The sequence below is a fragment of the Castanea sativa genome, chromosome 6 (genome assembly GCF_040712315.1).
Source record: "Castanea sativa cultivar Marrone di Chiusa Pesio chromosome 6, ASM4071231v1".
NCBI lineage: Eukaryota > Viridiplantae > Streptophyta > Magnoliopsida > Fagales > Fagaceae > Castanea > Castanea sativa.
The window spans coordinates 618,126-679,073 of NC_134018.1; the positions used below are offsets into that span (position 1 = coordinate 618,126).

The 60,948-nt window shown below is 33.3% G+C and overlaps 4 protein-coding genes across 10 annotated transcripts; 1 reads left to right on the forward strand and 3 right to left on the reverse strand.

Annotated features, from left to right (window-relative positions):
• Positions 1–3,631: 3,631 nt before the first annotated feature.
• Positions 3,632–9,844, reverse strand: LOC142639282 (phosphatidylinositol/phosphatidylcholine transfer protein SFH13). Of its 4 annotated transcripts, XR_012845153.1 has the most exons (16): positions 9,472–9,844; positions 8,458–8,549; positions 7,975–8,278; positions 7,765–7,864; positions 7,197–7,463; positions 6,770–6,847; positions 6,589–6,693; positions 6,452–6,501; positions 6,266–6,365; positions 6,006–6,104; positions 5,800–5,913; positions 5,540–5,702; positions 5,119–5,159; positions 4,774–4,985; positions 4,611–4,685; positions 3,632–3,929 (listed from the first exon to the last, which is right to left on the reverse strand). XR_012845153.1 is itself a non-coding variant. In XM_075813467.1 (15 exons), exons 2-15 carry the CDS (start codon positions 8,462–8,464, stop codon positions 3,909–3,911), a joined length of 1,695 nt encoding a protein of 564 aa, XP_075669582.1. In that variant the 5' UTR covers positions 8,465–8,549; positions 9,472–9,844; the 3' UTR covers positions 3,632–3,908. The 4 variants fall into 4 exon arrangements, 3 of the variants coding, with proteins under 3 accessions (XP_075669582.1, XP_075669581.1, XP_075669580.1); XM_075813467.1 differs by lacking the exon at positions 5,119–5,159; XM_075813466.1 differs by having other exon boundaries at positions 4,774–5,150.
• An 18,876-nt stretch (positions 9,845–28,720) lies between these two features.
• On the reverse strand, positions 28,721–32,436 carry LOC142640703 (ubiquitin-conjugating enzyme E2-17 kDa). Of its 2 annotated transcripts, none has more exons than XM_075814919.1 (5): positions 32,268–32,436; positions 31,536–31,637; positions 30,671–30,798; positions 29,333–29,437; positions 28,721–29,072 (listed from the first exon to the last, which is right to left on the reverse strand). In XM_075814919.1, the coding sequence occupies exons 2-5, from the start codon at positions 31,603–31,605 to the stop codon at positions 28,929–28,931; spliced, it is 447 nt and encodes a 148-aa protein (XP_075671034.1). In that variant the 5' UTR covers positions 31,606–31,637; positions 32,268–32,436; the 3' UTR covers positions 28,721–28,928. The 2 variants fall into 2 exon arrangements, with proteins under 2 accessions (XP_075671034.1, XP_075671033.1); XM_075814918.1 differs by having other exon boundaries at positions 31,536–31,642; positions 32,268–32,433.
• A 9,040-nt stretch (positions 32,437–41,476) lies between these two features.
• Positions 41,477–45,591, forward strand: LOC142640939 (putative calcium-binding protein CML21). 2 transcript variants are annotated; one of them, XM_075815263.1, is made up of 5 exons: positions 41,477–41,849; positions 42,473–42,729; positions 43,288–43,490; positions 44,379–44,550; positions 45,195–45,591. In XM_075815263.1, exons 2-5 carry the CDS (start codon positions 42,531–42,533, stop codon positions 45,311–45,313), a joined length of 693 nt encoding a protein of 230 aa, XP_075671378.1. In that variant the 5' UTR covers positions 41,477–41,849; positions 42,473–42,530; the 3' UTR covers positions 45,314–45,591. The 2 variants fall into 2 exon arrangements, with proteins under 2 accessions (XP_075671378.1, XP_075671379.1); XM_075815264.1 differs by having other exon boundaries at positions 41,549–41,849; positions 42,477–42,729.
• Positions 45,592–48,410: 2,819 nt separating this feature from the next.
• LOC142640398 (KH domain-containing protein At5g56140) lies at positions 48,411–56,020 on the reverse strand. 2 transcript variants are annotated; one of them, XM_075814469.1, is made up of 7 exons: positions 55,600–56,020; positions 54,592–54,677; positions 52,013–52,119; positions 51,008–51,127; positions 50,809–50,925; positions 49,176–49,319; positions 48,411–49,063 (listed from the first exon to the last, which is right to left on the reverse strand). In XM_075814469.1, exons 1-7 carry the CDS (start codon positions 55,749–55,751, stop codon positions 48,914–48,916), a joined length of 876 nt encoding a protein of 291 aa, XP_075670584.1. In that variant the 5' UTR covers positions 55,752–56,020; the 3' UTR covers positions 48,411–48,913. The 2 variants fall into 2 exon arrangements, with proteins under 2 accessions (XP_075670584.1, XP_075670583.1); XM_075814468.1 differs by having other exon boundaries at positions 52,013–52,158.
• Positions 56,021–60,948: the final 4,928 nt, after the last annotated feature.

Below are 60,948 nucleotides of genomic sequence, written 5' to 3' on the forward strand. Positions count from 1 at the left end.
CTCGGCGCACTTCGGCCAAGTCCCTAATTTCCCTGCTTTCAGTTGAACGAGCACGTCCCTTGCCTTTGTCCAGCTTCTGCTGCTGACCTTGCTGAGGCTGCTGTCTTGGCTTCTTTTGTTTTTCGCCACCAGCCTCCTCGGCCTCCCCCTTTCTTTTCTTCTTAGGCTCCTCAACCGGAGGTTTAGGATCGGCTAGAGGAGGGGGTGGTGGCAACGACGGAGGAGCTTGGGACCCTCCCGCTCTTTTTTGGGCGACTTTCTCGCCTCTCTTAGTCAGAAGGCCTTGGAGCACGTCCATATCCTCCTCCTCGGAATCGTCGTCGGGATGAGCAACTATTAAACCTGCAACTCTAGAGGCCTCGGCAGGCTCGTCTTCCTCGTCAGTGAGTACGACAAACTGGCTTCCTCGGGGTCTTTCGACGTCCTCGAGCCGAAATTGGTCTATCTCCTCGTCCAATGAGTGCGACGAGGACACCTGCTCCTCCGGGGCTATGGTTGTCCGAGAGTGCGTTGAAAGAGGTATCGCTGCGATTGGTCGCATGTATATGATGGTGTTGGGATCGTCAAGAATGTCGTGGTCGGCGAGAAAGTGCGGCCTTGCTACGTTTATTCTTCAGCGTCACCTGTCCCCCGCGACGATCGCGTTCTCTATCTCTTGGAAATCTGAGGAAATGGGGTCGTATCCTAGTATTAAGTGAGCCGCTCTTACTTGCAAATCTTCGCTCACAAACACTTCTGAAGGGAGGACGCGGTTCAGGTCGATGACGTTACAGTGGCTCAAACGTGGGCATACGAGCTGTTTGTCTGCGAAAAGCAACACCCGAGGAGACAAATATGGTTAGATTTGTGATAAGCGCAAAAAATCAGAAATGACAGCGTGGAAAAGGGAAGAAAATATTTAAAGGGGTTAAGATTGAGTCATGAGGAAAGGAGATTAACTCCTGAGGAGTCACACCTGGATCTCCCCATACGACTGGGCAGTGAGGGCCGTCGTGCCAGTTGCTTGAGGCGATGAGGTAGATGTCCTTCATGCCTTTATTGGACTTGGGCAGACAAGAAATTAACCTAACTACACTAGACCGTGATTTAATGTAATAACCTACTTTTGTAAGTTTGTGGCATTCATACATGAAGGCAACATCATACCATGTGAGGTTCAAGCCCATCTGCTCATTCAGAGCGTCGACACTCCCTAAGACCCTAAATGCATTGAGTGCGCATTGATCTGGGCATAATCTATGGTTGCGAAGATATTCCCTAGTTACACTCCTCATAAGGAGGGTCATCCCACCTTCTATAAAGGCAATCATAGGGATAATAACCTCTCCCGTCTTCCAAGAATCGCCAACGGCTTCCGCCGGACAATATTTCAAGCCTACGTCACTAGGAATCTGGTATTTGGCCTTAAAGCCTTCCATCCCAACGGCGGTGTCTACCAAACACTTAAACCGACCTATTTAGGAGGAAAGAAAAAAGCAAGTTTGAGAGGGAAAGAAGTTTAGGAGGGAGCCGAGGACAGAATCCGAAAAGAAAGGAGTAAAGGAAGTAAGAACTTACAAAGATTAGTTGTGCGAGTTTCCACGGGTTTCTGGAGAGAAAAGGCGATGACTAATACTTTGATGTGATTAAACTCTGAAGAAATGAATGAAGGTGGGAATTTCCAAGCGTCATGACGTGCGGGAGGCGACCTCGAAATTGGATTCTTCCCGCCCAAATTTTTGGGGGGCGACACGGGCCGTTAGATGTTTATCTCACCGTTGAACGTGGGGAACATGGTATAACTTGCGGTCATAAATGCGCGCGTTTTGAAATTCGAAGCGCCTGATGGCGTTTCCTGAGAAACGGAAGGGTCCCCACACGTGCGGTGATGTATGAAATGTGTGGAGGGAATTCTGGTGGGATCAAAACTCCATTTTCCTCCTCGGATGGGAAAAATAAAGTTTTGAGGGGCTATTGTGGGGACAAAAAGGACCTAAGTAAGTATTTGGGTCTTGGGCTTTATTGATGGGCGCTAGTTTGTTTCAAACTAAAAGCCTCTAGAACTGCAGGTCGGCCCATGAATCTCTCCTCGAACAGACCCGCGATGACCTTGGGATTCGCCAAAAAGGTCAAGGCAGAGTTCTGAAAAAAACGTTGGTTAAGAGGGGGATTTAAGTACCCTCTAGAGGCAACGGCGTGATAAAAATATCCGTGAAAAAAGCTACTACCTTCACATTAAAGACCCTGCACCTACCTCCCTGGCCGCATTAATGGGGAAATGACCCCTGAACAGTAGGATAAAACTTTCCAGCTATTATTTAAAGACTTAAAGAATGTGGTGAAGGGGCAGGGCCGTCAGTGAGCAGAAAAAGAACTAAGAATTGTAATTTCGGCACAAAAGAGAAGCAATACATAAACTGTCCTCGGCCTACGTCCGAGGAGGTTCACTTGTCATATTTGTTTATCATTTGCAAAGATTGTGGCGTTCTAGCCTGTTTATCAAGTTTCCAATACCCCTAAACTAGATTTCAAATCCACACTCTACAAATCTTATTGTTTAAGGCTTCTTGGGCCTGAGCCCACGTCCATCTTTGAGTTCAGGTGCAATTGTGCCCTTACATATATTTCATTACAAAATAATCAAATATTCTCGCATTGCGCGTGGGTTTGCAATTAGTAAAAATAAAAATCAAATTATCAACTCTCTTATCCAGCAGCCAGGACAAGGAGCAGTAGCTCACACGCCTCAAGAGCCCAGCAATCCTCTGTTTGAACCAGACCAGCATCCAGAATCAACTTCCTCAACTACATTAACGTTGTATACAACTTGACCAATCTTCCACAAGTATTCCTTTTTTCTTTTAAATTTGTTTTGGGTGTTGAATACAAACTATATAGCTAGGCAAACAAAAGGGAGATCACTGGATGTACCCTGATCCATCTCTGCAAAGAACATATGCGCGTTAAGTGATCAAGTATGTGTTTGCTTAGTAAACAAAAGAGAGCATTGGATGGGCCCTGTTATTATTAAGCGATTTGATTTGAATGAACTGCTAAGTTATGGAGGATGATAAGTCTAACTGTTCAGGGTAATTCATTCAATTCAAATCGAATTGCTGCAGAACAGGTACCTCCTTCAGATTAAATTCAATAGTAGTAAGGGTATTGGAAAGCATAGACTCGTGCAATGGATGATTATTGCTTCCACCTTAACTTGGTCATATGGGTATATATGTGAGTACGAGCATCATCTATGTGGTGGATAGTTCATAGTATCTAAAAGATGGTGTCAGTAGTAGTTCAGTGAAAGTGATGTTAGACCAATCACAACTTACCACATCAAAAAGTGATGTTAGACCAATCACAACTTACCACATCAAAAAGTCGTGAAAAAGTTTATGTTTGTAGTATAACTGTCAGTACATTTCAGCAAAAAGCTCTAACAAATGCAGCAAACAGAGAAATGAAATATTGAATAAGCCCATATGTAGCTCACCCTATCTCAGGGCAAATAAGGTACTGAATCTATTTACCAATGGAAGATTGAAGAATATAACCTTGTTATTTTTAAGAAGCTCCTTTTGGATGGCTTCAAAGGTGGATCATATGAAGTCCAGTTGAGCATTTCGTGTATTCAGTGGAGTGGAAAGAATGAAAACAAAAATATGCCGTATGGTAAACCATTTCATTAACCTTTTTTTTTTTCTCTACAATGTTGCAAAAGCTGAGAGGGGGGGCAAACCCATGCAGCTCAACCGTAAATTTTTGTCTACAGTACTCAATATAGGAAAAAGAAGGGGAGAAAAACAAGAATTGCCTTCCCAGTATATCCCACAACCAAGAAATACCCCTGTAATGGCATGCTCATCTGCATCATCCTCCTCTCTCTTTACAGTAGCTCCCATTCTACCCCTCCTATCGTCAAGTATTCAACAGAAGAATCTTCTTTGCTGCATTAAGGATCACCAGTTTCAACAAAGGAACTTTAAATATGATTATTAATTTTGAAACACAATGATAGCAAAAACAAATTTCCTCCTAACAAGAGGACAACTAGTTCAATGTATACAACGATACAAATTAATCACTATTTAAATATATGCATTTAAAATTTTAATTTCAAGAACAAAAATGCTTTATACTCGGGTGCACCATGGCAGTTACACGTAATTTAATAAAAGGACATGGTATATTCCATATTAGCAGAATTCTGTCAGAGAAGATAATGTCAAAGAAGATAATGGGAAGTGGAGAAAAATGAATGAGTTTTTGCTAGAAGTCCACCCTTTTTGTTATATCAAATGAAATATCTGGTAAATATTTCCAAGCCACCACCAGAAATTAATCCAAAATCCATCCTTTTGAGAATCTAGAAGTTTGATAAAGAGTGTGTTAAAAAAATGTATTTCTTATCTAAAGGAAAGGTTAAAAGAAAGAAGGCCTCTCTCTTAGAATTTATCCACTCTCTGTGATTGGTAGTTAACTATGATAATCACCAGGGCCTCCCAATGGATTCAAGCCTCGCAATCCCTATAGGGTTAATGATTTTGCAAGAAGGGAATAGAATTTCTTTTTAGATGGTGGGAATATGAATTTAATATAGGGAAAAAAAATGCAGCTCTGATACTTACGTGACAGTTGGACTCTTTTAATTTCTCTAGCAAATCAGCAATCTCTAGTTGCTTCACCACTGTAGAATGTAGTACCTGTAGCCACATGATTGCAAAATATATCACCATCAATACAATCAAAATTTCATTTTCACATGACTAAATCACATAGAACAAATCATACTCGTTTTGTTTGTTCAAGGTCGGCCTCAACAGACTTGATCCTGTCCAAAGATTCTACAAGAATTTGCTCCTTTTCCAAAGGAATTCCAGCAGGTTTGCAACTAAGTTCCTCAAATGCTTTTTCTAGCCTCTGAAGACGTTCTAGGCACGGAAGGACACGGTCTTCTTCACTTGCAGCTTCAACAGCTGGTGGATGACTATTCATGCTGTGTTCTGTCAAATTAGATGGGTGAACATTATTCTGCCTTCTCCAAAATTCAAATCGTAGAATACGTAAAAATGCAACTATTCTGAAGAAGAAAGATATCAGTGCTCTTGCAACACATTGAAAATCACTATTCTCAACTTTTTCCTTAACAGTGTTGAACCAACCACCGACTGGAGTACCTGACACAAGACGTCAATTAAAGAGATAAATTCCAATAATAGCGTACTAATGAAACAAAACCCTCATAATCAATTTTTTTACAATGTTCATGCATTACCCTATGAGCCACAAACACTTTTTTTCTTTCTTTCTATTTTGATGAAAAAAAGGCACAAACAATATGTTGATCTAACATATACTAGAAAAATTGAGAAATAAATTATTGCCATCATATATTATATGAACAGACACCATCAAACAATTTTTTTTTCTTTCTATTTTGATGAAAAAAAGGCACAAACAATATGTTGATCTAACATATACTAGAAAATTGAGAAATAAATGATTGTCATCATATATTATATGAAGAGGTACCATCATGAATTACATTAACAAGTACCTGCCAAATTTGATGTTCCCACAGAAGGAGTATTATCCATTTCATCAATGTTAAGTGATTGATCCCCAGAATGTCCCTCTTCTTGATCAATTCTCATGACTTGCTCAACCAAAGAAAACTTGTCATCACAACTGTAGTAGGCATTTGTATCTAATGCCTTTACCTGCATACCAATTGTAGATTACACACAAACACACATAAATTACATGCATACAAATATAATTGTTGCAATCAATGTGACCACGGGTATTAGGACTTACTTCTTCATGAACTGGGGCCAAATGAGGAAATGCCGAGCTCTTTTGTACAACTGGGGAACAAGGATCATCAATATCAGACCCTGATTCTGCTGCTGATGTGTTGCTACATCTTCCCTGAATTTAGAAGAAAAAAGGAACGTGGTACTTAGGAACAAGATATACAAATAATGCATCAACATAGTTCCGCCAATCAAATTAGGACTTGCCTTCATGGGCCGTAATTTGTCATAAGTGTCAGATTTCTGCTGGTCAATAGAAACTCTAGTAATTTGCCGCACAAATGTTGCGTCCACGCTATGTACAAGCTAGACATGGGGAGACCAATGTTAATCTTCAGATACTTAGTTCAATAGAAAGTTCAATCCTCAAAAATATTTCATGCTTAAGATACTATGGATTCACATGCATCTGGCCAAAAAAGATAAATCGGCAACATAAAGGAAAATCACTCTTACAAGAAGCTTACCTTCATTATGTCAGGATTATTCCACGGACCTTTATTAGATCTGAGGCACCCTCCTTCAATGGAACACGTACATGAACCACCCAAGAAATCTGGCAACTGACTGAAAGGAAACGTGTCTAAGCAATTAATTAACAGGTGTTACAGATGGACGTTCAAACAAGACAGAACAAGCAGATGACAGATTACCTTGAATCTATGACTTCCAGTAGTTTAGACAATGATTTGGGTTCCAAAACCTGCAATTTTTAAAAATAAATACAGTCAGCAGAGGCTGCAGGAATATTACTCTGAGATATTATAGGCCGCCTAACCATATCCTTTACCTGTATCTTTCCAATAGTCTTTGCATCAAGAAACTTCTGTGCAGCAGGCCAAAGCATCTTTTTGAAGCCAGGACCAGCATTGACAATGTACATTCGTTGTAATGTCTGTAGATTTGTGAGAACAATTATTTACCAACACAATATAGGAAAATACAAATATCATTTGGAAAAACATCAGTACCTCAGGGTAATAATTGTTGTCTATTTTTGACATCGCAGCCAAGAGACTTGCAGCAGTCCTGGTGAAATTCTTAATGCCCTGTTTTCAACATATTATCAATTGACAGTTAAAATCCAGCAGATAAGCACTTGCAGGTTACACAAACAACCAGCAGGTAGCAGAAAAAGTTCCTATCACTAAACATAACGAGTCTTTTGTTCTTGTTCCAGTCTATTAACAGTGAGATCTAGTGCACCTTGATCATTATTCTGATATAAAGCATAAAAACTGAAAGGCTGATCTGATCGAACTCTTAAAGGAACATGCAAAACAAGAAGCAAATCTAAACTTCCATTCCTAAAAACTTAGCAAGATTGTACTGAATTTTTTTTCTGTGACAGACCAATTTCAATTTGCCAAAGGCTTTCCAAAGTAGAAGTCTACATACCAAGCCTTGCACATCCAATATCGTTGTTGTAGTACAGATACGTCTCTTTGCTGCAATGGAACAAGCAGGAAATTTCTCCTGTAGCGCTCTTTCAAACTCTTGGACATGGTACTTCAAGTATCGATCAATTGTAGTGATACGCATAAGCCTGCTTGGATGAGCTTTCCCAAGCCTCTCAATGTAAACTGGCCTGCCTTCTCTATCAACTCCATGGTAGCCTTGGGGGTAATACTGCAAGACTTCTTCCAGCTCCTCAAATTCAAAATCCTTCACATTGATTGGGTCCAAAGAGGGTCAGAATCAAAGAAAATGTAGATAGAATAAGTTCTGACATAGAATGCATTCCGATTATTAGAGGACTAGTAGAACCCAGATGCAACTGTGTTATTCTCCCAAGTTACGATTTTCCTTTTTCTTTTGCCACCAATTTTTTTTATCTATGACAGATATAGTTCGAAGTTTGCAATATCATTATATTATGCTTATATTGAGAAAATGAAAAGAAGGTTCCTTTTTTTTCAACTGCACTAAAGAATTCTGTAGACTAACTATAAGTTAATATGATTACCTCCAAAATGGTGTCCGTACCATACTCCTTTCTCCAATTAAGCATTTCTTCCCACATCAGGATTGTTTTTTCAATGTTAAAGTCTCTAGCTTTCAAAAATCTGCACACACAAAAAATAAATAAAAAGAAGGAGGATTACAATTCAGAATGCACGTATTGCTTGGCCCTATAAAAGGTGAGACAAATTATACATTGAAAGATACAACTTACCTCAACAAAGTATGATAATCATCATGCCTAGGTGGCAAAAGATCCCTGTCAATTAGTTTTTGACGCAATTCACATACAGCACTCTCCTCCTTTGCATCCCGTACGTCTTCTATTGGAACTGGTGGAACCCGATGATCAATTTTCTTTTTCCCTCTTTTTTTAAGAGAATGAGTGAACTTATTTGAAGCACTAATTGCCTTCTTCCTGAGGTTTCCAATTTTTGATCTTCGTCTCTCATCCTCAGAATTCTCAAAATCTGATTTTCTTTCTCGAAATTCATCATGAGCCCCCAAACCTTCTAGGCCTTCAACAGGACAAATACAGATTAGTAGTGAAAACATCACAGTGCATAACTACTGATCCCACCACTATTGTAAAGATTCAATCATCTTAAGTTATTCACTTTCTATTATCATTCCCAATTAATCAATCATCAAATTTAGAAAAGTGAAAAACTGAAAATCACAGGGCATATAAGCATACCTGACATTTCAGACCACTAGAGTCTCAACCCTAATCTTCAGAGGATTAAGACAAATCCACAGCAAGCTCACGAACATACACCCAGCTCCACACTGTCAAGAACACAGAAAAAAGAAGAAAAGATGCAGCAGCAACTAATAAGTATCCAAATTCCAAATGTAAGACACCATAATAAATAATGTCACAACTCACAAGCACAACATATATTTGACTTCTTCTTTTTTTATTTAAAGAAGACCAACAAACTTGACAAGCTTTCTTCTTTTTTATTGGTAAGCTAGAAATTCACTAGGTGGGTTTTGTATCCACAAACTCAACCTCCATCCAAACTTGTGGGAGGAGAAAGTGCCATTTGTGCTAGAAGAGCTCATTGGCAGTTATACAAACAAAAATCAACATATGGGTCTTGGTTGTGGATGAGAATGAACCAACTTTTTCTTGTGATGTGCCACTTTCCCTGTCTCTCAACACTTCAAAATTTGCACTTTCCCGTGAAGCTCCAATTATTTTCCGGGAAACCCAAACATTTCACAAGAAAGTCAGAATTTTTCCTCTAACTTTCACGCTAACCAAACAAATCCTATAACTTTTTCACCAAAACATCCTGTAAATCCAATAGATCCATAGAAACTAAAAAAAAAAAAACAATAAGATATTAAATTCACCACCTTTGATAGATTATCACTTCCTGATTCAACAATTTCCGGAAGATTGAGAACCAAACCGTTAAATTTTATCTTAAGAATCTTATAAGAAATTATAAAAACAACAAATTTAGCATACGAAAACTCGGCGATACTTACTAAGATTATTTATATTTAGAATAAAAATAATAATAGCAGTTGAAACAAATGCAACAGAGTGATAGCGTTGAAACAAAATTTAACATTAATAATGTTAATGTTAATGTTGATGAAAGTAACAGTTGGTGCAAATTTAGAAACGATTTAGAACAATGCCGACAATAGCAATTAGATCTCTCTCTCTCTCTCACATTAAAGTAAAAAAACGCACCGTCTACCAAGAATTGGAGAACTGGATGGAGAGAGTCTTTATATCTCTCTCTCTCTCTCTCTCTCTCTCTCGGAAACGGAGCGAAAACTGAAGCTTTTCAACTCCGTTCCCGGAGAGTCGGGGAACCCTTTTTCTCTTTCTTTTAATTTTCCCAAGAAACAAACAGGATTTTAGGGTGAATTCCCAAAGAAAAAAGAGAAAATTTGTGTTGTGTGTGAGCTCAGCTCTAAAATAGCGAGCCAAAAATAAAGAAAATAAAAGATCTGATATTTTTCTCTCTCTCTCTCTTCGATTTGAGAAACAAGAAGAAGTGAATGTTCCAGCAACGCCTCTTTCCTTCTTTTACTTTACTTCACGACTTCGCTTATTTGTCACCCTCCCTTTGCACACCTGTCTTTTTTTATTCTTTTTTTTTTTAGGGTAATAACATTTTTATCCACACTTTAATTAGTATAATTCTTACTCATTCTTATATTATCATTTTACTATCTATTATTAACAACTTATCATCTAGAGCTACAAGGTTATCAACCCAAAAATAAAAAAAATAAAAAAAAACTTATCGTCGAGAAGTTTTAGTGAGCATTTGGACCTTACGTCCACGTCCACATTCACGATTTGTGTTTTACACTTTTTCTTTTTTTTGACTGGCGTCTCTTGCACTGTTTATAGGACATGAACAATACTTTAAGACAAATAAATAGTGTTTTTAGAAGTGAACAGTAACTTGTAAATTAATTTTTTTATTGTTTTTAGTTTTAAATTTTTAGTAAAATAAATGGTATCCAAACACATCTTTAGTTTTAGATATAACTAAGTCTAACAAATAATTTTTTTTGGTATTGCATGGTAATTGGTGCATAAAAATAGTGACAATAATAGTTTAAAGTTAAATTTAAATAGATGTTAGTCAAATCACAATAATTTTGAAAAATATTGTTTAGCATTACTAAATTTTCATTTTTCTTCCTAAAAAAAAACTTTTCATTTTTGCTATGATCTATAGATTCTATGCTATCTATAAGAGAATTCCCCTCTTTAGATTGAATTCTTATGTAGTTTCAAAATATCCATAAACCTTAGGTTTAATAGGGAAAAATTTTGAAGACAACCTAGTAAAGATATATCACCAATTTTACTTAAAATGCCTACAAAATAGGATACTCTCCTACTAATCCATGTCTTCAAAGCAAACTTATCGAAAAAAAAATTAAAAAGAAAAATTATGACACTAGAAAAAAAAAAAAAAACCTCATTGCACGCACAAAACACACTTAATGAGACTAGTATATTATAATAATTTAATAACTAAGCAAATAAATAGTTAATCACAAGGTTAGGATTTAAAAATATATATATATATATAACTGCATTGATCAATTCAATACAAAACGTGTTATTCTCTCATGACAATCAATTTAACTCTGTAATGGTCAATGCAATTTAATTCAATACATAATCTTTGTCTATAAGTTATTATAGAGGTAAACAATTTTGGTGGAATTCATGTAATCAATTTAGATTAGTATTCTACAAACTTCTTTACATAAGTCAAGTCCACCGGTTTTAGAATCTGAACTATACATACATGATTAATTCAAAATCTTAGTTCATGTAGAGTTATCAAACATTACTAGATTCTCTCTGTCTCTCTCTCTCTCTCTCTCTCTTGGTTGGAGAATCAATGCTAGATCATCTCAATTGGTCACTCCTATCAAATCTGTTTGTTTAATAAAGATTCTGGATTAGATTTAGAGTGGGTGGGTGAGGGTGAGTGATAAAAAGAGAGGAAAATTAAGGAATAATTTGAAATATTAGAGCAATGTGGGTGGGTGAGGGTGAGTGATAAAAAGAAGGGAAAATTAAGGAATAATTTGAAATATTAGAGCAACCGCATCCGTCTCTGTAAAAAATTTGTCTATTTTGTAAGAAAAAACATATTTTTTTTATTTTACACACCTATTTTTACAAAACACCCATATTAGTTTATCTATTCTATCATCTATTTTATTTAAATATTAATATTTTTTAATTTTTTATTATATCAAGCAAATCACTACTCACATAGCCACATTCCCCTCTTTCTTTTTTTGTTCTGAAAAGAAGACAAATGAGAAAGCAAGATGAAGAGGAGAGAGAAAAAAAGAATTAAAAAATTATTTATACATAAATAATAACGATGCATATATATATATATACACATGATTACTCTAATAATTTTGAGTATTTATATATTTTTACATATACAGATGTAGATTTTTTTAAGTTAAAATGTTTAAAATTTAGTACTTTTTGTATTTTGCTGATGGGTTGCTCTTACTCTATCAATTGGGTTTATTTTACTGTGAAAAAAAAAAAAAACTTTAGGAAGCTTGATGGGATAGGATGGGCGTCGGCGGGTTGTTTGATAAAGTAATGGCGTGCTAGCTAGCTTCCTCTTTTGAACTTTTATTATTTTAGCTGTTCAGTTCAGAATCCATGAAGTTGATTATTTATTATTAATTTTATTAAAGTACGAAATTCTCATCATCAATACTACTACTCCCTATACTGCTAGTTGCTGATCTTAAGGCCAAGGCTATCAGGCTACTGCAGGAGGACAGGAACACTTTTTACTTTACTTTAAGCATATAGTAATATGAGAATGAGTATAGAGCTCTCCAATGTATTTTGTGCCAATTTCACACCAAACCTGTACTTTGCAACACTTGTCTAATCTCGGTTCCAGAAAAGAAAAACTGTACCCTCACTTCTTATTATTACTTTATATATATTCCCAATTCAAATAGAATCCGGGTTGCAATGAATGTACTGTATTCCTCCTATTTCTCTTAGAGTGAAGCTTGTGTCCGTCCCATGTTCAGAGTCACTAGACATATTGCCATGCAAATACATATTTAAAATTAGACACGTGTTTGTATTTTAATGTATCCAGTGGCATTGGTCACTAGATTAGAGGTGTTTATCAAACTGCATAAATCGCACAAACCGCATAAATTACCTGCAAAATGGTATAATCACACTGCACCGCAAGTAATTTTGCACCGCACTGCACTATTTCTATATATTAATATTTTTAATTATTTTTAATATTAAATATATTATTAATAGTTTAATAACCCTAGTTAAAAAAAAAATTGATAATCCTAGCAAGTGTTGATTAGAAAAGCCACCCCAAAATAAAGAAAAACTAGCTCAATAGTTTAAAACTTGGACCAAAACAAAGGGAAAAATTAGTTTTGGGCTGGGTAAAAAAAGCCTAAAATTCGAAAAATATACCAACGTCAAATCATTCAAACCGCATCTTATACACCGCACCGCATATGTGACTGCAAAAATGAGATGCGGTGCGGTTATGGTTTTGGCTAAACTTTAAACCACACTGCATCGCACATGTAACCGCAAAAATAAGGTGCGATGCAGTTATGGTTTTAGTCAAATCGCACCGCAAAGTGCGGTGCTAAAAATGGCCCAAAACCGCACCACACCGCACTGTGAACACCCCTACACTAGACACAAGCCATATCCATCCTCTTATGGGTGGTGATTGTGTCTCATAGCCAGTTCCACTGGATACATCTTAATGCGGATATGTGTTCAATTTTGGACACATGCCCAATGGAACAGACCACTGAACACAAGTCATTTCCTTTTCTAACATGACTTTTCACACTTTTTTTTATTTTCGATAAAAAAAAAATTTTAAATGGTTTATTAATATATGCTATAAGGACATATGTTAATAAAATCCTAATATATAAGCACATTGTTACAAAATTATCTCTACCTTAATCATTACAGGAAGACAGATATCTAATGATTCACAGGATAAAATTAAGACTCATATCGTATGCTTGCATTACACATCAACATTTATATTAAGTGCACAAAAGGATTAAGCGAAGTATTTTTGAAGGCTTGAGAAATTATCTTTAAAAGTTTATTTATATTTAGAACTTACTGTATAGGGGTTAGACTTTTTATTTTCTAAATTGATTTACTCTATATATACATATTCAATGCAGAGATATGCGCCTTTTTTTATGTTGATAGTAGAGATTTTTATTTTTGTCATGTCAAAACTTTAAATTAAGTTTTGTGTTGAAAGAATTTGAATATTGACTTCTTATCCAAGGACTAAAGATTTAATTAGTTAAATTAACTCAAATGCACCTAATTGTAAGATTTTAGCAATATTACTTTAAGGAAAATGCTAAAAATATTACAAGTTTTACTATAAAAAATTTACAAACTAATGTAATAATAAATGTAATTAGTAGGTTTCAACCACTTTATAACTCAATATTTGAATTGTCTCTTCATGATTAATGACACATCAGTTTGTACACTGGATATAATGAAACTTGTACTATATGTAACATTACTCTTGCTATAATAATGTGTCAATTACGTTATATTATTTTATATATAGTAAATTATTGGAGGAGATCCACTAAATAGTGTGAAGGGGGATAAGATCGTAAGAATGTAGACAAAGCAAACCCATGACTCTTGGCTTAAGCAAAGGAAGGGAGGAGAAGGAAAGGATTTAAAGAGAAAAAGTAGCCCCCATTACTCTTGGATTTGAATCATAATAATCCATTACTAAAAATCAGAAAAGAGAGTCTTAATGTCCAACAAGAATATTGTAGTCTATGCCAGTTTAGTTTCTTATTTATTTTAAGGTTCTTGTTAACCGGTATCTTTGGGAACAATTGTTAATAAATTATTTTAGAAAAAATTTGACATAACTTTTATTGGAAATATAAAAAGTGATCAAAAAAATTAATTACTTCCGTTCTTTTCTTATAACTTTTTTTTTTTTTTAAATAGTCCTTAAACTAATATTCTTAAAATATTTGATAATATTTCCCATATTTTAATTACAACCCATTTTTGGCAGAAGACCTTACTTAAAACATGTGGTACTATACAAGTTGATTTCATTGTCAAGAATTAATTAGGATCCATTTTTGGTTGCACAGCTTAGCTCATAGATCTCCTTAAATGCGTGGAGGTACAGTACGAGTCCACGATCAAATGTTTATTATGTGGCTACAAAATTCAGAACCACAATAAATGATTGTGTCATATATTTTTGCCATTATTATGTATTTAATGAGACAGTAATTAATAATCCGAAGATATGGAAACGTTGGATGTTACTTCCAGAGAGTTAGTTAAAGTAGTTGAGTTGGTAGTTTTATTAAAGTAGGTATATAGGCCAACTACCTGGTCCCGTTACATCACTCTACCGCAATGCATTCAAAAAAAAAAAAAAAAAAAAAAAAAAAAAACCAAAATCTGCACCCAAATTACTTTACCCAACGTACCATTTTCTTCTTTAAATTACATAAAAGGCAAGATCTTGTTTTACAAATTGAATTTTTATGTGATTTAATTAAAAACTTAGTGCTTGTTTAAATCATCATGATTTAAAGTGATATTACTCAATTTTCATCACTGAGTTTTCAAAACGCGTAGGTTCCACACAAAAAAAATCTTAATTGACTTGGTTTTTGGGTGATGTTTCCACCACTCAAAACTCAAAAATTTGAGTGATAAATAATGGAAATTGAAAACATAATTTTGGTATTTTCAGTTTCTAAAATATGAGTTATAGTAGCAAAAGGTGAGTTGTGTGATTGAGTTATGTGACCAAATAAGAATTTTGGAATTTTTGAGATAAAGTGAGGTTTGGGTCTATGAGTTATGGGTTTTGAGTTTGAGTTATGAGTATTAAGTTATGAAAACTAAGTTATGGCCAAACCAAATGAGCCCTTAATTTCAAGTCATGTTTTCAAGTTACAAAAATACAGTGTATATAAAATATATTGTGTAAAACAAATACCACTTTATATGAGAAGGCCTCAAGCATAATTTAGATTTGAGCATTCACATCCTTTTATGTATAAAAAAATGCATTATATCACATCACAAAAAAAAAAAAAAACTACTTTATTTATTTTACATCACCATTTCAACAATACATCATATATCTCATTATTTAGTCTCTTATCACTCTATTTAACTAATTTCTCTTTATTATTTATTCTCAACATTCTTTTTTCTTTCTTTCTTTCTTTTGTACCCTGTTGAATACAATATGCCTTTTTAATTTATAAATGTTGCTATAGTGATCATCTGTATTTAGAAGATACAACATATAGCAATGTGTATAAAATTGAATAGAAATGTATAACCGGAAGTCAGAATGTTTTTAGTGATTTTTTGCTATTGTATCATCCATATGCATTTTGCATTTGGATGTGAATGCTCCTAATTATAAATTTTAAATTTATGATATCAATTTAATTTGAAAAAATTTCCCCATTTTTTTGTTATTTTAAGTAGTAATGGGATAGAAAAACATGATAAATGTTAGATAAAATTTTACGTTTCACATAACACTTATTCATAAATCCATTTAACAACCATTAAACAAATAGGATAAAGAGAAAAGACGCGTTTTAGAAAAAGAAAGTTCCACTTAAAATGAGAAAGTGAAAATCGGTCTTATATGCAAAAAAAAAAATAAAAAAATAAAAACTGTTTGCCTAGGTGAACCCAAAAGTTTTATCAATAATTTCATCTCTTTACATTTTTCTTGGTATGTTACTGTTCAGAATAATGAAACTTAAAATAAAAATGGTTGCATTAATTTAGAACTTTTGTTGGCAAATATGGGAAGTAATTTAAAATAAGATATAATTCCTAACCCTTTTATATATATATATATATATATATATATATATATATGTATATGTATATGTATATTTTTGCTTTTTGGGGTCGGGGCAAAGAAAAGTCTGAGCCTAATCAGTAATCACAACAACTAGTATGGATTAATTAAGGTAAAGTGTCATGAAATACTTTGTACATGCTTTATAGTATATATATTTTTTTGTGTTAAGTGTTATTTTCAACAACCAAACAACTTTATTTATTCTATTATGATTAATGGTTGTGAGGGAAAACTTATAAATAGGAGTAAAGAAGAAAATATATGAAATGGACCCATCACTATACGCAAGAAAACCTAACGAAGGGGACGTTTTAATTAATGAGAAATTTCCATTTGTCTAATCATAATTCCAAGCTACGAGATTGACACGGCAAAGCAGCTTAATTGCCTCGTTTTGTACTCTTTCTAACATAGATAGAAACTTTGCTAAAGTTAAGCATTGACGAATCGACGATGCTTTAAATTTAATTTTCTTTTTTTCTTCTCAATGCTTCTTCTAGAGACTAGTCTATATACGTTACATCAATATTGATCATAGTACTGAGGTAAATTATTTGAAGTCAAAACCAAATGCCTCGTTAGCATCAAAGGCAGAAAAAGTCAAAAACCATATATTCTTTTTAAGAAGAAAAAAAAAAAGTTGGGTTCTTATATATTGATCATTGTACTTTGTTGGGGAATTTAATACCTAATAATTAATAAGTCGTCTAGAAAAATTATAGTGCCACTTTAGATTTATTCTCAATCAAGTGGTTTCTCAAACATTCTCAAAAAAAAAAAAAAGTGGTTTCTCAAAGTCTTCTATAAAAAAATAAAAACAAAAACAAAATTGGTTTCTTAAAGACAATAAGTCAATAATACTTCTAACTTTTTTTTATAATAAATATGATAAATTTTTAATGTAGACAGATGAAACTCACATAATACTAATTTTGAAGTCATCAGAGTCATCACCAATGAAAAGTGCAATTTGGAGTTCAAATACGTTGAAAAGAAAGAAATCACAAACAAAAACAAAATTGTCCTTTTGATAAAAAATTATATAATATTTCAATAATACAATAAATAAAGAATTCAACCATAAATATAGTTAGTAAGTCTCACTTTTACATGAGAGGGGGGGGAATATACCATTATTATATTACCAAAGGTTCTATTATTTTTTGCTAAATAAAAAAGGAAATCTTCAGTACCATGTGTACCATCCAATTCCTATCAAATATAACGTAAAACAGTACGAGAACAGCAATGAAAATTCATCAACAGCAAATGAAAATTTGATGTTGACCTTTTGACTTGTGATTCGTGGACATTTGCAACATTGTCATTTTTAGATATGCTGTACATTTTTCTTCTGAGTGCCCCGGCTGCTAAGTACTAATCCATGAATGTCAATTGTTGAAACTGTCAAATTTTCTTCGTGTGGTTAACTATCCCTCAGATCAAAGTATATGAATCCAAACCATTAACCTCAACATAGCTTAAACATGAAGTTTTGTTCCACGTTTTAATCAATGACTTGTTTAATTTGGACCCCCAACCATACAATAGAGTGTGCAACCATGATAGATCAACTTTAGCTAAGTTGCATTTTAAGTGGTCAAAATATTCCTAATGCCATTAAGAAACAAAGTAAAAAAGTAAAAAATTCTTTGTGCTTTATAAATACAAAACAAGCCGTCATCTTTTTGATTTGAGGGTAGGGAATCGAGGATGCATAATTTGGCTCAAAAAATTGCATAAATCATATATATGTATAAGGTTTTACTAACGTATGCTAACTATTTTATAATTTTTTTATCGAGAATTAAAAAAGTTGTCAAACTTTGATGACAACTTTTTCAATTCTACATTAATCGGACTCGTATTTATACATACATGATAGTGATCGTGCACCAATCTCTAGCATATGATAAAAGAGAATTTGGCTTGAAAGGTACTGATTCTGCAACAACTAGAAACAACTTCGATCTATTAAAGTATATATGACATTCTGATTTCTACAGAAATAGAATTGGAGGAAAAGAAATTACACACAGTGATAACAGTGTGGTGACCACTGAGCAACACCTCGAGGTGTAAAAGCAAATAAAGCCAAAGAACAAAAGCAACAACACAGCATAGGGTATAAGATGGAGACATAGAGAAAGGAGGAGAAGGGTGCGTCAGAATATAGAGAAGTCACTCTCGAAAAGACAAAGACTAGAGAGAGAGGGGAGACAATATTGCATGCAGATGTAGTTAATTAATAGTCACTTTCACCATCTAATTCCTAGCTAGTTACCCAATACTTTTTTTCTATTTGTTAATCAATCTATCAATCTATCTCTCCCAATGGGCAATGGTCCCAATATTATAGTATGGTGTATGGTCACATTGTGTGTGACAGTGTGAGTCTCAAAAGATTTTGAAAGGCTCAGAACTAGCTTTTAGCAGGGAGAGGAAGTAGTCATTAACAATTTGGGTGTTTCTGTTTGTAACTTTTATACTACTGTACTGTGCATGCCATGGCATTACCAATGTTTTATGTTGTGTTGTCTTAAGGTGTGTCCGCATTAGCCTCAGACATTTCCACGTCCAAGAAAGTGACATCGTATATATAGATACTACCTATTCATTCCTACAAAGATACTACTAATATTTTTTTTTGGTTTCAGAATTCACAGACATCTCTCTGTTAAATCACAATTACAGATACAATTTACATATACTTTTATATGACTTTTCAAACGAGTTAAGTAATACGCGTGTGATTACTGATTAGTCTTACAAATTGCAATACATTATAATTGAAAGAGATTACTCTTTTTCTTTTATAGATATAATAATATTTTAAAACTTTTTCAATTTCCGATAACTTTTTTTTAAAAAAAATGATATATTATTGTGTGTTCTTAGAACACACGTCAGTAAAATACTTAAAATTATAATAGTTGTTCGTTTCTCATAATAATTGCTATCTTATTTGATAATAAGAGCATTCTCATCAAGTGTGTCAAATGCCAAATATTTGACATTTGACACACCAAATTTTAAAAAATCACTTTCATCAAGTGTTTTAAATGCCATAATATCTGGCATTGATGAACAATGCAAGCTCAAATTTGAGACCACACAGTTCATAAATTGTAAAACTTATATTATTTTTTTATTCAGTGGAGTCTGCTCTCTTTAAAGAGGGAAAGTGAGAAATAATTAAAAAATGAATAAAAATATTAAAGAAAGAATATTTAAATGAAGTTGTAAAAAAAAAATAGAATATTTGATGTTTGATATATTGTAAAATGAGGTGTTAAAATTGTAAAAGTAGTATTTTAAAATTATAAATGCTAAAATTTTTACAAGTATTGATAAGAATGCTCTAAAAAAAATTACAAATTGAGCTAAAATATAAAGCCTCAAAGTGATTCTCTGCCTATGACTTGTTGTGTCGGGTTTTGAGTAAGTTTAGTGCCATAAATTTTTTCATAATTTTGCCACAATTTTATTTTGTGACAACTCCTAAGCAGTGAAAATAAAATAGTAGATCCATATAAGTCCATGATTTTAACGCTAAAGAATCATTACAAAGCAAAATTAAAATAAAATTGTGAAAAAATTTGTGACACTAAACTTACACTCGATATTTACGCTCACAACCTATGCTTAGTGACATATAAAGCCTAAAGAGTGAGAGGTTAGAGAATTCTCTCTCTCTTTCTCTCCTCCCATGCTTCTCTCCACTCATTAAAGTAGAATGAGAATCAATTAATTAATTAATTAAGGACCATTGGGAATTTGGAATGGTAAAACTTTTTTTTTATTTTTTTGAGAAGTGTGGTACTAGGGGTAGTACTTTTCTTGTTTAATTTTCGAGTCTTTCGTTTGTCCGACATTTGCTTTGGTTTTCTGAAACATCCACATCCAAATCTAGTCAACTATCAAAACAAATTAAATTCATGCAAAATATTATTATATAATATTTTTTAGTTAAACTATCATTTCAATCAAGTCTCCAATCCCCTAAACTTGTCCGCATTGTAGGATTTGATCCCAAATATTTGACACGGTGTTGTTTATTGTAAACTAGATGCCTTTTACCGTTTCCAAGTTTTATCTTTACCCATTTTTCAAGCTTATCCATACAGATAAATGCTAACAAATATCTTTATAGTAATATTTAATAATTTATTTAAGAAAATTTATATAAAAAAAAAAAAAAATATATATTATTTTAATAATTTTTTCATTCCTTATAAAAGTGGTATTAAAATTTTTCTAAAATGAATTGTTAACTATTTTTCTAAAGACATCCGTTAGCATAACTCATCATTCTATCTCCCTTTTTTTTTTTAACTTTAAAAATCTTAAGAAAATTAGCTAATTCTAACTAATATATTATTTGAAGGAAAAAGTTAACTAATGTGGAACAATACATTGATTTAAGAATTTTTTTATAAAACTTTTTATAAATAAAAAAAATTACTAATTTTTAAAACAATTTTTTATATATCTCATAAAAGTAATTTTAAAATTAAAAAAAAAACTTTTCATTAATAAATCTCCTAATAGCACCCGGGCACTTCTTTGAATTTTAGAAGGTACAAGCAGCTCATAAATGGGGTTTTCTTTCCTAAATCATGAAAGAGACTTGTATCTTTTTTTAATCTTTATTATTTATTTGGGTAAAAAGCTCTTTATCTTATTATCGTATTCACTGATCCAATCTGAAGAGAATAAAAAAAATTTTAAAAATATATACCTAAAAGTTGAACTCATTTTTTGGAATGTATATTTGACCGACGTCGGTAAGAAAGGGTGAAGAATACTGCTTCTCCTTCTTTCAATTAAAGAATATTAGATGCATCTGGAAAAGGTAGACACGTATATAGGAGTACATGTACAACAACATCAAATTAAGGCACCGACACTGCATTCATGCTTTTGTTATGACAAGCTAGTTTGATGCCTCTACTCTAGAATATATGCACATGAGAAAGGTGAGTGAATATTAAGACTTAAGAGAATTGAGATGGAAGGAACGAAGAGAGTCTTAATTAACAAGGCGGGGAAAGATTCACTGCTCTTACCTCTTATCCTATTACTATTATTAGCCCATTATTAATTAATTTCACTAACTCCTCTCACATTGAATGGAATTGGGTCGGATCAAGATCCGGTGCCACCATGTAATAGGAAATCAACTACTGAAATACTTTTTTTTTTTTTTCAACTTTCAATTTTTTACCATTTCACTTTTACTTTCAAAAATATTAAATATGTATTTTTGCTCCTATTTTATATATCTCTCCTTCGGAAAAAAAGATTAGAAAGTGACAGTTTTGTAAAATCAAACAAAAACCTATGATAAATCTTAGGACTTAGCAATAGACTCAGATATTTGTACCTATAAAATAAATAAATAAATTCAGATTTCAAAGGCAAATAAAAAACCCAAAAAAATCCAAGCACCACGGTGATTCCACCCTTCATTCCAACTTTTAAATTCCCATAACCATAGGCTTTAATCATCCGTGACCCAATCCAAGACTTCCACTATCATTGACTCATTGATATTTTAATACATGCTGACAAACCATAAATGATGCAAATGACATCAAATTTTGTTCCTAGCAACATGGAAACTGGATGTAAGAAGACATGATCTTCGATGGTTGATCCGTTGAATGGGTTCATGGGTGTCTCTTACTTCATTTCTAGAAAAATGATATGCTTATTATCGATCTGGGTTTAAGCAAAGGAATGGAGCCACCACTAGCAACACCGATGATCCACCACACCCACAATGACACCGCAACCAAGCCACATCCACCGTAACAATCCAAAATCTCAGATCGACCACCACCAAAACCCAAATCGCAACCTACACGTCACGCTCTTCAAAACCTAGACCCAAATCAATCATGCTCCTCCTCCGCAAATCAAAACCCAAACCCATATAGCCACCCTTGGCTCCCCCATTGTCGCAACTGTGGCCCAAAGCTACCGCCTATTTAAACCAAAGTGTGGGAGATGAGAAAGAGACATAGATTGAACAGAGAGAGAGAGAGAGAGAGAGAGAGAGAGAGAGAGAGAGAGAGAGAGAGAGAGAGAGAGAGAGAGAGAGAGAGAGAGAGAGAGAGAGAGAGAGAGAGAGAGAGAAAACCAAATAAGAAGTAATGGAAAGAGTAGTGACTAGTGAGTGATTTTTGCCTTAAATGATATTTTCTTCTTAGCATTACATAGTCATTTGGGGTTCCTGAGCAATATTACATTTGTTCTTAAATCCTACAAAATCTAACTTTTAGATCTTCTTTTCTTTATTTTTTAAGTTTTTTTTTTTTTTTAATGTTTTGGAAGGAGAGAGACATAAAAGAAAAATAAAAATACATGTTTACCCCAGTTTTTAACAGAGGTGAGTTACGGAAAATAAACGGAGCTTACCATAGGTAGGTAAAATGACATTTTTTAAACCACGGATAGGTAAAGCGATTTCAAGCCAAACCATAGATGGGTTTACTGTAATTACCCCTAAAAAAAAATTAAAAAAGAGTCATGTAAATAGTAAAAAAATCCTTGTTTAAGCGCTAAAAAAAAAATCCTTCTTTAACATCATATGTTAAGGTGAAAAAGTTATTTGTGTTTCATTCTATCATAACAGAACACAATTTTTTATTCTTAGTTTTTACTGCACTACACCATAGACACTCAAATGACTGATGAAGGTATGCTTTTGTCAATGGCTTCTATCATAACATAACACAACTTTTTAATTTACATCCTTAATCATACACTGTGCCTTATTTAACAACCTCATATCTAGTCAAACACTACAAATCAAAATTATATTATGTTTGTAGATGGCGCCAAAGCTAGATATCACATCTAATATTTTTTAGGAGATATTGATGACATCTAGTATAAGTTTGGATACTGAGTTTTGCGCGTCTGCTTTTTTTTTTTTTATATTAAAAAAAACGCGTTTCAGCATTTTTAGTGGGTCTCGTGCACTGTTCATAGGACCCACAAACCTCTTTTTTCACCAAAATTTTCATTAAATATGGGTCCCACAGTACTATTCACACATTTAAAAATTATTTTGTTACAGTGTTTTCAGTTTTCAGCAAAATAAGCGATATCCAAACGCACCCTTAGTAGTTATTTCAAGGCAATACGATTTTATTGGAGTAATATCTTGATGTGAAAAATGTAATTTTTTTAAAAAAACAACAGCGTTCTAATGTTTTTATCTTTTATTTTTATTTTTATCATAAACTAAGTAAGCAAATCTTTAAGTAAGTGAGAGTCTTTTAATGGAATGATGGACCACTAGGCAAAATTTATTTGTCAACTTATTTGACTTTTTTTTTAATATTAAAATTACTGTTTTTTTCTCCCTCAAATTACTCTGTATATTTTAATTCTTAATTGTTTGGGATTCAAAGTTTAAACTAAAAATAATAATAAAATAAAAATGTTGAGATTTGGATGTCGTCGTGATACTATAAGACTACAATAAACAATTTGTTAGGGCTTAATATAAAAAAATTATTTTTCTTGGAAACCCATCATAAGAATATTTACCATTGTATAGATTATAAATAAAACTTAAGTATAGTACCTCATTACAATACATTAGAATCTTAGTTACAGACTTGCAATACATTAAATTCTCTAATAAAATTCAAACACTCGGTTGCATAAATTTTTTTTTTTTTTTTTATAGTGGCATTGAATTTAATTGTTTTTTTTTTTATAAAAAAAACACTATTTATGTTTTATTGATTAATGCAACTATGTGTTTAAATTCAATAGAGGAACCTAATATGCTACATCTAAAATATTATATCTAACTTTTACCCTTAATGATGCTAAGTGACTAAGGCTGAGTAGTTTCTAACCTTTTTTTTTTTTTCCTTTTTTTAGTTGACAACACTAATTGGTTTTTAGTTAGAAGAATAATGGATATATGATGATATAATAAATATAAATTTTGTTTGATTTGTAGATGACAGAAAAAACCATTGCAATATTTGACTTTGAAAAAAAGTTAACACAAAAGGTTTATAAACTGATGTGACAATGAATGTGGTTGCTTTCATTTCAACAACTAATAAATAAATATTTAAATCACTTTTCTATTATTTATGACACATCAATTTATAAAATATATATTGTAATTTTTTTTTTAGAAAACAATAAAATTTATAGTATTTCGAGTATTACTATTTTATTTTTTTCAATTATGAATATTGTTAAGATTAGGATTCACAACCAAAAAAATCAAAGATTTGTCAACAAAATTAATTATATATAATTTTCGGAATTCAAAATAACATCAAGTTTCATTATAATATATGATTGAATTGAAATGTATAGTTATAGTTTTATTTGAATCTTATATTTCATTTTCTCTTAAAGGTGAATATTTTTTGTTTCATGGTTTAGCTCCCCTATATGAAATCCTATCTTCGTCCTTGGGAGCATGATATGAAAAATACGAATTAGTGCTTCTGCTTCTTCTCTTTCTTTTTTTGAGCAAAAGTGCTTCTGCTTCTTAAGATATGATCTTCAACCAATTGTGTTACCCAAGGTGTTCAATTTCTGAAATCTTATGTCAAATGGAAATCGCCGACAAGACATAATTTCTATTCATTTCAGATTTGCTTGAGTTTTTGCTAGCGGACAAAGTTTCATCCAAATCAATTTAATTAGAAGAATCTCCTATGGCTCACAAAATTATTTGTGTATATTATCAAAACAAGTTAATGACTCATTATATAGTAATGTGACTATAAATACAGATAGATAATCTTATCAATCACCATACAATGAATTGGAGAAATTTCCTTCTAAATTGGATTGGATGTAAACTTTTTCTTGAAGGGGGTAGTACTGGTACATGACAAAGTTCACCTTAAACTTAATGACCAAGGGAATTCCAATTTTGGATCCTTAGCGATATAGGCTGGACCATCAACTCTGATAGCTGGAACTTGAGAGTAAAGCGTAAAAAAAAATAGTTAGAAGAGCCAAAGGAAAACAGTGCCTCATCCTAGCTAGTTGGATAGGGACATGTCCTGTAGTTCTTTCTGCCCCCATCTAACCATACTCTCTCCCTCTGCTTCGCTTTCACTTTTTATCTGTACAATACAATACAAGTTGTAAAATATATTCACATACAAAGTAATATAATAGAGACATAAATAGACACCAGAGTTATTATGGACCCCCAAAATTAAAGTTGTTGTCGTTCTTGGGAGACTTAATAGAGAAGTAGAAGGGAAACTAGTACAACCCCACAAGCTGCAGAAGGACATATTGGAATTGTGATAGAGACATTATTGTCCTATATATACATATATATTAACAGTAAACCTACCACATATTTTGTTTCACACACCTGTTTTCATCACATTGGAGAGCCTTTCTTCCCCTAAAAAAAAGAAATGCCATTCATAATCAATTAATCATACGTAGTCACCTGAGACACCAGAATTTCTTTAGACTTTGTATCTCGTATATATCCTAGGAGCACTGAAGTCTTATCCCAAAGTAAATATAGATTCCACATTGTGATACTAATTAATGATGCATGAAGAAGTATATTAAATGCATGACCCTGTTCAAAATTATTACAAGAAAGAGACACAAAATGACGAAGTGAGTCAACTAGCCTTTATGTGATCTTTGAGTGGTTGTTTTCAATAGCTGTGCCACACTGCCACTGACTGCCCTATAATAAGTAAATGCACTGGTTGCTAAAGATGTTTTACAGCTTGACAGTTTGGATTTTTTACCTACTCTATTGATGCCTACACTACTAAATTACTTTAACGGTAAACTTATGATACACAGAGACAGCAATGCAGAGAAACAAATATAGGGGGACCCAAGACAAGCCACCACTCGGTAATGCTGTGTTTCTGGCTGCTCAATGGACCATAGCGCAGCGAGCATAGTCCATAGTTATTTAATAGCCACAGGATGCTACTTTTACATCAATTAATAAAACACATGTAAAACACATGATGAGCACTCAACTCAACTGCTCATCCCAGAGACATATATCAAGAAAAAATAATGATATCACGGCCCATTTGGTAGCAAGCCCAATTGGATTGGATCAGTGTTGAAGCCCAGACAACACACAGAGCCCTTTAATACTTTAGAAAGCCTTTTAAATTGGACGCATCCCATGACAATCAGACCATCCTAGTGTTATGTGTGCATTTGTTTTTGTGATGGGCCAGCTCTATATCATAACAAAATGTAATGGGTTTCAATTATCTGTAAAAGTCTAGAGCCCGTTTAGTACGTTTGTTTAAATAATAGTTTTTAGTTTTTTTGAAAATACGTATGGGTGAAAAAATATGTAGAAATATGTGTAATGTTGTTTAAAAACTGAAAACATGTGTTTAAACACATGTACCAAACGGGCCCTAATTTTTTTTTTTTTTAAGTCCCAATCTGAAGTTGTCGATTTCATAGCATTGATCATTTTTATTGTCCATTAGAACAAAATATTTCAATATTAAACTATTCTAATGTATCGATTAAAAGTTAGTGGTATTGTCAATTCGTGATATTATTTTATATCATATCAAATTATCAATTCAAAATCAAATAATATAAATTTTTTTATTAAAAAAAATAGGAAGAGTGTAGATTATTTGATTTTGAGTTGATAATTTGTAAAATATTTTTTTTAGAACCTAAGTATAAAATAATATACAGTCTTAACATCAACATTACATAACAAGGAGGTTTATAGTTTTTTTTTTTTTTTTTTGAGAAACAGGAGGTTTATAGTATCTGATTACATAGCAATGAGAATGAATCAGTAACATAGCCTAATAGGACCAAATTTCAAAGATTAAATCAATAAAACAAAATTTATGATGAATCAAATTAATAGCTCAAATTGCTTAAAGTTTCTCGTGTCAATAATATCAAATAAAACAATCAAATTCTAATTTATATTCTAATACAAAAATAAAAAATACCTAGAAAAAATTTTAGTGAAATGGATCGAAATATAGGATGATGTGGAATAAGGGGATGATTTGTCCCAGACTCCCAGTTGATTTTACCGTATGGAATTTTCCAACCAAAATAAAATGGACATGATTTGACCAATAATCAATTTCTTTCCATATTACTATTCCTTGCTAAAACATCGCATTATGCTACAAGCAAAATCTTGGGATTGGTCAGCAACAATCTCTTAAGAAATTATTTCTTGATTTTCGTATACTACACCTTTCTCTCATATTAATATGGGTTCCATATATATGGTTTACCCTAATACCAACTTATATCAAAGAATAAAAATTACTTTATATAAAGCTATTTTAGTAAAGTTACGGACAACTATGTACTCGTTCTTATCTTCCTTGCAAGTTTGTAGTTGTCTTCTTTTATGACAATTCTCCTAAGAAGAACACCTCTTTTTACTCATAAGGAGAACTCTTCATGTAAAAACTAAGAATACCTTCTCTCCACATCTTATGTTTGAGTATTTCCCTGTGATTGGTAAAATAACCTACCTCCTTTTAATAGCTTGTGAATGAGTGAGAAAGAATCTAACTAGTTTGCAAGATTAAGCAAGCACTCTATATCAATCCTCTTTTTAAATATTCTTGATTATTATTGTCGTGATGTTTCGTTTATAGCTATTGTGAAATCCATAAACCTTTTTTTTTTTTTTAAATAGCCAAAAAATAGTGGGCATGTTTTTGGCAATAAGATCTCAATTTTTGGCACCGCGATAAATATAAACAGTCTTCGCCGCAGAAGAGCAATATAGAATTACATATAATAGTAACGATAATAAAGAACTTTCTCTATAAAAGAGAAGATAGTGATAAATTGCAAATAACTTCGGAAGCATAGCAGTATACTAGAAGATGATATCAATATCAATATCCAAATACCTTATAACCAGAAGCCTACCAACGCTACGCATCACTGACAAACCTCTCTCAAGCCGGCTGCTCCAAATACAAAGAAAAAAATTATATGTCATACGTATTAGACAAATATAGCACTCCTCTTATATGGGAGTGAACCCCACAAGTGTAAGACTCATCCTCATGTAAGAGGGACCTCCCATAAGTTCAATACACCAAATGCCTTCTTCAACGTACACAGACTAAAAAACTTGAAGACTTACACCAACACTGCTGTGAATTAACTGGCTTAAGACATGGCAAACCTCTAAGACAAATACGATAAACAACCACGTTTAAATCTATAACACCACAATTGTTAGCACCAATATCTCATTGCTGATATATCATCCCAAGAAGCAAACAACAATTCTCTTTTCTTTTGGGAGTAGTTGGGTGATCTGAGTTCTCTTCCTATTCAGAATGTCAGTGGGACAGAAGCTCTCTAGGACATCTTTCCTCATTCAAATTCAATGCCAACAGGCCAGAATAAAGATGCCAGTAAATGTAAAGATTTAAAACAGAACCATTAAAATGCCAATCATGAATGATGAATGCAAAACAAAAAACACTATTTTGCCACCAAGTTCCACATAACTATTCAACCTGTTAACGTAAGATGTTGCAGTTTTAAGATATCCATTTATAAAAATTCCCAAAGGCAAAAGGGGTCGACAGAGACAAAGCAAGATCTTTAATCTTCAGACCAGCTTACATATTTGTTTATTTACTAATAGGATAGCTTTTAAGCATGACAAATTCCCTCATGCAGAAATGGAGCCTTAGCCCATGGCATACTTCTGGGTCCAAGATCGGGCAGTAGTCTCGTACTTCGCTCTGTCCGTCTTATACATGTGAGCAATCTCAGGCACCAAAGGATCATCAGGATTTGGATCTGTCAGCAGTGAGCATATTGAGAGGAGGACCTGCAAGAAAAAATTGTTAAAATTTCAGCTCATTACAAAATTAACCACAAAACTAAATATCATCAAGCACAAAAACAAAACCTATATAATTGAGCTTCTTTCATAAAATGCAAAATTTAACAAAGACAATGCATACTGTTGCCAACTCCAAGCCTTGGGATGGCAGCCAAAAATATACAAATAGTGCAAATACCTAAAATATTGTATCACATGTAACAATCAGCAAGAAATATGGATGCCCATGAATCAAAGAACATTACCTTGGATATGGTGAGGGCAGGGCTCCACTGCTCTTTGAGGATGTCAAGACAGATACTGCCATTGCTGTTAATGTTAGGGTGGAAAACCTTTGTCCGGAAGGAAACCTGTCCGGTGCACAAATATGCAGAGATCATGTATGTAAATAAGCACCATCAGGTAGGATAACACAATTTGACCATGAAAGACTCATGAAAAGGGGATCTCTACTTCAAATCTACCTCTTCCCCTCATCACCTGACTTTCTCAGCGCATATTATACACTAGAGTTGGGGGGAAAAAGTATCTTCCCTACTCTGAATCCTAAGTATCCTACAAACAATTATTGCAATCAATATTAATGGTAGCATCCTGTAGTAAGAGGACCAAGTGTGAGGTCCCAGCTGTATCTGCTTTAGCACATAGAAGACCCTCTGATGGGCTCCCTTAAGCAACACCACATTGCTACCTACCAACACAAATAGTTGTACACCATGGCAGTAGGAGCATATTCAGAGGCTGTATCCATCATGTGCGTGCACACATGCATGTATGTGAATTGAAGAGTAACTAGCTCCAGGGGGAGGGTGACAACGAGGAGTATGCATATAGAACACCAATTCCCCCCCCCCCCCCAAAAAAAATATAAAACTCACGTTACCCATCAAATTTGAAACCATAATGACCAGAAAGAAACTGAGATGAATTTCCTGTGCTCGTAAATCAACGAGTGAATGGCTTCAAAGGGAGGGCAGGCTGAGGACTATACACATGCAAGCACAGCTCAACAAAGGGTCACACATTACCCATCACATTTGAAATCATAACAATAAAGTAACTAAGACGAATTTTTTGTAAGCAGAATTTCATTAAATAAAATGCTAGGAGGACACCACACAAAGTAGCTATGCTGAATGTTTTGGTCAATTCAACAATTTTTTTTTCTCTAAACAAATTTTTTTTTGGGTCAAATTTTGCTAGTATTTCATATGCTAAATGCTTGAAGCTAAAGTAAGATAGGAGGTTTTGCAATTCATAGATAGGTATTTGGATGCATGCATTTCAATCCAAAATCCAATAGGTGCAGTTTTAAGTTAACATAAGAGAGACAAGTATGTAGATGACAGCCAATAACCAGTGCTCACAATCGAACATACAATTGTGAGGCAAACTCATCCTCAACCTGCCAAATTAGTGCCAGAAGTTTTATGTCCAACATTCATTGACAAAGGACAACAGGTACATAATCCGAATATTTCAAGTAGTGCAAACAATCATGTTATGTGAGAAGAGATGCACCATACAGACAGAGACACATGAGGAATTAAACAAGCTAATGGAGACACGTGAGTTGTTTTTACCTTGGGTGGCTTGAATGGGTAATCTGGTGGGAAGTGAATGGATACAAGGAAGACACCCCCAGCAAATGGACTGTCTGCAGGACCCATAATTGTTGCTTGCCAGTGGAACATGTCATCAGCCACAGGGCCTGCAAAAATGGAAAACTGCTGGATTAAAAACTGTAGCAGTAACAACTAACAACAATAAAAACACCCCAAAAAAAAAAAATCAAACCAAAACCCAACCATCTAACCAGCACCAGTACAAGGTAATATCCTAGATTATGATTAAGTAAACCACTTACCAAACAAGAAAAAAAAAGCCATGTGAAACAAAATAACACACTATGTTGATCATCTTACTCATACACACACATGCTGGATACCAAAACACCCACTAATAAACACAACCAAGCCTTATACATGTTTATGATTCATAAAAAAACCAATAAGAATTATACTTGCAAAACCCATGAATCCTCAAAGAATAACGGTTAAAAGCCTAAATACAATCAAACCCAAATCAGCAACAAAGTACTGAGTTCAAAGAATTTGGATAGAAAGCAGATAACAACGAAACTAACCAACACCGAACAAAATTATAAATGGGTACAGTTTTGGGGCTCATGGGCAGAGCTAAAGTAAAAACACATTGCAAAATTATGGGTTATGGTTGAATGATTAGCCGCTACAGCCAAACACTCATGGGTGTAGACACTAGGCACACAGCTGAAACAGCAAAAACTGTGAAATGATTTTCTCTATCTTTTTTTTCCACTGAAGATTCATAGTTATAAAGCTGTAGCTACAATGAAACCCAAACAGTGAACAGAGTATATGAAACCCATATAGGCAAAACTACTTAAGAAAAGAGAAAAAAACGAACCAGCGCTGCATGAAGCAGGAGGGTCTTTCTGGAGGTCCTTCAATTCCTTGTTGATCCTTTTCGAAGCCATCACAAAATTCCCTTGTGTCTCACAATCTTCACCTAAACTAAAAAACCAAATTCAAATATATATATTAATTATAAAAACCCCCAACAAAAAAAAAAAACCAAAATCACAGCCCACAAAAAATCATTGAGACCCAGATAGTGACAACAAATCCTCACAGCTAAATGACATTAAATATATTTATATAAATAACGAAATTGGGTTTTTAATAATTATTGTTGTCGTCAAAATTACGAACAAACAAACAGGGTCTGAAATAAAATATATATATATATAATATGAAATCGCAGGCCAAGCATGATGATTGATGAGGATCTATTCAGAACAACAAAAACGTAAACAATATTATTATTATTATTATTATTATTATTATAACAATAATAAAACAATAATTATATAAATTAATTGGATATTTAACCTAAAACACGCAACAATCTTCTTCGTTCTTGGAATGCGCAAGCGAAAAACAATTAAAAATTATGAAAAGAAAAAGAAAAAGAAAAAGAAAAAAAGAAACCCTAAAACTTTTTGGGGGAAAAAAGAATCGGAAACCCTAAAATTTTTGGGGGAAAAAAGAAAACGTTTTTGAAATAAAAGAAAGGAAATATATGAAGAATCGGCGATCGAAACCATGAAAAATCGAAGAGAGAGAGAGAGAGACAAACCTGTAGCTGTGTGCGAGTTTTAGGGTCTGCAAAGCTAGAGAGAGAGAGTCGAGAAGAAATAGAGAGAGAGAGAAAAAATGTTAAATAATAAAAAAGGGAAGGAGAAGAGAAGAGAAGAGAAGAGAAGGAGTTAAAAAAGTGTTTGAAGGAAGGAAAAGGAGGAAAGAAGGGAAGCGTTTTTTTTGTGGCTTTTATATATTCAATATACTTTTTTAATTCTTTTTGTTTTTTTTTTTTTATGATTTGATTTTCATACCCAAATTAAAGAAGCTAGGATTTTTTTTTTAAAATATAAAAAGCTATGATTTAGCCTTTAAAAAAAAACTTTCAAAACATATTAATTTGGTCATTCTTCAAATATCAAAATACACCCAATTTTTTTGTTGATGCTTTATTTTTTTTAGAGAAATGTTACATTTATAATATTTTTACAACAAATTTTAGATAATAGATTGTTACGGTTTTGAATTTAAATCTATCACTGAAATTACTTTCTTATTCACTAATAACCATCTCTAACAACTTGTCACTTAAAATTTATTATGAAAATATTATTTATGTAATAATTTTTTTATGGTATGTAAAATGCCAAAGCCCAATTTTCTTGAGCCTATTACCTCTATCTATGCTTTCTTTCATTTTTTTTTCTCACATTACCCAAGCTCATGGAAGGTTAATAGGAAAATTAAAGGAGTGTCGGTATACATGGCAAATGCAATACCTATATTTGGGAATTGATTTTGCCAAGTGAGCTAAGGACTCTTGCAAAATCCATGAGCAAGCCTATGTGTTGACAACAAAGGAGAAAGCACCTCTCTAATCTGGTGTTTAATGCAAATTGACAAGGTCCCTTAAAGTTGTCAAGTTCTTTAAGGGTTGTTCCTCCCAAGAGGGCACAGAAAAGTTGGCACCTAGTCAAAAGGGTCTTTCCAATTGACTGCTACCTAATCCAACCTTATTGATTTGCAAAATACGTAATCCAACCCATAAGGATTGGGTTGGAGCCATATTGTCGAGCTATCAACAAAAATTCAAGTTTTTCATTAAATTAGTCATCCCTCCATCTTGTGAGGGGCTGATAAAATAAAAAATAAAAAAACTCAAGTTTTTTATCAACTTATTTAAATTCATTGTTTGATAAATGAATGCAACAACTGAACCTAATATTCTAAGAGCATCAACTGCGGAAAGGACACATGTCAAATATAAGCCCATTTTACCATTCAAGTCCAAAAGACCTACTCTAGCAAAACTTGTAAAGTTTAAATATAGAAAAAAATTCGCAATTATGCTACAGTGTGATTCTAAATGTAGAATCACACTGTAGCTCAATTGTAAAAAATATATTAATATTTTATTTGTAAATATCAGTTCTCTCTCTCCACAGTCTCTCATCTCGCTCTCCATCGCTGAACTCTTTCTCACACCAAGCCTCTCTCTTCTCTCTCATCCCTTCTCTCTCTCGCCATCGCTGCCAATTCACCCACCCATCTCCAAATCCCTTTAATCTTAGGCTTTTCTTTCTTAGTCGGTCTCTCATTTCTGGGTATTTTTTGTGGTTTTTGGTGGTGGAGATCGACGAGTGATTTGGGTTTCTTGCGGTGGAGATCGGCGAGTTGTGTGAGTTTCTGGCGGTGGAGGGTTTGTGACTGATGTGGGCATGGGTTAAGTGGTGCAATGGTGGCAGCGGCGGTGTGGTTCGGTGGTGGGTTTTTGGTTTTGATTTTTGATTTTGAATTGGATTGGAGATCGGAGAGTGATTTGTTATGAATTTTGTATTTTGATTTTGGATTTTGATTTAGAGTAGAGATCGGCGAGTAATTTGCTATGGATTTTGGATTTTGATTTTGGCTGGATTTTGCTATGGATTTTGCTCAGCGAAGGTGGGTGGTGTGACTGAGAAGCTGGAAAATGGTGGTGGTGGGTGGTTGACAAAGGAAGAGAAATAGAGATCAAGAAATGAGAAATGAGAAATATTTTTATATTATTTTAATGTGTAGTATGGTAACATAAAAGTTGGGATGCTGGTGTATTGTAAAATGGTATTATATAAATTGATAAAATGACTTTTTAAAATGGTAAAATAGGATAGGATGGAATGAGCCATTGTGGATGTTTTAAGGGTTCAAGTGATAGTCCAATGATAGTCACATTTTTTGTAGTATCTCATATTTGTAGTTCAAACCCAACCTCCCCCTTTCCCATCATCTACCTATCTTAAAAAAGACCTAATAATACTCACAAGTTGAGCAATGGGGAAAAATTCAACTCATATTTGACCAATTTGCGATCACCAATAGTCACCATTGCCGTCACTATCAATGATCCATCCGTTCCCATGGCTGCTACCATCACCAACACCACCTATAAACATTGTCAATATCACCACTCCTATTATTGTTGCTACCATCGGTCGTTGCCCAAAATCGTTATTAGCTCAACATTATCACTACTAACAGCACTGTACCATACCACCATTACCATTATTGTTGTTTTAATTTTCTTGTTTTCTAAATATACATTCGTCAAAACAATGAAAGGTTGAATTGATGAAATTAAATTTCTATCAATTTAGTTATCTATTTTTTTTTTTGAAAATTTTTAACAAGTTTTGAGTTCCTTTACCCGTACACTATTTTATAGATTTTTAGAAATTTCTTTTTATATTTTCAAAATGTCATTGGATGAAAGTTACAATAACTCCAATGCAATTTTTTTATTTTTTAATATAATATAGAAATTTTACTCTAACCTAATTTAAGTGTAAATATCTGTGAAACTCCCTTTTGGAGACTTAAATCCTAACTCTTACCCCCACACCCCACAAGTAGCTATACTTGTAGAGTGACCATCACACCAAGAATGCGCGGTGATCCAATGCAAAGATTTGGAAGAATGTAAAATTTGCCAAAAATAAATGTAGATGCAAAATGCAGAGTAATAATTCAAATTTCCGAAGCAAGAGACATATTTTCTAAGAGCATCCCTAGTGGAAATGCCAAATGGGAAATGTAAGGATTATTTAGCATTAGAGCCAATAAATCACCCAACATTAGAACTTGTAAACATTCAAAATTGTAAATTTTTTTACAATTATGCTATAGTAGCATCTTATTAATAAGATGCTACTATAGCACACTCGTATTTCTAAAAATTATTTGTTAATGGTCTCTCTCATACTTTTTATAAAAAACTCCATCTAACTTTCTCTCTCCTCTCTCTCTCTCATTTTTTCTTTTCTTTTCTCTATCTTCCTTCTTTCTCTCATTCTGCTCTCCTTTCTTCAGACTCAACCCTATAGCCACCACACCATGGCCTGACACACTGTCACCGGCCATGGCAAGCCACCACCCACTCATTATTTCTCTTCTCTCTCTCGTTGCAGATCAGTGTGGTAGCATGGAGATCGGCTTTTGGGGTTTGGTGCAAAGATTGGCGTTTGGGTGTGGTGTGGAGATCGGCGTTTGGTGTGGGATGTGGAGATCGGCGTTAGGCGATGGGTGTGGAGATCGGCATAGAGATCGGTTTATGGATTTTGTTCATTTATGGTACGAGTTGTTCATTTATGGGTCTGATTTTGCTGGGTTTTTATTGGTCATTTGTGGGTTTTGTTTTGGCAGTGGTGGGTGATGGGCAGTAAAGTAGAGGTGGTTTGTTTGAGTTGTCGCCTTTTTGGACGGTGGAGGTGATGGTGGTTTTAGTGGAAAAGAGACAGAGGAAGAGAGTTAAAAATTAGAGAGAGGAGAGAGATGGGAGAGAATAGATATGGTTTTGGGATATATTATTTTATTAGGTAGATATATTATTTTAAAGAGTAAAATAAGAAAATAAAAATTAGAATGTTAGAGATGTTGTAAAATGGTACGGTATAAATAATAAAATAATTTTTTAGAATAATAAAATAAAATTAGATGACACTAACTAATGCGAATGTCTAACAGTCCACGTACTTGTAAAATGGACAGGTCCGTCACCTTATCTTTGCATTTGTAAAATCTAAAATATTCAGTGGTTTTGAAAGGTTACACATTTCCCTTATGTCATAGAATATCGTGTCATCTGATTTGTATTTTTAAAGGCTACAATTGACTACAATCTACAAGACTACTTAATAAAATTCGGAGTACAATCCTGTACGATTTTTAGGATAATTCCATCGAGGAGTTTTTACAATTTCATCTATTCATTCATTCATTTTGAAATGAATGAATTGGATTTTACCATATCACCTATATTATTATTATTATTTTTGAAAATTAAAGAGAGCAATGTAGAATTGTAAAAGATGCGAACTAAACACTAAAAACTACCTCTGGTTTCACTTGACTTTATAACACATTACATGAAATCCCATATTTATAATGGGCTTACATGGTCAAACAGAATTTGAATTTGAATTGCATATTAATTGTCTCAATTCTATGATTTTCTCTAGTAATCAATGCCATAATTTTCTCTTATAAATCAATCTCTTGATTTGGTCTTCATTAACGTGGAAGGTAAAATATACTTTCCAAAAGATATCTTTTTAAATTATTGATAACTTTTTTATATTTTTGAAAAACAAACACACTCACACACGCATTATGAAAAGTAAAATATACTTTTTAAAAAATATCTCTTTAAATAATTATTGATAACTTTTTTATATTTTTGAGAAACAAACTCACACATGCAATGGTGAGGGAAATGAATTATTAATTAATGATAAATTGATAAAATAAAACCCACTCATTTCGAAATTGAAAAATTCCACGGTGGAGTTGCTATTATGTAAAATTTCAATCAGAATAACATAATTTATTATTTTGGTATGACACTCAACAGTCAACACAAATTGATATTATTTTGGCTGGGAAAGTGATTATAATTGAGTTATCTAGTAGTTAGGATTAGAAAAGATATTTATCTCTCCCTATGTGTGTTTGGTGCTATCCTTTGTATGGTTTTTTTTTTTTTTTTTTTTTTTCACTCTATTTTGGTAAGGCTTCATTCAAAGTTTTCAGTTTCAGCAAATTAAACGGATTCCAAACAAACCCTATAGTGAAGAGTAGTAAACTTCTTGTTGATAGGTGATTCCCCAAGGAGGTTGAAATGAGCCACTCATTTTCTTCACGAGATCAAGATTGCTGTAACTGGCGAGAATGAAATTTGGTTTACTTTATTTTTTTCCTCTTCTGCCTCTCTTTTTTTCTCAAGTACTGATTTAGTTTTTGTTCAAAAATGGTATTATATGGCTACAAGGCATTCATTGCCTACCTAGTTGCTTGGTGAAGGTGGGCCGATTTCAAGCTTTATTTTTAGGCTAAGTGACAAGTCTTCCCCCATCAAAGGACTCTAAATGGAAACATGTGGGCTAGTGATTTGGTTTTGAATTTTGTTGGGCTGTTGGCTTAACGTGTGAGTTACGCTTTGTTTGTTTTGCTTTAAAGTGTTATATTTGAAGATATTTTTTGATGTTTTGTGTGACATGTAGGGTTGTAAATGAACCAAACTATTCATAAACAATTTAGATTCAGCCTGATAAAAAATTTATTCATATTTGTTTGTTTATAAATAAGCCAAGCTTGAGCCTTAGTTTTAGGCTTGTTTGATAAACAAGCTGAGCCCAAGCAAAAAAAATTGTTCATGAATAAGATCGTGAACAATAGAGCTCGACACAAAATATGTCGAGCTTAGGCTCGTTTATAGCTTGATATATGTTTACTAAATAAATTCATTATTATGACATTACTAAATAAACTCGTTTAGGCTCGTTTATAGCTTGTTTGATAAACAAGCTGCACCCAAGCAAAAAAAATTGTTCATGAACAAGTTCGTGAACAATAAGGCTCTATACAAAATATGCCGAGCTTAGGCTCGTTTATAGCTTGATATATGTTTACCAAATAAACTCATTAGTATGACATTATACATATGTTTTGGAATGTTAATCTATAGCTTGTTTATTTATATATGTTTTGACATGTTAATTTTTTTAGATTTGTAAAGATTATAGTTGCACAGATGACAAATGTGGATATAAAAATTGTATTTTGAACAATTACTCAAGATATAGACATTGAATGATGAATAGATGGATTTAATTATGTACAGTTGTAATTTAAACAATTTTTAATCACGGGTGGAATTAGAAACATGATAAAATGAGAATTTTTTTTTTACTTGATTTTTGGTGATATATACATGCAATGTTTTTTGATCCCAAGCTAAACCAAACCAAGCTCAAGGTTTTTGACATTTTTCACAAGCTCGAGTTCAAACATTGTTTTTAAGCTTGTCTCAAGCTTGAGCCAAGCTTGAGTATTTTATTTTTATTGACAAGCCGAGCCAAGCTCAAACATACACTACTCCACAAAGCTTGGCTCGTTTATGGCTGACACGTAAAATTTTTAAGCACAAACCATTAGCTTAACAATAGCTAAACTAGCAACTCTCTCACTGTATGAGGGGGAGAACAACGATATATTTTTGTAAAATGTTTTACCAAATTTTTTATAGCAAAATTTAAAAATGTTTTCCATAAAACTTTTTACAACGAAAACAAACGAAGCATTAATTAAACAATGGGCCCTCAACAAAACACTCTTTAAAATGTTAACATAGTGTTTATATGTTTTATTATTTCGTTTCTCTTAAAAGTTGTAACAGCCTATGACAGGGGTTTGCAACGTCTCTTTATGTTAAATTAGTAATCACTTTTTTTTAATGCAAATTAAAATAGAAGAAAAGGGTTACCCGGCACATACAAAAGAAACCTTCACTACATCAACCCTGAGAATATTCGAATAACGGAGAGAAGGTCCTCAATAGGATCCAACCCAAGAGAGTTATCCTAATGCCATTGTTATTTTTTTCTTTTCTTCTTTTTTAGTCAGGGTACGTGTAAAAGAGTTGAACATAATAGGCCAACTTTTTTTTTTTTTTTTTGAAAAGACATAATAGACCAACTTTATGTTATCCATCAGTCACTTTTTCCCTTCATAACTTTATAAAACTTTGGGAGGTATAAGTTCTCTTTGGCACATTCCCCCTCTCTTACACATAATGTGTGACACATTTGATTTGATTCTTTCCTAAGTTTTAAACATTTGTAAAAGTTAAATCAAGTGGATCTTTCATTAGTCAATTAATACCATAAATTGTAGCTAAGAGTTTTATAGTTCAATTAGTTGGCACTTTTTAGTGACATTTAGGATTCAAATATCTTTTTCTCCTATTGTAACCATTGAATTATTATTATTATTAGAACAGAATGCAAAATTTATTCTCTAAGTTTTATCACTTTTCATTTCAATCCTCTAAGTTTACATTTGGTCATTTTAGTTCTCTAACTTTTAATATTCGTCAATTCAGCCCTTCGTTAAACAACCATTCATTGCCGCCATTTAACACCTCAAAACGACATCGTTTTTGGACTAATTTTAAATTTTATTTCTTACTTTAAAAAAAAGGTTATTTATAAAAGAAACCAGAAATCCAAAAAAAAAAAACCAAACCCCAAATCTGCAGATTCTAGATGCTTGGAGTCCTTGGGGTGGATATCAAGATTCTAGATTTGTTTTCTCATGAGGAAGTTAGATATAAAGACTTTAAAAACCGTCGGATCAAAGGTGTTTTTATAGCAAATTTCTTATATATCAGAAGAGTTCAAATTTCTTTCCTTTGCAGTTTTTTAAAATAATGAAAGAAAGAAAAAGAGAGAACCTAAGCAAGTTTCTTATATATCAGAAGAGTTCAAATTATTATTATTTTAAAAAATGTGAACGGTGAAAAGATCATTTTGAGTCCCAGCACAGCTTTATTGTCCCATTGAGAATTAGAAACTTTAGGCCAAGTTCCAAGGTTATTAAGAAAAATGTGAAAATACATTTTTGGTATTTTAATAACGGGATAATTTCAATTTTATATAGATATATTTCACTGTGTTAATTTCATTCCTCAAATATTAGTCGTGTCATTTCATCTTTTAACTTTTAAAATCAAAGTTCAAAGATTTGATTTTGAAGGTCAAAACAAAATTGACACAATTTAATAGTATATAAAGATGAAAATGAAACTATCACAAATATCTATGGAACAAATTTGTAGTTTGGCCTAATAAAATATCACTGTTAATATCAAATGAATATACCAAAGCATAATTAGTTATTAGAGTGGAAGTCACATTCACTTTATTTGAAAAGGAAAACCAATGAATCCCATGAAATCAGAAGTGTGTTGAGACTTGAGATAAGATTGGATTGAGATAACACAGTTGGGTCAAGTTAGCAATTTGACTTTCTCACCCAAAAAAAAAAAGTTAGCAATTGTCCATTTGAGAAATAAAAATATCTTGTGGACAAAAAGGAATACCATGTATATATGGGGACCTATCTAGTTATAGTGGGAGTAAATAAATCAATAATATGTCCCATAGTCCATGATTACTGCTTCCACAAACCACACATTGTAATTAGATAATAAAAAAATAGGCATTATATGAGCCATTCATTTCACATATCACAGTCATAAAAAAATGGCAGTGTATTCCATAAAATAAATAAATAAATGGTAGGGTAAGCTTATCTTAGACATTATATATGCTTTGAATTGTGATTTGTGACAGCCATGCAACAATTATCAATACATCATGAGCTAATTTTATTTGCTATTTTTGGTGAGGTATTTTAATGAACTACCTTATATACACTTTTTAGAAAATTTTCAATTATATCTTTGTAATTTGCAACTTTCTTTGACCCCCTTTTTTTTTTTAATCAAAAAACAAAATTTGGGTATAATTCTTAAGTACTCTATTTTAGATTCCTTACTATATTTAACCATATGATTGCATAAACTAATGAATTACATAATTAAATTTGATAATCATTAAATAAAGATAACATTTTGGTGTGCATGAACTTGTATCAAAGTGTTGCCACACTAATAAATAATTATTGCTTCAATATCTAGACTACTGCACGGGAAGTTGGACTTGGACCTCACAATCTCATCAAAAATTATTTTTATTCTTCAATTTTCAATGCCCAAAAAACAAATCTTTATTCTATATTCTGAACTTCTTTTTATTTATTTATTTATTTCTGTTGATCTGCTGTTTAGCAAAAAAACAAAAAATAAACAAATTTGTTGATCTGCTCTGTTTTTGTACGTGTATGAAAGTCAGCGAAGGTTGTAATATGAGAAAGCGCCTTAATTAAATGGTTAAGCACGACAATACGTGGTGGGTGGAGCACAAATATTGGATCAAAAGATTCAAAACTCCAATGAGACATGAAAGGGTCCCCCTTCAAACTGAGTTAACAAACCAACCTCCCCAATTCTCATATCCTCAACTTTATCTCACAAACCTTTGCAACCTCCTTCTGTAGAAACTGGCTTTTCAACAAACTGCACCCCTTGTTTCTGCTTCTTTGTGTCTTTTTCTCTTCTGGGTCCTTTGCTTTTCTCTTTGTTTGGTTGGGTGCTTTCATTTTTCTAACAGGTTGTAAGAGAAGCCAGTTCCATAGTGACATAGTTTTGGGTTCTTGATTCCTGTTGCTGCTTCTGATCTTATTATCTGTAAGAGGAGCTGGAAAGGTACTTGGCTATTTGGCTTGCTACACTTTATATCTCTTTCTTTCTTATGCTTTTTTTTTTTTTAATATCTTTTTCAATTTTGGAACTTTCAAGCATTGGAATTGCCAAACCATAGTTTTGACAAGTCTATGAATTGTGTGAGGTGAGCTTTACTGTTGGAAATTTTTTTCTTTCCCTGCATGTCCTCATATTAAAGCTAATTTTGGCTTTCCTTACATCAACAAGGATTTCAGTGTGGAGGGTTGTGTTTCAAATTCATTGGTTAGTCAACGAAGATAAAGATCAATCAGGATGTAAAATGTACTCTGTTGTATTGCAACATCTATAAGATTCACTGTCCATTCACATATTGCCATGTCTTGTAGTTGGTAAATATGTGTGTTTCAGAAGCAATTAAACGAAATATACGAATTTGGCAGTGAACACAATCTAATGAGTTTGGGATCATACCAGTGCTGATGAATCTTGCCATTTGTTGGATATTTGGTTCATCTGTTTGAACAGTTATTAATATGTTTACTTTATAGACTAAATTAATTTATCTGTATGTTTCACAATTGATTCGTCTTGTGCCGCAATTACCCAAATATTTTCTCACTTTTTGTTTTTCCTGGCGTGGGTAGGCAGTGGCACATACTTTTAGCTTGTTTCCTGCATCCCATTTGGTCTAGTTAGCTGACAATGGGAAATAAAGTGGGAAAGAGTGAATCACCAAAAAAGGTCTCAATACCTGAAACAAAGCTTGAAGCCAAAACGGTTGAAGCTATGAAGCGTAGGGCGGCTGCTGGAACTTCCATGAAGTCATTCAACAGCATAATCTTGAAATTCCCAAAAATTGATGAGAGCTTAAGAAATTGCAAAGCTATTTTTAAGCAATTTGGTAGGTAAACTTCAGTTCATTTGCTTGCTGAACATTAGCAGTAGATAATTTCTATTTGCAACCCAAAATTCATGACCATAAAGTAAATGTTGTCAAACTGTATCAATGAAATAAAAAGTTATGCATCAATGTCTTGTTTGGATAGATATGTAATATGTTACAGCCTGAATGAAACATCTTATAAAATAACCATATATAACTGACCATCTTACATCAGACTCTTTTTAGGGTTGGGGATCATTCTTTTTGTGTTTTACCAGAGAAAACTACTTTGTAGAAATATGTATTTATTTTCTACTACTGAACTTAAATTTATTTGATAGCCCCTATATCCTGATGGTGCCCAAGTGTTAACTTTTTCTGAAAACATACACAGCATCACGCAAAACCATCTACTCCTACATTTTTTCCCCTTATAACTGCTACGAAGAATGCCTTTCTTGTTTTTTTTTGTATGATTTGCTCACGCGCGCACACATGTTACTCTTATATGTGTATATATATTATTTATTTATTTAATAGCTACTTAGAGATGTGTTTTCATTATTTTAATTGTAGATGAGGATTCAAATGGTGCAATTGATTATGAGGAGTTGAAAAAAAGTTTCCATAAGCTGGAAATTTCATGTACAGAAGAGGAAATCAATGATCTCTTTCAGGCATGTGATATTAATGAGGACAAGGGAATAGATTTCAATGAGTTCATTGTACTTCTCTGTCTTGTCTATCTTTTCAAAGATGATGCGGCTACCCTTCATGCTGTATCCTGAAATCTTTTATCTGTTCAGTTTCTTTTAAGTTTCCTTTCACATGACAGATGAAACATGAAGCCTATAAATAATAGATGTTTGGCAGATAAAAGCCTAATATCTTCTCTCATTTAGAGAAGGGTGTCATATTTCATATGCCTTATGCCTTTTTTATAGCTTAAATTATTTCCTGAGGTTACTATATTTTTTGCATTTGTAGAAACAGTGAAAATGGACGTGTAAATTGTGGAGATAACAGTGTATAACTTTAGATAGAATAGAACAATGGAAAAGAATACATATGGCCGACCTTGATTAGCTGTTGGGATCCATGCCCAACCCCAAAATTCTGGGACTAAGGCTAGGTTGTTGTTATTGTACTATATTATTCTATTAGCAGATACATACAGTTTCCCTGTTTCCTATGACTACATTATAGTTGTACAGATAATATATCAATTTGAAATAAAGGGCTATACATTCATGGTCTGTGATGTCCTGAATTTTTCTGCAGTATGCCTATATCATTCTCCTGGTGAAGTAACATACATGCATATTTGTTCTAGTTGGTCCCATCTTTATAAAAGATATATTTTTTGCTAAGAAAATGTGTTTATAAGTTCCTAATTACCTTGGAAGTTAAAGTGTTCTTTTTGGGGTGGGCTTTTGGAGACATTTAATCCTTCCACCAATTTTGAAGAATCACCAAAGACTGTCTGTAGAGTGACTTTATCTTGATATTCTCCTTGAAAACTCAAATCAATGCTATGTGTCAGTTGAGTGACGATTGAAAAATGTGAGTCATGTAAAGGGAGCAGATTATAAGATTATCATCTTGCCATCATGAGGAAATAAATGTTTTCCCCCCCTTCTTCTTTTTGTATTCCTTGACATTGCTAGAAAGCACGGGTGGGAATGCCCGATCTGGAGGCCACATTTGAAACATTGGTAGATGCATTCGTCTTCTTGGACAAGAACAAGGATGGTTATGTAAGTAAGAGTGAGATGGCCCAAGCCATTAATGAAACTACATCAGGGGAAGGTTCTGGACAAATAGCCATGAAAAGATTTGGTACTCTCTCTCTCTCTCTCTCTCTCTCTCTCTCTGCCTAAATTTGTACACATGAAGTAAGAGATTCATATGCTTAATATGTTATAAGGCATGCTAATGTTCAAGCATTTTACATGAAGAAAACCTGCATCATTAACAGATGGTTTTGTGGTACCACACTTGATGGTCAAACTAGATTGTATTAGTGTTTTTTTCTTTTTAAAGAATTTCGAAATTGGCTTCATATTGATGTGTATTGCGTGGAAATCTTAATTCTGTAGGTCTCATAGATATCTATATTGATGAAGATGGCGTATAGGCTTCTTTGGGTTTACCTTAGCTAGCACGCAATATTTTTCAACACTAATGTCCACCTGTTGTCTTGATCTATTTGTAGTAATGCTGAATGTAGATGATTTTCATAGACAAACTCACGGTTCAATGAACAGCTGAACCTGAATGTTCTTGAGTCTGACATTTTATGTTAACAATGATGCGTTATATCCATATAAATTTGGATTTCTCATCAAGTGATTAGAGGTTAAACATGCTTTGAAGCATGTATGAACCTACTATGCATTCACTGGATGTGATTTAGCCACTCTGATGCAAACTAATGACCTTCATGATTAATTTAAGTCAATGAGTTTGTTTTACTTCTGCAGAAGAGATGGATTGGGATAAAAATGGAATGGTGAACTTCAAAGAATTTCTTTTTGCATTCACTGGTTGGGTTGGAATTGATGACAATGAGGATGAGGAAGAAGGCGGAGAGAAGGTCTGAATTAATCAATATCTTTGAGTCTCTCCAGACATTGCTGATTATGATGCTTGGTATTGAAGCTTCTCAGGCTTTCAAAGCTCCTTCATGTTTGTTTTTCCAATAATTTCCATGTTGATATAAACATGTATAATTAAATCTCCATTCCTTCCTTGAATTTGGAATGTATATAGTCAGGTATAGAACTCCATGCAACTGTTATCTGCTTCAGGATGAATTTGAAACGTTTTTTGCAGTCATGCATGAAGGAGAGCTAGTGAATGGAAGTTTTATTTTTATTATTTTTTGAATATTGTGACCAGAAATTTTCTTTTCTTTTTTTTTGGGGGGGGTGGGGGTTGAGTCACACTGTGGATTTGCCCCCTCTTAGAAGTTATAACACAATTTACCTACTGACCAATGTGCTTCACCATTCATAAAGTAACACATCTTTGATTTTCCCCTTACAATACATGTTCATGCATTTACTTAGCAGGTAAGGATTTTTGTTCCTATCACATTCATTTATATTCTTTAAACCTGATATTAATCAAGTGAGCAAACAATCTTTAATATTTTTTCATCAAATAAATTTCTAAAAGTTTCATGAAATTGCTATTATAAAATTTTAAATATCACCAACCATTGTCAAAATTACAGAAGAATGTTGGAAAAATGGCAGCATCGGTTAATCATTCGTGAAATTTTTGTATCTTCTTAGATATGATAAGCTGCCTTGTATTAGTTGATGCAAAATTTCCTTCTATTTTGCAAGAAAAAACCTACTTTTTCTATTTTATACACTCGCTTTTACAAAACACTCACATCAGTTTATCTATTCTACACATTTATTTAATAAAATATTCATTCTTTTACAATTTTTTATTATTCTCTCCCTCATCGCCTCTGTCACAGACCCAATCCGAAACCCATCTCTCCCTCACCGCCTCTCTCTCTTTCACAGACCCAATCCGCCTCTCTCTCACTTTCTCATCAACCAAACAATAATTACAATCCTCCATTTCATAATAAAATAGCCACAAAACATCCAAACAACATCCCAGATTTTCTCACAAACAAAACAATTCAGATTTAAGACAAATTAAACAAATTTTCTCAAATCCTCCACCTCCACCACCACCACCACACAAACCACCATGAACGCCTGTGACAAATCTTAAGATTTTAGCTCCACCACGGGCCCACACCTGCACCACCACAAATCTTAAGATTTTAGCTCTGATTCGACGATCTCTTCATCTTGATTCCTAGCACCACCAAATCAAAGAAGACAATGTGATAGGAAAGAAATCCTCTTGAGATCCATTCAAGACCCATTGAAGTTGTCAAGACCCAAAACCCTTTCGCCCTCGTCGCTTCAGGGCCATGGAGACGTGGATGCTCTTAAGGCCTTCTTTTTCATTACAATATACTACAGTAATTTTCTTCGCATATAAGGATGCTATATCACTAAAGTAAACAAACCACTTTTAATAGGCGTTTTTACAGAACTAACTACAAAACTCAAACAATATCATTAGTAAGCAAAGGTTTGAAACAAATTTGGTTTCTAACAAATCGAGTGCGTAGGGCTCGATTTTACTGTAGTAAATCGAGTTTCAAAGACTCGATTTCCATGAGGTGTGTTGCTGACGTGGAGGAAAAAAATCCACGTGAAAATCAAGTCTCTAAGACTCGATTTCCCTCAGAAAATACCCAGAACACGATTTGTCCTCCGATCACCCAGAACCCAGAACAGCAGAAATCATCAATGCAGAAAATGAAGAACTCGTCATGTCCTCTGATCACCGCCCCCAAGAACTCGCCAATATTTCTTTGGCAAACCAGAAACCAGAAACCGAGAACATCAACCCAGAAAACACAAATAGACCAACCAAAAATGAAAAAAAAAAACCCAGAAATCAACCCAGAAAAAATAGAAAATGAATCAAGAGACAAACCAAACCAGAAATCACAAAAAAGGAACCTTCGGTGCCGAGATCAACAAACCCAAGCTGCTCCGATGCCGAGATCGTCAAACCCATGGTGCTTCGGTGCTGAGATCGCGAATTTTGGGTTTGAGTTTTTGCTCCGATTTCGAGATCGTGATTTTTGGGTTTGGAATTTTGAGAAAAGGGTTTGGATGTTTGAGGAAGGAGAAGAAGAAGGAAGAACTTTCTTTGGACAGAAGATGGAGAAAGAACCAAAAAAAAAAAAAGTGAAAAAGAACAGAGGAGGAAGATGGGTTTTCTGCGTTGGGTTTGTGTTGAAGGAACTCGAGTCTCAGAGACTCGATTTCCACGTGGATTTTTTTCTCCACATCAGCAACGCATCTCATGGAAATCGAGTCTTTAGAACTCGATTTGCTACAGTAAAATCGAGTCCCCCGGACTTGATTTGTTAGAAACTAAAATAGTTTCAAACCTTAGCTAACTAATAATATAGTTTAGATTTTATAGTTATTTAAAAAATTTTGCCCTTTTAATACATTATTTGTTTCTTTTTCGCTTAGAAAATCTCAAAAATTAATTAAATTAAACAAAACGTTTCTAATAACACAATCAAGTTCTCTGTTTTGACATTCAAATCTATGGTCTTTGATTATTTGAGACTTCACACCATTTATTGTGTAGGCCCTAACTTATAACCTATACTGGAGAGTAGATTTGAATCCTTGACAAAAATTCTGACATCTAAAGCATCTTTGAATAGTAAATAATGTGACAAGTCACGGAAAAGGTCTAGGACCACAAATAGTAAATAATGTGACAAGTCTTGTTGGGATGACATAATGGGATCACTGGCTGTGGATCCCATACCTTGCCCCTTGCCAAGGACCAAAAGCCAAACCCCGACTGACAATTGGGGCTAAAAAGGTACAATAGTTGTTTCTACAAACTATCAGGTACCAGCCTAAAGAGAGCATGATCACCAAACTTCGTTGCAAACTAAACACTTTTTCCTTGTATAACTAACACCAAATAATGCATCTAATTCCATAAATTAGACTCTTTGAGACATTCATTAAACAAGCAAGAAACAACAATGCATCACTGCGGTCGGACAATTCTTAAAGAGTTGATGCTGCAAGAATGCATTAAAATGGAGGAAAAGCTATAGCAGATATCAAAAAATGCTTTATAATCAAATCTAAGCACTACACTTGATAAATACAAAAACACTCCAACCCAGACCACACGCAACAAGAAAGACCATTGTTTTTTTGCCTCACTTGTATGCAAACCATACCTTCACTTCCCCAATAGATATCCCCCATCACCGTAAACAAAATCGCCATCACAAACTTATATTATAACCTAATAACATAAAGACAGCTTTGGAGGGGAAATGTCCCAACCAAGTAACCTAAACGCAACACACACAAGCATAAACCCAGTACTTAATGTAGTCCTTTACTAAGTAACACTGTGTCTAAGCCTCCACCTAACAGAAGAGAAACACACTTGATATAGAGACAAGTTAGAACTGGCACACAGTAGTGCCAGTGCCCCGATGGCAGTTGGAGGCATTGGCTGGGACGGCAACACCTACAGCATGGGAATTGCTGTTTACTTGCAGAAACTAACACACTAGCTCCAAAAGCCTTTTAAGAATGGGGATTCATTAGCCCCTGGTCTTCGCCCTCTTCATACCGAGGCTGTTGTGGAAGGGGGAAACTGAACCAGCCATAGGAGAACCCTCCTCACGAAGTGTACCGTTGATCATTGCTAGCTCTCGTAGCTGCTGTTTCTTGTAGAAATCATGAGTTTCATCCTAAATAAGGAAAATAGAAAGAACTATGTAAGCCCAGATTAATCCAAATAAGGCAAAATTAATTTCAACACAAATGAATAGGATTTACAAGAGGAGCAGAAGGAAAACTTACCACAGGCTTCAGTAAGTCTTCAAGTATCTCACGTGCCTGCATTAGTCGGGCATCGATTATTTCAACTGGCAGTTCTGCCTCAACTAAAATATGGAGAGGTTCATTCAAATGCTCATACCCTGGTTTTCCCCTCATCATCTCTTCCTTTAAAACAGAAGCAACACAGCAATCAATATTTTGATATTCTCACAATACATGTGAAAAGCAGGAATCAGATCTCAAGTGGTGACACGGCATTAACAGCCTAAGCTCAAGCAGATATATTGCTAGAGATTGATAAAAAAAATGGGCAAGTGTGCCACCAAATGATATTTGAAAGGGTAACACCATGGCTATTAGAGTGAATCAAAAGCAAGTTATTTAATAAGCACATACGCTTTTTGGATAGGCAGTTTTCTGCAAAGAAATTAATTGCAACTATACATAGATGAAATGTAAGATAATAAATTGTAATTTCACTTTCCATATTGTCAAGTGCCACAAAAAACGAGCACTTTAGCAATTATATGTGTCCATTTAGGATAGTTTATTTGTGCAGCTTAGTTTTAAAAGTGAAGCCCCTTCTAATAAGTGGGGTTTTTAATAAAGTACACCTAGGAAAAAAAAAAAGACGCTTTAAAAGGCTGTACCCCAAAAGGCTAACTAATAAGCCATTACAAACAGGCACTAAGAAATAGAAGCCTCTGTGGAAAAAGGCCTCATATGGCAGAGAAGATTCCCAACAGTTTTCTCTTATATGCAGTGACAAGAAGCTTCGAGAAAGGGAAGGTGAAAAATGAATGATCTTTAAAGTTTCTAAAAAGTCTGTTTCAAGTCTGATTTGACACTTTTACTTTCACATGAGAACTGGAAAGTCATGAAAGCATTCCATATTAGTCCACATAGCCCAAACAATCAAAAGCAACTAGCAAAGCTTCTTATTAGCACCTCTCTCCAAAAAGAGAAAGCTTTTCAAGTAACAAACAACAGACAACATGAAAGCCAAGGTTCCCTAATCCCTTTGTGCTAGAAAAGGCCAAAGGGTGAATGGCCTTGGATATTTTATAGAATTAAATTCATGTAGCTCTCTCCAACTATTCACTGGTGCAATGAGAGATGCTCGAATTACCTACTAAAGAGATCATTAATTATACTTCAAAATTTGGGGGGGGGGGGGGGGGGGGGGGCGGGTTAATAAATTCATATTGAACATTGTGGCATCCAAGATAGTTCAACTGCACACTTTGTCTAATGCAAGGCATTATATAAATTCTATTTTGTGCAATGCAATGTGTGTGTGTGTCCATTGGGTTTAGAAGTCTAAAAATCATGATCTCACTCTCCACCCTATTCTTAGCTACTGGTGCCAAAGCTCAATGTCTATATATGTGTATTTATATACAGATTGGAAAAATGCACATTCATAAATAATCACCAAGTTTCCAGCATAAAGTGTAGAAAAATAGAAACGGCACTTGTGCAATTTCCAAATTTCTCATGGAACTTATTCTTGAGATTATTCCAATCCGATTCACTTCATCCATCCACACTTTACTAGATATATGATATGAAACACTTTAAAGAGTTCCTCATTTACTGGTGAAAATATAAGTTTCAGTAAACACAATCATCAGTAGAAGAGACTCATTATTACCCTAGCTGGATCCTTAATGCTACCACGGCCTCTGATCAGAACACGACACTCCGTACTTGCTTCCACTCTCTTGAGAGAGTTCCCCCTAGGACCAAGGAGACGCCCAACAAAGTTATACTGTAAAAAAAAATCAACATCAAATTCCACTGAAAAGAAAAATCATGAGCAAGCACACAGGAGAGAGAAGGTTTATACGAACATTAGGATATTTTTCAACAGGGATATCCACTCTGAGGGTTCTTTTGACAATAAGACCAGATGAGCTGCATTGAGAACTCAGCCAGTTCTGTGCTGATGAAGGCTGTATCAAACCCGAAATCTGCACATTATTATTCCGGATTCATTAAAACTTAGTAATAGATAAATAGATCTGTCCTGCTTCACATGCCATGTATAAGAGTATAAATATGTAAAATGTCTTGGGAGCAGCTCTAAGAAAATATTTTTAAACCAAAAACCACACAAAGGACTAATAACAATGCTATAACCAAATTAGAAATAGAACAACTAAAGCATGTGCTAATATACAATTATATCAGATAAGACCATGAACTTCAAGGGCTCTAAATCTAAAAGTATAGAGCATGGGAATTAAATGTTCATATTCAACAACTAATAGGAGCCTCAACAGTTGCAGTTTCTTGCATCAGATAAAGTCAGATAGACCAGCTGTTTCAGCAACACTTTAGATCAGTAAAATCTTGAATCCCCAAACCAGTCAATTAATATCACAAGAAAGCACCCTCATAAGGAAAACTGAATAACAATATTCATTAACTGAATGGTCAGCAGTCAGCTTTCTACAGGAGAAATTTACGATTCCCAGACTCTCAAAACTCATATAAATAGGAAATGTCTTGCTCAATGCTCTGCATATAGGACATCCATACTAGCAGGAACTGCAGTCTAACATCAGAAGTGAAATTAACAAATATTTCATGTATAGGAGTGTCTTCACAACAATATAAGGAAGAGATGGAGAACCATCTTATTAGGTTTCTGGAACAGGATGATAAGCTAAAATCTATTTTACATTGCTTGAGGATGTTAGCTTCAACCACCTGTCAAAAAGTGGCATAATCTACAAGCACTCAAATAAATGTCATAAGTCAGTACGAAATGAAAAGATCGCGTCAGTAATACTTCTACAAAAACAGTAAAATTAGATGGAAAAAAAGGTTATGTTAATGGTTAGTATCCGTACTTCTGATTGGAACCGTGATGCCCATCCGTTCACATCGGCACCTCCATTCGAAAATATTCCTCCAGAAGCCAGGGGGCTAGCATGTTCAAGCCCACTTTGACCTAAAACTGATGCATTCCCCAACAGTGTGGTTACACGCAATATTTCTGCTCCAAAAATGTCAATTTTCAAGAATAAGATGTACCAGTCAGCATTTGTTAAAAAGTTAGCAGTCACCACAAAATGGACAGACAACACGGATTTTTCTAAGTCAGTTAAAATTAATGCTTTTCCCCATGAAATAAATTTAATCTTATAAAGAATGCACTCTAAGAATAAGAAGGAAAATGAAGTTAATAACATCTTGTTATAGTAAAGCAAAGTCCGATAAAAATGAACATTGTCTTTTGATTGGTAAGTTACACAGACACATGCAGTGAGTCTTGGTTCGAACCCATGCCTCACCCTCCAACCTTGTCTTATAGGTAAAAGGTATCATTTGAGCTAGAACTCATTGGTGATATAAATGAACGTTGTCAGGCATCTGCAAAAACTATTTTAGAGATTAGACTGCATAAACTATAGAAGTCACGACTCATACATGAGAATCCATAGTCATACAGGTGAAGAAAACCCCAGAAGAATACATATCCACTGAAATTGCTACCATGATCATCGCTAAGCCTGGAAAGATGGAATCCCAAGCTAAATGTGATCTAACTGCCATAATGGAGTCCCTAGCAGTTGAACATAGAAAACAAATATTTCAGCTACAGTTTCTGACAGACCATACAGTTGTTAGAGAAATATCCCCAACCACTCACCAGCCAAGATCATGACCCATAGGAAACCAAATTACTCAGACCTCAACGTGCACTAGGCTTTTTTTTTTTGGAGCAAGGCTTTAAAGACCAACCTAAAGTGCTCTCTTGAACCTTGTATCACAAACTATACAGATTTTTTTTTTGGGGTAAATTTCTAGATAGATTTCACAACTTTTACTAGGTTTTAAGTCCAGACTACCATCCCAGTGAGCACAATAGCCCCTCCTCCATGCTGCTAGGCAGTTAACAAATATTCTCAGCTTATATACTTTTTTGAAGTTGGGGTAACCCAGACAAGGGGAAATAACTTTGAACTATGTAATTGAATTTTTCAACCTTTACCTAATACCAATTCAACTCTATCATCCCACTAAAGGAGAAAATGAATTCTTAATTCCTCAAAGATGTTGGTGGATATGTACTAATTTTCCACAAATTCTATAGTACCCCTAGCCAGGCACAAGATACTAATTTTGCATCTAATGACAATTGCAGAGACTGATATTCAAAATTTATTCCCATGAACATCTTATGTAATTATAATGTAATTTGAAGTAGAAGGATTCATAAACCTCCATTGTCAAACCAGAGCCAAAAGCAGAGTGGTGCCATTTGAACTAAAAGTCATCAACGTATCCCCATTTTCTCGTATTGAGCTTATTACTACAGATTCGAAAGGAAGGATCACCTCATATTAGTTCAATACTTGAATCACATATATCATATCATAAATCTTCTTAACCTTTGTTTTTTTATTAGCATAAAAGTGAATTAGTTATACAATGAAGCTCATATCACCCTAATTTGGATTTCTTTTGCCCATATACACTACAAAGCCATAAATCACAGCAGTTCCTCTACTTGGTCCTATTAGAGACCTAAAACTAAGCATAATTCATAACAATAACCCTTTGAGCCTTAAATTAATCAATAAATTAATCTTCATAGTCTTCATTATGGCATACACCAACATATTGTAGAGTCAGAAATATTAATGACAATTTCCAATCTGCAATGCGCTAATCTGTTTTGCCAAAACTAAGATGAGAAGTGAGCTACTTAATATCCACCCATGCTAACTACTTGCGGGTCCACAGACAACTGAAAGGAAGGAATACTATGATCTGAATCAAGAGAGTTAATTTCTAACCATTTAAATGAGGTTATCAAAGAAGGTGGCGTGACTTCCTAATAGTATACAAATGAAGTAGCCTACCTTTACATATCAATAAGACAAAGTTGATTGATGCATGTCACGACCCTCTAACTGCCATATGCCAGCATAACACTAAAATATAATCACCAATCAATAACTTCAAATTCTGCTAATTTATGACTAGTCATTCTTCTATCCCAAACACACGTGAATAAAGAGAAAATGAAATTTGGGAATTTTGGTTTTAACCATTTATCTCTAGGATGATGCTAGTCATTTATGTTGGTTGATTTATAATACTACTGATTTCGACAACTTTTAGTCCATAAATAGGTTACGCATAAATCCAACAAGGGGGGCCGATCTGGCCATGCTTCACCATCTACACCATTTATGCGTGCTTTAAAAGTTTGTTCAAATTAATCATGTTGTCTCAATTGGTAAGTCGTTGATCTATGATTAGACATAACTCGAAAGTGTGTTGTCAATTAGTTGAACTCCTAGTCATCAATTCTACTCTTTTACACGCTGAATAATATATTGTTTCCATTTAAATCACACATAACCAGCTATGGCAAGATACATATTAAGCTACAGTGATTTGTAAATGCAAAACTTACCTTGGTTTATCAACCGATAGCAATTGGGAAGCACAGGCATAAATGGACTAAGCTTGTGACGCTCCGCTAATAACTCAGTGAGATACCTGTAACCGAAAAATTAGAAACCAGTCAAAGTCAAACATCAAATTACAGATCAGAATTCACACAGATGCATCAATGTCATGACACTACTCACAAGGATCATGGATCAACCATAAATGGCACAATAATGTACTAATAAATAAACTGACATCACGCCGTAGACTTCGCAATCAAAATAAGAAAAATATAAAACAAATAATAGGATCAATCTGATGCAGATCAAACAAAAAACCAAAACTTGAATCACAACAATTAATAGAAAACCATTTATAAACACTTTAAAAAAATAAAATTAAAAACTAATCAAGCTTTAACTAATTCACAGTTAGTGAAACTAAGCAAAGAGTACAATAAAGACATAAAATCAATAATGTAAGCTTAAATTGACTTCACAAACAAACAAACAAAAATCGATCTGATTTAGATCAAATAAAAACCGAAATCTGATCCAAATGAAACTTTTTTCTTCTTTTTTTGTTATTTAAAGAAAGAAACTAAGCTAATCAAAGTATAATAACTAATTTACAGTAAATCGCAATTATTGAGAGAAAAACACAAAAATCAATAATGTATGCATAGATTAACTTCGCAAACATAATCAGATCCGACTTAGATCAAATAGAAACCAAAATCTGAATTATATAAACCAATTTTTTGGTTAATTAAAGTAAAAAAACTAAGCTACTCAAACTATTAACCAATTCAAAGTAAATCTCAATTAGTGAAACTATTAACCGATTTAGATCACATGTAAAAGAAAAAAAAAACCGAAATCCGATTCATAAGAACCAAAGCTAAGTAAGCACGAAGTAGAAGTAATTCACAGTAAATCACAAACAGTGAGAGACTATAAGTAGAAAAAAAAAAGCGATCGGACCGAAAAGTCAAACAGAGAGTGAGATCGAGGGAGTGGTAAAACGGTACTTTTCTTGGTCGAGGAGAGCAGCGGCGGAGGAAGCGGCGGCGGCGGCAGCAGCGGCGGAGCGGAGGCCGGAGAGGTGAGGAGAAGGAGGAGCAGAAGGAGACGGAGAGTAGGCCATGTACCTACTAGCTGTTCCACCAACAGAAGACGCCATTTTCTTCGTTGGTATCAACACAGATCCCGCGGGGGTTTCTAGACTCACAGAGACAGTTAAAGTAAACAGTAAAGACGCTGTGGAAACAGAGAGGTTTTTAGGGGTCTCTGAGTCTGAGTCTGAGTCTGAGTGTTGTGGTGTACGTGTGTGTGTGGCTCTCTGGTGGACTGGTTGGGAAGGTCCCGACCAGACTCTCTGTGTGGCTATGCGTCGGTGCCTTGTCCATATTTATATTGCTCTCTCTCTCTCTCTCTCTCTCTCTCTCTCTCTCACTACCCTAACATTTTTTTTTCTTTGTGTTTAATGCTCCTCCTTTATTATTTTTTAGGTCCACACTCTATTTTGGCATTTTTATTTATTTTTCCCCTACTTTTTCTTTGCTAATTATTATGCTCTCTTTAAAGTCTTTTAATAACTTTTTAATTCTATTTATTTTTATTATTTGGTTATACACTTATACCATATATAAAAAAAAAAAATACAAGAATTTGGATTTATGGTTTGATAAATGAATTTTGCGCTTTACTCTCAAGCGAAATTACTAAGGTGCTTCTTTTTTCTTTTTTGTATGGGATTTGATTACGTGTCTCTTATTTTTCGACAAATACTTTTTATTTGTTGAGTTAACTAAAACCAATACTTGTATCAACTTTTTAACTAATATGTGAACCATTTTTATCTATCACTTTTATTTAAAGGTGAAAAATGTACCGAAACATTTTTGTTTATGTTGGTAATTTATTACCTTACCTTTAACCATTCTTTTTTTTTTTTTTTTTGATAGGACCTTTAACCATTCTTTATAAGAGGATGTGTGCCATTTTTTTAATGAGAGATGTTACGTTCACAATATTTTTACAACATTTTCACAACAAATCACAAGTGGTTAATTGTTATTGGTTCAAATTTGAATCTAACACTAAGTTGACTTTTTTGCCTCAATAATAACAACTAGTAACAACCTGTCACTTAGGATTTGTTGTAAAAATATTATGGACATATCATTTCTCTTTTTTAATAGGGAAAAACATGTTTTGTTTAAAAGAAAATTGTTCTTTGAGTCCGAGTTTATTGACAAACGAAAGAAGTAAATTGATAATTTTTTTTTTTGTGTCTTTTATTCACCAATGAAAGATTTGTATTAGTTGAGTTAACCAAAATTAACATTCGTAACAACTTTTTAACTAGCATGTGAACCATTTTTATCTGTCACATATATTTAAAGGTAAAAATGTATGGAAGCATTTTTGCGTATGTTGGTAAGTTTTGTAGGTTTCAAATATATTATCTTACCTTTGACCATTTTTAATAGTGAATTTTTTTTTAAGAAAAATTTTATTTGAGATAGAGCTTATTGACAAACGATAGAAGTAAATTGATAAATTTAAATTTTTTGTGTCTCTTGTCTGTCGACAAAAGATTTGTTTTAGTTGAGTTAAGTGAAATCAATATTTGTGACAACTTTTTAACTAACACGTGAACCATTTTTATTTGCCACATATATTTAAAGGCAAAAATGTACAAAGAAATTTTTTGTTTTTGTTGGTAAGTTTCAAATTTATTGCCTTACCTTTAATAATTTTTTTGTTTTATTGTGAAAAACATTTTTTTTAGATGTTATTTGAGTTAGACTTTATTAACAAACGATAGAAGTAAATTGATAATTATAAATTTTTTTGTGTCTCTTATTTGCTGAAAGAAGATTTGTACTCATCAAAAAAAAAAAAAAATAGTATTAATTGAGTTAATTGAAATTAACGTTCGTATTTAAAGGTTAAAATTTTTGGAAACATTTTTGTTTTTGTTGGTAAGTTTTACACACTTGGTAGGTTTCAAATTTATTACTTTACTTTTAACCATTTTTAAAAAGAGGGATTATGTGCCCACATTTTTTAAGGTGAAAGTATGTTGTTTGAGATAAAATTCATTGACAAACAATAGGGTTAAATTCTTCTATAAAAAACAATAGGGTTAAATGGAAAATTCTTAGGAAATCCCGGAGCATAGTGAAATGGTGCTCCCTCCTCTCACATTCATGGTGGACCCTACCATGAATTTAATGAGCGGGCTCCACCATGAATGTGAGAGGAGGAAGCACCATTCTCCGTACTCCAAGAGTATCTAAGAATTACTCAGGTTAAATTGATACATTTTAAAGTTTTTAGTCCTGTCTCTTAATTGTCAACAAAATATTTCAATCAATTAATTTTTTAAACTAAAATTAACGACCACATCAACTTTTTAAGTAACGCGTAAACTCTTTTTATTTGTCACATATATATAAAAGTGAAAAATGTCCCGAAGCATTTTTTGTGTTTTGTTTTTGTTGGTAAGTTTTACACACTTTAATAGTAGATTTTGAATTTATTACCTTACCTCTAATCATTTTGAATAAAGGGAGATATGTCCTTTTTAATTTTAGGGGAGAAAATGGTATTTGAGTTAAAGTTGGACAAACAATAGAATTAAATTGACACATTTTAAAATTTTTCAGAGATTGAGTTGTAATGATTGAAATTTGAGGAAATAAAATTGATATTATATTATAAGTGTATTTTTAACTAGTAAATTATTCTTTCTTGTAGTCACAGCATTATATTGAATCTTCTATGGGAAAAAAAAAAAAAAGGAATTGAGAATAATATGAAATAATATAAGGTGTTTGCTTTAATTTTGTCCGAAGACCAACTTTTTGGTTTGACCAAAAGACAAAACAAACGAAAGAACAAGTTTTGTTGCATGTGGAACTGGAACTAAGCTTATAGCGTAGACAAGAAAACATTGTACAAATAAATTATGGTAGAACCGAACTAAGGAACGAACATATTCATAATAAGGAGTAACAACCAAGTACCTAACTAATTCCACCATTATATGCTGCTACCATACCAACCACTAACCTTTTTACAATTATATTGGATTTGGCTTTGTCACCACTCCAAACCCCAAGGACAACCAATTTTTCTTCTCTTTAATAATGGATTGCGTATCATATTAAATCACTACAATTCAAACTCTTAAATTATTGTTTCGCCAACTCATAAAAAACTAAAATCTCAACTCCCATTTAGCTGGATAAACATTATTAGGCTATCTATTTAGTATTTATTACAATAGCATATATGATTGTCAACGATTAAAAAAATAAAAAGGTAGAATTATAAAAATGATCGGTAGATGAGAAGATAATGTGGCTAGCACGGCTCAACGTTGTAGGTTAGTAGCCTTTGTATGAGGTTATTCATGATAACTTAAAGCGCTGACTCTTGAAAATAAATAATCTCTCTAATCTTAATGATCACGAGATTTGCGTTAAAAAACTATTTTCAAGAATGTCTAATCAACTTGAATAGCAAGAAAGCTATAATTTCGATTTTTTTTTTCGTATGTGGGTAAAACTCTATCTTGGAGACTTGTGAAGTGACCAGCGCCCCAAAAATGTGCGGTGGTCGAATAATTTGAATATAGATTAAAGGTTAACATTGTATCATTCTATATAAGAGGTACCGTTGTCTTGAGGTACATATGAACAAGAACTCTAAATACTAGTTCATGAAATTTTTATTATGTTTGAGCTCTTTTGTTAATTTTAAGTATAAGAGAGTCTACTACCAACCAATGACAATGCAATTCGTTTGATTCTTATCTCTTGTGCAACTGTGCAAGTGTTTTGAGGTTTTGAGGTCACACAGTGCAGTCAACTACGTGTTCATTTCTTGTGATGGAGATTGTATTAAAAGATGCATACACGCAATATAGTTGTTTCTTAATAAGCATTTCATCTTAGATTTATTGTACTTTTTTTTTTTTGTTGGCAATTTGCTGTTTATTAGTTAAGCTTTTCTCTCTTTTCGTTACTCTTTCCCCATTTTTTGGTCTATTATTACATATTTTAATTTCCAAAATATCATTCATTTAAAATAAAAATAAAAATTCAATAGCCGCAATTATAAAAAATCAATACTCCTACATTTTTTCTCTATTGAAAAGTCATCATTCTACATTTATTTTATTTGAGTTTGAAATAATATAAATAATTTTAAAACTTGATAATTTTTTTTATTTTAAAGGCAATACATTAAATACAGTTTATCTTCTTTTTTCTTTTCTTTTTTTAAATTGAATTTTCTAAATTATATGAACATATGGAGAGAGTTATTTTTATTTTTTTTAATCCAAAAAATACCTTATTTAAGGTTGTGCCAAGAATGAAAATAGGGATTCTCAATTTCCAATATAACCACCTTCAACCGTAGAAAAATTATTCTACCCATTTGGATTAGATTGGATCTATTTCATTGTTAAATTTTACTAATTTAAAGACAGTCTATATACTATTAAAAAAATAAAATAATTAATTATAAAATAGACAAAATGGAGAGAATCATGCTCCCAATGATAGAGTATTAGTTTTGGACGTTATTAAAAACCCTGATTGGTGCTGCCCTGTTTGCAAACGACACCAACTATGGTGATCAACTGGTCATTGGTCAATTTGTGCCCGAAATAATTTGTAAAGCAAAGCAAGGCAGAGGGATCTATAGCTTATATCATCTTGATTTCTTTTGCTATATTTAATAAAACAAAAGGTGAGGCTAACAAGTTACCTTAGAATATTGGTTAACAATCTATTTTAAAAAAATTTTGACACCACTTTTATTGAAAATGAAAAAAGCTATCAAAATAATAATTGTTTTTTTTTTCTCATAATTTTTTTTATGACGAATTGTTAACCAGTGTTCTAAGAACATCCGTTAGTATTTTCATAAAATAAATTAGTAAAATTGCAAGAGAGAGACGTACTTACATGCAAAACTTGCAAATCAATTGTAGTATGGTAATATCTTAACTAATACACGTTGAAGTGGTTGAGATGTTGCTTTAGGAGTTTTGACAGATAACTACGTTTTTGAATTACATTTGAAGAGTTTATTGGAATTTGGAACAGATGGAGAATATAAACTTTGTCAAGCTTCAGAGATTGGCTATTGGATGGACTTTCAGACCTAAACCTACAGCCATGTACTGGATCAGTTCAGATCCACGACCATCTCATTGACATTGTGTGCATCTATATATTTTCCACAACTCAGTTCAACTTCAAAAGGTAGTGAACTAGTGATCACTTGCCTCATAGATTTTTATTTTTATTTTCTCCAAATTAATGATTATAATAAGTGTGCGTTTGGATGACACG

Coding starts and splice junctions, on each gene's coding strand:
- LOC142639282 (XM_075813465.1), bottom strand. Junction 6,502..6,588: donor AGACTATTGGAAAGATACAG/GTAAAGGATATG, acceptor TAAAAATTGCAG/GTTTTGGAACCCAAATCATT. Junction 5,160..5,539: donor GGGAACATCAAATTTGGCAG/GTACTTGTTAAT, acceptor GTCTTGTGTCAG/GTACTCCAGTCGGTGGTTGG.
- LOC142640703 (XM_075814919.1), bottom strand. CDS start 31,605: ATGGCTTCGAAAAGGATCAACAAGGAATTGAAGGACCTCCAGAAAGAC. Junction 30,799..31,535: donor TCCTGCTTCATGCAGCGCTG/GTTCGTTTTTTT, acceptor CCATTTTTGCAG/GCCCTGTGGCTGATGACATG. Junction 29,073..29,332: donor CTGCCCTCACCATATCCAAG/GTAATGTTCTTT, acceptor TTTTTCTTGCAG/GTCCTCCTCTCAATATGCTC.
- LOC142640939 (XM_075815263.1), top strand. CDS start 42,531: ATGGGAAATAAAGTGGGAAAGAGTGAATCACCAAAAAAGGTCTCAATA. Junction 42,730..43,287: donor AGCTATTTTTAAGCAATTTG/GTAGGTAAACTT, acceptor TTTTAATTGTAG/ATGAGGATTCAAATGGTGCA. Junction 44,551..45,194: donor AATAGCCATGAAAAGATTTG/GTACTCTCTCTC, acceptor TTACTTCTGCAG/AAGAGATGGATTGGGATAAA.
- LOC142640398 (XM_075814468.1), bottom strand. CDS start 55,751: ATGGCGTCTTCTGTTGGTGGAACAGCTAGTAGGTACATGGCCTACTCT. Junction 50,926..51,007: donor CTGTTGAAAAATATCCTAAT/GTTCGTATAAAC, acceptor TTTTTTTTACAG/TATAACTTTGTTGGGCGTCT. Junction 49,320..50,808: donor GCATTAAGGATCCAGCTAGG/GTAATAATGAGT, acceptor TCTGTTTTAAAG/GAAGAGATGATGAGGGGAAA.